Genomic DNA, 72089 nt, shown 5'->3' with positions numbered 1-72089 from the left:
GTAACTAGCAGAACTATGATATAGGTATGACAATGGTTGAAAGGGATAGACTAAGTTCAAGTGTATTAGTAAAAGGAAAGCTGAAAAATTTAACATGGAAATGTATAGTATAGTAAAAGCTCACGTGAAATATGCATATGGGTAATATTGTACATGTAAGACTGTTTTCTTTGAAACTGAACAAATGTTACATATGATAACAAAAAAGTATGCTAAGTGAAAGAATCCAAACACAAAGTACTATACATTGTATGATTCTATTTATATAAAATGTAGGTATAAATCAATGTATAAAGTTGGAATTAGATTACTGATTGTGTAAGGCTGGGGAAGGATAGAGGAATTGAGAGCTGACTGCAAAGGGGTATGGAGTTTTTCTTTTTGGACTCCTAAAATTTTTTGTAGTGGTGAATGCACAACACTGAAATTATATGAAGCCACTGATTGTACACTTTGGATAGAATCTACAGTATATTAATATATCTTAATAAAACTGCTTTTAAAAAAGGTAAACAGTGAAGTCAGAGTCCTCTCTATGGCTTATGAAACTCTTCGGGATCTGCCTCCTTTACTTCACCTCTCCCTCCCTCCACTTACTCTGCTGCAGCCACCTGCCTCCCCTCTGCTCCTCCATCTCCCAGACACACTCCTGCCTCAGGGCCTTTGCACTGCTGTTCCCTCCTTCCTTCGGGTCTTTGTTCACATGTCACCTTCTGGTCGGGTGCTTTCTAAAACTGAACCCCTATACCCTCCTCTGGCACTCCCTCAAATAAATGCATACACACATGCATACATAAGCCCAAGTTCACTTGCTCCCATTGTCTTCAATGCACACCCAGCAAACCAGCCAAACAAGTTACTCCACTGTTTCTGGAACATGCAATTTAACTAGTCTCCCGCCTCATTCACCTGCTACATCCTCTACCAGAGAGTCATCTTTAACCTCATATACATCTTTCCAAATTCTCTGAGGTTCCACATTGGGGGAATTATTCTAACTGGTGGAGAAGAGCTTCATACCCAAGATGTTTATCGCAATGTTTTTATAATAGTGAAAATAACCTATATGCTTAATAACAGAGGACTGATCATTAAAATCCTATAGTACCTTGTAAGGATCGGCTTCTTTCCACCCAACAGGTCAAGCCTAAACCCCAGTCCCACCTCCAGCAGAGAGGAAGCTGGGGGACCTGCACCACCTCTCTGGGAAGCTGTAAGCCCCGCCGCAGAGGCTGGTGCCCATCCTACTGTAGGGGCGCAAGCCGCCTCAGGAGCTATTCCATGGCTGGAGTCAGAAACTCCATTTCCCATAAACGGTGGAGGGAGAGACAGATGTCCACTGACCTCAGCTACTGATTAGTGGACTCTGCTGGCTAAAGTGTAATCTTAGAGATAGCAGGAAATTCTGATAGCCACCATTTTGACTGCCCCTGGCAAAAGAGGAAGTTGGGCTGACTGAAATCCAGTGAAGTTAGGGACGGGCTTCTTTCCCCAAGACTGGACTGCAGCCCTAGCCTAGGTTCCAGCCCCACCTCCAGCAGAGAGGTAGCTGGTGGGGCCTGCACCAGGCTCTCCAGGCAACTGCAAGAGCTCTCCAATGGCAGGGGCTGAATAGTCAGAAACCTGGGGCTGCATCCCCACACCCCAATAGAATAGGAGAGGAGCTGGGTATCCTTGGCCTCTCCAAGCAATGGCAGGAGTTTTCAGCACACACAGATTGGTTGAGTGCCTTTGAGCCCATCTCCACCTCTGTCCCCCACAGATAGGAGGGGGCTGGTGTTGCCTCAGCCTCTCAGGGCAACAATTTTGGGCTGCACAAGTCTGACTGTTGGGCACCTGTAGCTCCACCTCCATCTCAATAGGACAAGAGACAGACTGTGTTTGCCCAGTCTCTTTGGGTAACTGCAGGAGCTTTTGGCCCACACAGCCTTGTCTGGTGGGTACTTGTGGATGTACCCTCATCCCCCCAATAGGAAAGAAGGGGATTGGTCTTTCCACACCCTTTTTGGGCAACAGCAGACCTTCAGTCTGCATGGACTGGACTATTGGATGCCTATGAATCCACCTCCACCACCAATAGCATAGGAGGGATTTGGTATTTCCACAGCCTCTCTGGACAACAGTGGGTACTTTCAGTCAACAGGGACTGAACTGTCGGGTGCCTGTGGATCCAACCCCATGCCTTAAGAGGATAGAAGGGTGCTGGTATTTCCTCAACTTCTCCAGGCAATGGCAGGTATTTGTGGCCTAAAAGGACTGAACTGTTGAGCACCTATAAGACCACCCCTACCACCCAATAGGATAGGAGGGGGCTGGTGCTTCCTCAGCTTCTCTGGGCAATGGTGAGCAATTTCAGCCTACAGGACTGAACTGTTGAGCATTTGTGGTTCTGTTCCCACCCCCTAAAGGGCAGAAGGGACAGTACTCCCTAACCCTCTCAGGGTAACTGCAGGCATATTTGGCCCACAGAGATTAGATTGTTGGGCATTCCAGAGGATCCATTCTCACTCCTGGCAGGGAAAGGGACTGCTGATACATCAGTTTACCTGAGCAACTGTGGTCATTTTGGACTGACACAGCATAGCTTGCTGACCAAAACTATAGCTCATCCCTGCCTAAGGTATGGGAGGTAGGGGTGTGAAGCTTCATCAGTGTCTCCAGGTGACCACAGACAGTCTTGTGCCCAACTGGGATCATTATACATGGCTACAACTGTCCCTACCCCCAACAGAGGAGAAAGTTGGGAGAAGCTTCATCATTTCTTGGGGCAACATGGGCAGCTTCAGCTTCCATAGCTTACAGCACCAACTACAACCTTGGCTCCTACAACACAAGTAGCAATGGAGAAAAGATAAGAAATCCCTAAACTAAAGGGAGAAACTGCACCCAGAATAAATATGTCTAGCAAGACAGATGCAGAAACACCAACAAAAAATTACAATCCATACCAAGAAAGAGGAAGAGATGGCCCAATTAAAGGAACAGATGACATAAAGGAGTTGAGACAAATAATCTTAGAAGTTCAAACAAATCTCCTTAATAAATTCAATGAGATGGCTAAAGAGTTTAAGGATAATAAGAAGACACTGGATGAGCACAAAGAAGAATTTGAAAGCATACATAGAAAATCAGCAGACCTTATGAGAATGAAAGGTGCAATAAATGAGATTGAAAATACACTGGAGGCTTATAACAGTAGATTTAGGGAAGCAGAAGAAAGGATCGGTGATCTCAAAGACATGGCCTCCAAAAGAACAAACAATAGAACAGATGAAGAAAAGAATGGAAAAAATTGAACAGGGTCTCAGGAAACTAAATGACAGCAAGAGATGTGCAAACATACATCTCATGGGTGTCCCAGAAAAAGAGAAGGGTAAAGGGGCAGAGAGAATATTTGAAGAAATACTGGTGGAAAATTCCCGAACCCTGTTGAAAGACATAGATATCCATGTCCAAGAAGCACAATGTACTCCCATTTGAATAAATCTGAACAGACCAACTCTGAGACACATACTCATCAGAATGTAAAATGCCAGAAACAAAGAGAGAATTCTGAGAGCAGCAAGGGAAAAGCAATGCATAATATATAAGGGATACCCAATAAGATTAAGTGCTGATTTCTCATCAGAAACCATGGAGGCAAGAAGGCAGTGGTATGATATATTTAAGATACTGCAGGAGAAAAGCTGCCAGCCTAGGATTTTATACCCAGCAAGATTACCTTTTAAAAATGAGGGTGAGATTAGACTATTTACAGATATACAGACACTGAGAGAGTTTATAGCAAAAAGACCAGCTTTGCAGGAAATATTAAAGGGAGTATTACAGCCTAAAAAGAAAAGACAGGAGAGAGAGACCTGGAAGAAAGTCTAGAAATGAAAACTATGTCAGTAACAGTCACTAAAACTGTCAAATATAAAATGACAGACAAAATGCAAAGATCAAAATGGATGAAATAAGAAATGCCTTTACAGTAATAACATTGAATGTGAATGGATTAAACTCCCCAATCAAAAGACATAGACTGGCAGAATGGATAAGAAAATATAAGCCATCTATATGTTATCTGCAAGAGACTCACCTTAGACCCAAGAATACCAATAAATTTAAAGTGAAAGGTTGGAAAAAGATATTCCACACATGCTGCACCAAAAAAAAAAAAAAGTTGGGGTAGCTATATTTATATCAGATGGTACAGAATTTAAAAGCAAAACTGTTATTAGAGACAAGAAAGGACATTACATATTAATAAAAGGGATGATTCACCAGGAAGAAATAACAATCATAAATAGATATGCACCTAACCAAGATGCCCCAAGATATATGAGGCAAACACTGGCAAAACTGAAGGGAGAAATAGACATCTCTACAATAATAGTTGGAGACTTCAATACACCACTCTCAGCATTGGCCAGAACATCTGGGCAGAAGATTAATAAAGAAACAGAGGGAAACGGACTTTGGCCCAGTGGTTAGGGCGTCCGTCTACCACATGGGAGGTCCGCGGTTCAAACCCCGGGCCTCCTTGACCCATGTGGAGCTGGCCCATGCGCAGTGCTGATGCGCGCAAGGAGTGCTGTGCCACGCAAGGGTGTCCCCCGCGTGGGGGAGCCCCACGCGCAAGGAGTGCACCCATGAGGAAAGCCGCCCAGCGTGAAAAGAAAGAGCAGCCTGCTGAGGAATGGCACCGCCCACACTTCCCGTGCCGCTGACGACAACAGAAGCGGACAAAGAAACAAGACGCAGCAAATAGACACCGAGAACAGACAACCAGGGGAGGGGGGGAAATTAAATAAATAAATAAATCTTTAAAAAAAAAAAAAGAAACAGAGAGCTTGAATAATATGATAAATGGACAAAACCTAATAGACATATACACAACATTACACCCCAAAATAGCAGGATATATATTCTTTTCAAGTGCTCATGGATCTTTCTCCAGGATAGACCATATGTTGGGACACAAAGCAGATCTCAATAAATTCAATAAAATTGAAATTTACAAAGCACTTTCTGTGATCATAATGGAGTAAAGCTGGAAAGCAACAAGTGGCAAATAAAGGGAAAATTCACATATGTATGTATGGAGATTAAACAGCACACTCTTAAATAATCAGTGGGTCAAAGAAGAAATTTCAAGAGAAATCAATTACTATCTCGAGATGAATGCCAATGAGAATACAACATATCAGAACCTATGGGATGCTGTGAAGGCAGTGTTGAGAGGAAAATTTATAGCCCTCAATGCTTACATAAAAAAGAATAAAGAGCTAAAATCAATGATCTAACTATACAACTGGAGGAACTAGAAAAAGAACAGCAAGCTAATCCTAAAGCAAGTAGAAGGAATGAAATGACAAATCAGAGCAGAAATAAATGAAATTGGGAACAAAAAAGCAATAGAGAAAATTAACAACACCAAAAGTTGATTCTTCAAGAAGATTAACAAACCTGTAAACCCTTAGCTAGACTGACTAAGAAAAAGAGAGACGATGCAAATAAATGAAATAAAAAATGAAAAGGGAAACCTTACTACTGACCCCACAGAAATAAGGGAGATCATAAGAGGATACTATGAACAACTTTTTGCTACAAAACTAAACAGTGTAGATGAAATGGAAAAATTCCTAGAAATGTACAAACAACCTACACTGACACTAGAAGAAATAGAAGACCACAACAAGGCAATCACAAGTGAAGAGATTGAAACAGTCATCAAACAGCTCCCCAAAATGAAAAGCCCAGGACCAGACAGTTTCACAGGCAAGTTCTACCAAGCATTCAAAGAATATTTAATACCTATCTTACTCAAGCTATTCCAAAAAATTCAACAAGACAGAATGCTACCAAACACATTCTATGAAGCCAATATCACCCTAATACCAAAGCCAGATGAAGATATTAGAAAAAAAGAAAACTACAGTCCCATTTCTCTAATGAATACAGATGCAAAAATCCTCAATAAAAATACTTGCTAATTGAATCCAACAACACATTAAAAGAATTATCCATCATGATCAAGTGGGTTTTATACCAGGCATGCAAGGTTGGTTCAACACAAGAAAATCAATCAGCATAATACACCACATTAATAAATCAAAGAAGAAAAATTTCATGGTCTTATCAATTGATGTAGAAAAGGCATTTGACAAAATACAATATCCTTTCTTGATAAAAATACTACAAAAATAGGAATTGAAGGAAATTTTCTCAACATGCTAAAGGCCATGTGTGAAAAAACCACAGCTAATATTATACTCAATGGTGAAAAACTAAAATCTTTCCCATTGAGATCAGGGACAAGACAAGGATGCCCCCTGTCACCATTGTTGTTCAATATAGTGCTAGAGGTTCTAACTAGAGCAATCAGGCAAGAAAAAGAAATAAAATGTATCCAAATTGGAAAGGAAGAATTAAAACTTTCACTATTTGCAGATGATATGATTGCATATCTAGAAAATCCCGAAAAATCTACAACAAAGCTGCTAGAGCTAATAAATGATTTCAGTAGAGTGTCAGGATAAAGAACAATATGCAAAAATCAGTGGTGTTTCTATACACTAATAATGCACATTCTGAGGAGGCAGTCAGGGGAAAAATTCCATTTACAATAGCAACTAAAAGAATCAACAATTTAAGAATAAACTTAACCAAGGAAGCAAAGCACTTGTATTCAGAAAACTATAATGCAATGCTAAAAGAAATTTTAAAAAGACCTAAATAATTGGAAGAACGTTCCATGCTCATGGATTAGAAGACTAAATATCATTAAGGTGTCAATTCTACCCAAATTGATATACAGATTCAATGCAATCCCAAAAAAATTTCACCAGTGTTTTTTAAGCAAATGGAAAACACAATCATCAAATTTATCTGGAAGGGTAAGAGGCCCTGAATCACCAGAAAAGGAAAAGTGAAGTTGGAGGATCCTCATTTCTAGACTTTAAATATATTACCTAGCTACAGTGGTAAAACAGCATGGTATTGGCATAAAGATAGTCACATAGACCAGTGGAACCCAATTGATGGTTCAGAAACAGACTCTCATATCTACGGCCAAGTGATTTTGACAAACCTGTCATGCCCTCTCAGTTGGGGCAGCACAGTTTATTCAACACATGGCGTTGGGAGAAATGGATATCCTTAGCCGAAAGAAAGAAAGAAGATCCCTACCTCACACCTTATACAAAATTTAACTCAAAATGGATCAAAGACCTAAATATAAAAGGAAGTACAATAAAGCTCTTAGAAGAAAATGTGGGAAACATCTTCAAGACCTGGTGGTAGGTGGTGGATTCTTAAACCTTATACCAAAAGCACAAGCAACAAAAGAAAACATGGATAAATGGGACCTCCTCAAACTTAAACATTTCTGTGATTCAAAGGACTTCATCAAGGAGGTGAAAAGGCACCCCAGTTGATCAGAGAAAGTATTTGGAAACCACTTATCCAATAAGGGTTTGGTTTCATTCTATATAAAGAGGTCATACAACTCAACAATAAAAGAGCAAGCAATCCAATTTAAAAATGGGCAAAAGATTTAAATAGACATTTCTCCAAAGAAGTAACACAAATGGCCAAAAAGCACATGAAAAAATGTTCTATATCACTAGTTATTAGGGAAATTCAAAGTAAAACAACGAGATATCATCTAACACCACATAGAATGGCCATTATTAAGAAAACAGACAACAATAAGTGCTGGAGAGGATGTGGAGAAATAGGAACACTCCTTCACTGTTGGTGGAAATGTAAAATGGTGTAGCCTCTATAGAAGAAAGTTTGGGGGTTCCTCAGGAAGCTAAATATAGAACTACCATATGATCCAGCAATTCCTCTACTAGAAATATATCCAGAAGAATTAAAAACTATTACATGAACAGACATCTGCACACCAAATTCACAGCAGCATTGTTCACAATTGCCAAAAGATGGAAACAACCTAAGTGTCCATTCACCAATGAATGGATAAACAAAATGTGGTATATACGTACGATGGAATACTATGCTGCAATAAGAAGAAATGAAATTGGGACATATGCGATAACATGGATGAGTCTCAAAGGCATTATATTAAGCAAAGTAAGCCAGACACAAAAGGACAAATATTGCATGGTCTCATTAATATAAACTAAATAAAAAATCATAAACACGTGGAATTAAAACCTAGAGTATAGATTATAAGGAGATAAGAGGATGGTTGAGAAGAACTATGGATGCTTAATGTACATAGAAGTTTTAATTAACTTGACTGTAAAAGTGTGGAGATGGATAGATTTGATAGTAACACATTACAGTGAGTAGCAACTAGTTTATAAATGGGACTGTGACTGAAAAAGGTAGTTGGGGAAGTAAATGTCAATAGAAAGAAAGCTAAAGAATAATCTAGAGACTGAATAACACAGCGAACCCAGAGGCGGTTGAGAATTGTGGTTAAGGGTACAAATGCAAGAGAGTCCTTCTGTAAGCTAGTGCAGATGTACATCACTATTGCAGGGTGATGGGAATATGGAGAAACATGGGAAAACTACAATTGGTTTGACCTATAGACTGTGGTTAAGAGCAATACTATAATAATCTTGCATCAATACCAAGCTGTACTGTGTCGACAATGGAGGTGTAAGGAAAAAGTGTGCCAAATGGATACTATGGACCATGATTGGTGGTAACAGTCTGATGGTATTGTCTCATAATCTGTAACAAATGTTCCACCAGGAGTGGAGTTGTAGGGGAAATCTACACATCTGTATGATTGTTTTGCAAGTTCACAATATCTGTAACAAAAATAAATACAAAAGAAAATAGTATGGATTAGGGGGAAAATACCCCAAATGTAAGATAAGACTATAGTTGGTAGTAATATTTTGACAATGCTCTTGCATAGTTTGTAACAAATGTTTCACACCAATGCAAAGAGTTGGTGAAAGAGTGATATATGAGACCCCTGTGCAATGTTATGTATGTTTATTTGGTAAGTTTGCAATCTTTACTATACACTTATTGTTTATGTGTGTTCATGTATGAATGATATATGTCAATAAAATAAAATAAAATTTTTAAAAACCCTATAGCATCTTTCCCTTGCACTTAGAACATAACACAAACTCCTGACCAGGGCCTGCCTGCCTGGAAGGGCCCTCACCTTTCCCTTGTTCTGACCTCATTCCTTGCTCCCTCCTTCTCTGCACTCCAGCCTCCCTGGTCTTTTCATACCATGCACAGACTATGGTGGGCTGAGCAATGGCCCCCCACAGAAGTTCATGGCCTAATCCCCAGAACCTGTGGTTATATGTCCACAGGAATGTTGCAGATGTGAAGTTAAGGATCTTCAGATGGGGAGATTATTCTGGATTATCCAGATAGATGAGTCTGTTGTAGACCCAGGTCCTTTATAAGTGGGAGACAGGAGATTGAAGTCTGTGGAAGGTGATGTCACCACAGAAGCAGAGGTCAGAGTGATGTGGGACCATAAGCCAAGGAATGCAGGCAGCCACTAGAGGGTGAGAAAGGCAAGGGAGAGTTTCTCCAGAAGGAGCCAGCCTGCCTACACCTTGATTTTAGCCCTCTAGGACTCATTTCACCTTCAGACCTGTGAGATAGTAAATTTGTGTTGTGTTAAGACACTAGGTTTGGGGAAACGGACTTGACCCAGTGGTTAGGGTGTCCGTCTACCACATGGGAGGTCCGCGGTTCAAACCCCGGGCCTCCTCGACCCGTGTGGAGCTGGCCCATGCGCAGGGCTGATGCGCGCAAAAGAGTGCCCTGCCACGCAGGGGAGCCCCACACACAAGGAGTGCGCCTGTAAGGAGAGCCGCCCAGGGGGAAAGAAGTGCAGCCTGCCCAGGAATGGCGCCGCTCACACTTCCCGTGCCGCTGACGACAACAGAAGCAGACAAAAATACAAGACGCAGCAAACAGACACAGTGAACAGACAACCGCGGGAGGGGGGAAATTAAAAAAAATAAATAAATCTTAAAAAAAAAAAAAAAAAAAGACACTACATTTGTAGTAATTTGTCACAGCAGCAACAAGAAACTAATATACACACCAAGTTCATTTCCACCTTAGGCTCAGAGCTGCACGGTCTCTTTGGAGAGGCCCCAGTAGCAAAAAATTCTTGCATGGGAAGCAGTAGAAGACCCTACAGCCACCTGTTTCCTTTCCTCCATTTCACATTGTCTTACTTAGGAAACAGCCAATCAAGGCAGAGAAAGGCTTGTAGCTGCAGTCAGTAGCTGGCCACAGAATTTACTTAACCATAGAGCAGGACTTTCCATTAGGGGCAGTCTCAGTATATTAATAGAGTGAACTAAACTTTAGCTCATTGTAATAGTAAATTCTCCACCTTTGCGTGGGACACAGACGTCATTTTTTGAGCACGTTTTGTCTGACCAAGTGTATTATAGCATGTAGAAGCGTAGAGAGCATGTGTAGTTAAGAAACCCCCTGCAAACCCCCTTACCTGTCAATCTTCCTTTCCTGACCACAAACTTCTACCAGAACCTAAGTAAATATGACGCTGCTACTTTCGTTGTTCTGGGAGGCAGGTTTGAGACTTCCTCTCTTAGCCACTGCAGGCTTAAGAAATCTCTTTCCCTTGCTGGATCAAAACTTAGTGTGGACTTCAATTGTCTGTGCTGAATGAAAAACCCCAGGGAACTCGCAAGGGTCCCCAACATTTTCCCTCAGCTTTTTGCATGGCTGATTTCTTCTCACTCAGGTCTTAACTCAAATGACCCCTCCTTGGAGCAAACCACCCCCCACCTCTCCATCACATCACCCTCTTCTCTTTTTTTCAAATGGTTTATCACTGTCTGAAATTATAATCCTTATTTGTTTCCTTGTTTAATTTCTTCCAGAATATAAACTTCATAAGAGCAGGCGCCTTATTGGGTCTCATTTGCTGGTATATCCTCAGAGCCTTAAAGAACTGACATGAAATATGTGTTGAAAAATTTTCTAACCGAATGCAGAAATAATTGTGTAAACCATCATTTTATATCATTTGATATGATATAAAAGTTAATTCAATAGATGAGCATGCATCAGGACATAAAAATAGATGTCACATTAAGTTAAAAAAAGCAATACACAAAATTGCATATACTACAAGTTGCAAAACAACTTCACAGAGAAAAATGACTGAAAGAAAATACATCAAAATGTTAATAATGTATGCTTTGGGATGTCAGAGCTGTGGACAGAGCTTTGCCTCCTTTCTCTCATTTCTCTGCATTTCCAGACCTTCTGTAATGTGTATGTATGACTTTTATAACGGTTAGGGCCTTAGGTAGAAATAACCTTACAGAGCCCTGCAAGGGCAATGGCAGACTCCTTCCTGAGATCTCCTGATTCTCCTTTCTCCACTCCTCATCCAGGAACAGTCTCTTTGAGCTTCGAGTTCCCGTTGCACATCCTCTACAGCCATCTTGTGGTGCATGTCACATTCTGTCTGACAAGTTATTTGGGAATTTGTCATCTCTCCCCTCCCACTCTGCTCCCTGAGAGCAGTGGTGCATTCCTTATACAGCTCTGTATTCCCATAGCATTTCTTTTGCCATTGGGGTTATAATTCAAACATATTTGCCCATTGTTACAATAACCTTCTATCAGGTGACCCTACTAATTAAGCCTTTGCTCCCCCAAAATCTAGAGAGTCTACTTGAGTAGACTGGTCTAGTTGAGTCTCGTAGAGTCCAGCTGAGAGCACATTCTAGTCTCAACCCAGCAGCCAGAATGATCTTTTTAAAATGTAAATCATGCCAGGTTCAAAATCCACCAAGCACTCCCCATTTCACTCAGACAAAAAGCCAGAAGGTCCCACACAATCAAAAGCCACAAGGTCTCACACAATCAACCACTTGCTTCTTTCATTCCAGCCATGGTGGCCCAGTGCTATGCCTGGAACACTCTTCCTGCAAAGATCCCCATGGCCCGCTCCCTTACTTCCTTCAGGTGTCTGCTCACATGTGACCCTACTAGACTCACTGATATGAAATAATTAGAATAGGCAAATCCATAAAGTCAGAAACTAGAACACAGCTTACCAGGGCCAGGGTGGGGGTGGAGAATGGGGAGTTAAGGCTCAATTGATATGGAGTTTCTGTTTGGGGTGATAAAAGTTTTGGCCATGGATGATGGTGATGGAGGCACAACTTTGTGAATGTAATTAACCTCCCTGAATTGTATATTTGAAAAGGGATTTTTTTAAAAAGGGAAAATGCATATTACCAGAAAAAAAATTTTTTTAAACCATAGAACTGTGCAACACCAAGAGTGAGCCCTAATGTAAACTATGGGTTATAATTAATAGTTTAATAGTATATTTATAGTAGTATTGTTTCATCAGTTGTAACAAGGGTGCCACACTAATGCAAAATGTTAGCCATAGGGAAAACTATACACGGCAGGGGGATGTATATGGGAATTCTATACTTGCTGCATGATTTTTTCCATGATTTTTCTATAAATCTACAACTGAGCTAAAAAAAAAAAAAAAAGAAGAAGATAAAATGATTAACCTACTAGATTTATTTTGTGGTCCTACCCCAGTGAAAGCCTCTGATGATCCCCCAAGAATGAGAGTATAGAACAATGTCAGCTAGGTAGCATACACTCAATAAATATTTTTTAAATGAGTTAATACTGAACATATTGAATTAACAAATGAATGAATGAACAATGCAAAGTCTTGGAGGAGCAGGCAGAGAATGGATGACCTCGGAATTGTCAGTTTCAGCGAGGATACAGGAAAACTCTTTCTCTGTAACTGTGGAGACAGTCCAGAGACAAGACATAGTGTTAGGACTACAGATCAAGTGGGATTGAGTCCAAAGGGCAATGAAGCTGAGCTTGACCTCAAAGGAACTAGTGTGAAGATATGAAGTCAGGGAGAAGAGAGCAGGCAGATTTGGGGTCTGAGCGTCAGAGAAGGCTGATACATCCGCTCTTTTCCCTATCATCCTTCCCAGGGGCAGTCTCTGCGGGTGGTACAGAAGTCCAGGAGGAGCGAATCCAATGAAATATTAAGGTGTCACTGCTAACTGAGAGGCTCTCAGAAGTCATCTGCTGAGAAGAGCTTGGGGGAGGAGGGGATCTGACATTTAGAAAGCTGCTCCTCAAAGCTAACACAGCCAGGCACATTCCTAATTAGTCACCATCAAGGCTAGTGTTCTTTGCTATTGTACTTCCACTGTGAATCAGCACAATGGCAGACAAAAGCATTCCAAGGGATACTATGCTTTCTTTATGAACAGAGAGTTATGTAAAAATTCACTCTCTGGCCTTTCTCAAAGTAATTATATTCATAGCAGTCTTTAGAGGGAAACGTTAAATAGAAAGGGAAACAAACAAAATGTCAATGATGATAATGAAAAACAATTACATAATACTGTATGCTTTTGATGGGAAAAAATGTTTAAAAAAAAAAAAATCCCCTTACATCTGAAGCACCCAAAACATTGTACAGATTCACAGATGTAGCATCATTTTCTAAGCAGAATTACATGGTCCTATTAAAAAAAAAAGATAATGCAAGATCAGTTCTCAATAAGAAAATTTAAATAATTAACTCATCTCAAAATAGGCCTATGAAGTAGGTGGGAAGGTACTAAGATCTCCATTTAAAGATCAGGGAACAAAGGCTAAACAAGGCTCAAAGTCATGCAAATGGTGAGAAGAGCAGCCTGGTTCTCAAAACCCAAGCTCCCTACTCCACGGAGGCACTGAGGACTGGGGAGAGGGGTGGAAGTGGGGCAGCCTAGCACCATCTTGTCTCTGCATGGCCAAGACAAGACAGGGGCAGTCCCTCACGGGGAAATAAGAAACTGGTCTTTGTCAAGTAAGTGGATACAAGAGAAGATTTCCTTAGACATTTTTTTTTTAGGTACTGGGGGCCAGGGATGGAAACAGGAACCTCGTATATGGGAAGCCAGTGCTCAACCACTAAGCCACATTGACTTCCCTGAGTTGGTTTCTTCGTTTGTTTTGCTTGTTTTATTTTCCTTTTAAAGATTTATTTTTTTTATTTATTTATTCCCTGCCCCCGTGCCCCTTGCACTCGCTGTCTGCTCTCTGTGTCCATTGGCAGCATATTCTTCTGTGTCTGCTTGTCTTCTCTTCTCATCTTCTCTCTAGGAGGCACTGGGAACCAAACCTGGGAACTTCCGACCAGGTAGAGAGGCACTTAATCATTTGAGCCACCTCAGCTCCCTGGTTTGTTGTGTCTCTCATTGTCTTTTCCTCTGTGTCTCTTTTCTGTTGTGTGGTCTTGTTGCATCAGCTCAGGGCCAGTTCTCTGTGTGGGCCAGCTCACCTTCACCAGGAGGCCCTGGGAACAGAACCCGGGACCCCTCTCATGTGGTAGACAGGAGCCCAATTGTTTGAGCCGTATCCGCTTCCCTGTTGTTTGTGTTTTGTTTCGTTTTGTTTCAGGAGGCACTGGGAACCGAACCTGCAACCTCCCATGTGGGAAGCAGGCACTCAACCATTTGAGCCACATCTGCTCTCCTTTCTTAGATTTTTTTTTAAAGATTTATTTTCTATGTATTTCTCTCCCCTTTCCCCCCACCCCGCCCCTTTGTCTGCTCTCTGTGTCCATTCACTGTGTGCTCTTCTGGGACCACTTCTATCCTTCACAGTGGCACCAGGAATCTGTTTTTCTTTTTGTTACATCATCTTGTTGTGTCAGTTCTCCGTGTATACAGCGCCATTCCTGGGCAGGCTGCACTTTCTTTCACACTGGACGGCTTTCCTTACGGGGTGCACTCCTTACACATGGGGCTCCCCTACATGGAGGACACCTCTGTGTGGCAGGGCACTCCTTACGCACATCAGCACTGCGCATGGGCCAGCTCCACACGGGTCAAGGAGGCCTGGGGGTTGAACCGTGGACCTCCCATGTGGTAGGCGGACGCCCTAGCCACTGGGCCAAGTCCGCTTTCATTCCTTAGATTTTTGATACCAAGCAAAAGCAAGTTCTTGCCCCAAAGCATTTCAATTCCTGAGACACCAGGGATTCAAAGAGAGAAAGAGTTTTATTGCCAGTGCATGGCTAGGAGCACAGATGATCTAACAGTGTAAAATCTATCTCTCCAACCTGATTGGGGTGGGGCTGGCTCAGCTTCCTCCATTAATAAGCACTAAGGGGCTGTCTAATATGAAACAGAATAGAGAGTGGGGACAAAAGGGGGCTCAGTCACAAGGTCTTTACAATCACAAGATAAAGGTTATATAGTTTCATAGTCATTAACAGAGATCAAGGCATCTGGATTCTAGTTCAGCCAGTCTCAGTAATTTCAGGTAGAAAGTAAAAAGGCACCTATGTAATGATTCAATAATCATAAGTATTTGTTAATTCTTAATCCTCGGTTACACTTTCAAAAAGATCTTAGCAAAGAATACTTAAAAATGTTAATTCAATACAAAATTAACCAAACGTTAAATCAATCTCAGAACTACAGGGAGGCAACCCAGAATAAACACAAGCACAATTAGCCTGCTCTCAGCCAGCTCCCACCTCACCCTCACAGCCCTGATTTCCACTGGACTCTGGGACCCTGGAAACTTAACCAAATTTGGAATCTCTTCTTGTTTTTTAATGTTTTTCCTTTGGGTCCTCTTGATCCTGTCACTGCGCTTCCTAGAAGGAACCAGTTGGATTTCGTGACCTCTAAGATCCCTTCAGCATCAAAATGCTCTTACTGGGGGGAGGAGGAGTGGGGTGCTACTGCTTAATGGGTACCAAGTTCTGTTGGGGGTGATGAAAATGCTTTGGCAATGGATTATGGTGATGGTATCATGATATTGGGAATGTAACGAATATCACTGAGTTGTACATGTGAAAGTGATTAAAATGGGAAATTTTATGTTGTATATATGTTACCACAATAAAAAACCTTTCCAAAATTAAAAAGCTATTATTTCCAGAAAAGGATGGGTTGTGTTTTTTTTTTTTTAATTCCACTACGTTATTTGCACCTCAACAGAGCAACTCATGGTTCCCAGTGCTGGGCCTACTCCCTGGGCTTGAGCCTGGCTGCCCTTTTCTCTTCTCCTGGGACGCTTTTACATTCCCCTCTCCAGCCGTCCTCATTTCACCCTTCCTTCCTGAGCAGCTCGGATCCCTCCTCTTGTCTGCTCTCTTAGCCTGCAAGTTTTCCTCTTCTTTCAAAAAAAATATCCCGTGTATCTTCTCTCTGCCTCAGGATACAGGGACAGTCTGGGGCCTCTCAGCCCCTCCACCTAGCCCCAGAGCCTGGCTTGCCCGACTCCTGCCGCCTGCTCAGGCACTGCTGTGATTCCTGAGGGCAAGACCATGCCTCTCCACGTCCAGCTGAGGACTGGCTCCTGGTAATGCTGGGTAAATACTTGCTGATGGATCTGACAAGCATAAAATGCCGCCTAACTTTAAACTTCCTTCTCCTTCCAGCGCTGCTAAAAAGCACCCTGGGCTGGAAGGCTCATGGGTCTCACTAAACCCCTCTCTCTGCAGGTTTATGGTTCTAAGAAAGAAAGAAAAGAAGAGGAAGGAAAAAAAGCAGCAACGGACACCAGGAACTGACCTGATCACAGCTAGTCCTCGATATCCTGCCACTCACAGCCAGGCCATACTGTTCTCCTACTGGCCATAAACATTCTTACAGAATACCAACCTCAGACAAGGTGATGCGGACACCATGATATACTAGACGTGTGGTCTCTTCATTGTTTTGTCTAGGCACAGACAAAAATAAGGTCGCTCTGTCATCCACAAAATACCCCACCATACAATCATTCCCCCTTTCTGACGGCATTCAATCTAGAGTGAAACCCCACTTCCTTAGACTCACCCCCAAATCACACAATCCAAGCCTAAATCCCTTTGTCTGTTCTTTCTAACATCCTCTTAGTGAGATACTCTGCTGCAATGAGTAATAAACCCTACTCACTTAACTACAGGTGTGTGCTGTGCTCTTTGGCTGAAAGTAGGGTTGACAGTTGTGGGCAGTCATTTCACATTCACCAATGTCCACAAATATCTTAAGGTAAACATTATTATTATTATTATTAATCCCAATTTACACTCATGGAAACGGAAGCTGAAAGATGTCAAGTGATTTAGCCCATATCAGCCAAGATCACAAGGGAACTTTGAGGCTTAACCCAGTCACCAGGGGACTTATGTCCCCAGCTATGCAGTTCCTTTATCTTAGAAAGTTCACTTCCTTTATCTTAGAAATGAAGTTAAGCAAACAGGAACATGATCCTTCCCACTAGGAATATCTCCTCATGCTGAGAGACTTTTAAAAGGGAGAGCCCCCAAATGGTGGGGCTCCTGAGGGCTCTGGAGACACCCAGGCCCTGTGGTCATGGCAGATGGCTCCGGGGTTTGCTGCCTTGCCAGTGGGCTCTAGTTTGGAGCTTGTGCTCCTGAGGGTGACAGAGTTGGACTCAGGTGTGGCTTCTCTGCACACGTCTCTTCTGTCCCTTTTATTTTATTTTTTAAAGATTTATTTATTTATTTCTCTCCCCTCCCCCCGCCCCCAGACACCCTGGTTGTCTGTTCTCTGTGTCTATTTGCTGTGTCTTCTTTGTCCGCTTCTGTTGTTGTCAGCGGCACGGGAATCTTTGTTTCTTTTTGTTGCGTCATCTTGTGTCAGCTCTCCATGTGTGCGGCGCCATTCCTGGGCAGGCTGCACATCCTTTCGTGCTGGGCGGCTCTCCTTACAGGGCACACTCCTGGCGTGTGGGGCTCTCCTACGCGAGGGACACCCCTGCGTGGCAGGGCACTCCTTGCGCGCATCAGCAGTGCGCATGGGCCAGCTGCACACGGGTCAAGGAGGCCCGGGGTTTGAACCGCAGACCTCCCATGTGGTAGGCGGATGCCCTATCCACTGGACCAAGTCTGCCGCCCTGTCCCTTTTATTTAAACTATGGTTGGCACTGGAGTTGATAGGTGTATGTCCAAGAGACTTGAATCTCTGGGCTGTCCATGTGCCAGCTGGGCCCTGAGCCACCACAGAGTTGCAACACCTACTCTCCAGTTCATTGGACTCACCTAGGACAAATAACAAGGAGGTGAGGATGGACAACCACCACACCAAGGAACTGAGAGAGTCTACAACTGCAAGCAAGAGAGTCCCATCCATCAGCCATATGGGATCAGCAGCCCCTTTCAATTGGAGATGGAGTGGACATCACCATCACAGGGTCCTCAGGATTGGGGGATGAAATATGGACAAGAATGGACTTACTGGTACTCTACTTATAGACTTGTTGTGATTCTAGCAATGGAAGAAGTTATATCATTGATGTGGAGACAGCGGCCACTAGAGTTGCTGAAGGTAGGGAGAGGGAAAGAGAGGTGTAATATAGCAGCATTTTCAGGACTTGGAATTGTCTTGAATGACATTGCAAAGACAGATGCAAGATATTATATATCCTGCCTTAACTTACAGAATGGAGTGGGAGAGAATGTAAATTGCAGTGTAGACTCTGGTTTATTGGACTTACCCCACTCATCTGACATGGAGTTGAAGAAGGTCAACCATCACACCATGGAGCCAAGAGTGCCTACAACTGAAAGCAGGAGGATTACATAGAGCATCCATGTGGAATCTAAGCCCCCTCTAGATACAGGTGTGGAGTGAACAAAACCATTCCAAGGTCCACAGGATGGAGGAATAGAGTATGGATTAGAATGGACTTACTGATATGCTATTCATGAACTATTGTGATTAGTAATCGAAGAAAATGTGGCATTGGTGTGGAGAAAGTGGCCATGGTGGCTGCTGGGGATAGGGAGTGGGAGGAAGAGATGTGATGTGGGGCATTTTCAGGGGTTGGAGTTGTCCTGGGTGGTGCTGCAGGGACAGTTACTGGACATTGTATGTCTTCCCATGGCCCACTGGATGGAATGTGGGAGAGTGTGGGCTAGGATGTGGACCATTGGCCATGAGGTGCAGCGGTGCTCAGAGATGTATTCACCAAGGGCAATGAATGTCTCATGATGATGGAGGAGGTTGTTGCTATGGGGGGAGGAGTGGGGTGAGGGGGGTGGGGGGTATATTAGGACCTCATATTTTTTTAATGTAATATTTAAAAAATAAAGACAAAAAAAAAGGAAAAAAAAATTGCAGTGTAGACTATAATCCATGCTGTGTGGCAATACTCCAAAACGTGTTAATCAATTGCAATGAATGTACCACACTAACGAAAGAAGTTGTTAATGTGGGAAAAGTGGGAGGTCTGGGGAGTGGGGCATATGGGAATCCTCTATATTTTTGTATGTAACATTTTATGTAATCTATTATCACTTAAAAATAAATAAAAATACATTAAAAATAAATAAATAAAAATATGTCCTTAAAAATTTTAAATAAATAAAAGGGAGTAGAGGAAATAGTTGTGGCTCAAGCAGTTGCGCACCCACTACCCTCATGGGAGGTGCAGGGTTCAGTCCCGGTGTCTCCTAAAAACAAAAACACAAACAACAAGCAAAAAAGGAGAAAAAACAAAAAAACAAAAAACTCAGGGGAGTTGATGTGGTTCAGTGGTTGAGGGCTGGCTTCCCACAAACAAGGTCGGGGTTCAAATCCCAAGTCCTGTACCTACCCCACCCCCCCACCCCCAATAAAAAGGAAGCAATACTCTATAGTGAAGGTGTATGTTTCAGTCTGTATGGTGGGTAACTGTTACATACCTGTATACCTTTTTGGAAAGTATTTGAAAAAAGTTAAGTACTATGAGCTGAAAACAAAGACCTAGGAAAGAAAAAAACCCAGGTGGTGCCTGGGTGGCCAGATGTCTCACGCTTTTTCCAGTTCCAGGATGGAACTAGCAATACGCAGGGCCAGGACTTTGAGCGAGGCACTCTTGTCAGGAGCAAAATTTAAGAGAAGCCACAAAAGCTAATCAAACTAAATATTTCTGCAACTCTTGTAAAGTGGAAATCTGCCAACTACGGCCCGTGGGCCATTTGTGTAAATAAAGGTTCATTGGAAGTTTTAACAAGCAGATGCCCACTCAATAAAAACCAAACTCCTGCATCCACCCACAATACCAAGGGGCATTAAGTGGGTCCATCGCTGGAACGTACTTCCCTGTCTTCTCAAGCAAACAAACAACAAATCCGGAGAGGCCCCAAAAGAGTTGAGAAGAAAGGGAGGTAATTTCGGCGCAGGCTGCCAGGCCCCTCACAGGCCCGGGAGCCCGGGAGCCGAGGGCCCGGGGGAAGCCGGGGACGGGGTCGCCGCGCCCCACAGCGCCCCCTGCCGCCGCTCCCCTCCGCGCACCAACACTCGAGCCGGTTACAGGCCTCCTGGCGCTTTAAATCAGGGAGGTTCGGCCGCCCGCGCGCGGTTGCCTCGGGAGACGGACGCACCAGAGCGTCCCCTGGAGCCGGAGCGGCGACGGCGACAGCGGCGGCGCGAGCCCCGGTCCCGTCTTTTGCCCGCCATGGACAACTCGCAGTACAGATTCCCAGGGCTGGAGAAGGAGGCGAATCAGAAAGGGGAAATGGAGATGGGAGGCGAGGAAGAGGAAGAGGAGGTGGAGGAGGAAGAGGAAGAGGAGGAGGAGGAGGCAGAGGAGGCGGCGGCGGCTGGCAGGGAGGGACAGGAGACCGAATCCCTGGACGCATCCGACACCGAGTCCATCTGGAAGTTGATGGCCGAAGGTGACAGCGAATTAGACGACGAGCACGTACTCGTCCCCCGCGTTGCCAGCGTCATCAGCCCCAGCCTGAGCCCGACGCCGACGGCCAGCGCGACGTGGAGTCACGCGCCCAGCCCGGAAACCAGCCCGAGCGCCAGCGCCCCCGCCAGCGCCAGCTCCAGCTCCTCCTCCTCCTCCCAAAAAAGTACCGGCCGCGCGCCGCGCGCCCCCCTCCCCGCGGGCCCGGGTCCCCAGGGCCCAGCCCCGGGGCACAGCTGGGCCACAGGCCCGCCCGGGGGTCCGCTTCCCAGATGTTTGCACCGCTCTCCCCTCCCACACCCAGGCTCCGCGGGCCTCGGTCCCGAGTTCCCACTTTTCCTCTCTCTCACTCTCACACTGAAAAACCTCCCCTGGGCTGCTGTGATAGTTCAAAGTTAAGGATCTAGGTGAAAGCCGTAAATGTGAAACAGGCAGTGCTGAGTAGAGTGCCCATTTTTATTTAACTTATTAAGTGTCTTCACGCAGCGATCTCTCTCTCTCTCACACGCACACACACGTGGCGCTCCTGGAGCTGGAGTAATGTCTTAAGGATGTTGTACTATTAAAACATCCTCCTGAAAGAAGCACGACTCACTTTTGTATTTAACATCCTGTACTTACATGGCTCCAGTCCCTGAGAGTTATTCAGAGTAGGTTTCTCAACCTCGGCACTGCTGACTTTAGGGGGAGAAGTAATTCTTTATTCATTCCAGGATGTTTAGCAGCATCTCTGGCCTCTACTCCTGGGTGTCCCAGTAGCACCCCTGATGTTTTGTGCCAATCAGAATGTCCCAGACATTGCCAAATGTCCCCTGGTGGGCAAAATCACCCCATCTGAGAACCACTGATTTACAAGGAGTGGCTAATTTTTTAAATGTTTCCTTCAACAGATTTTCCTAAAATATTTCAAACATTTAGAAAAGACATGACTGAAATGAATATAGATAGGTAAGCAAATGTGGTTTTGGTTGTTTTTTTTTTTTTTGTTTTTTTTTCAGCTGTTTTATTTACCTTTTGGGTAAATATGTTAGGAAGTAGAGGAAAATAAGCCAAGGCATTTATTTTAATCAGACCCCATAGGATGTGTTAGACATTGTGGAGGAGGTAAAGAAAAGGTCCCTGCCTACTTCACAATCTTCCCTCCCCCCCCCCCCCCCTTTTTATTGTTGTTGTTATTGTCATTAGCCTTCTGGCACTTTAAATAGGAAGATACTAGGGAGAAAACTTTTGAAATGTCTTTGTAAATCTTTCCTGAAATCTCATACAAACCTGAGTCCACAATCATGAATTACTTTTCACCTAAGCTTTGCCTTTATGACCAACTTTCAAACTTTTAAGTATAACAATTGTTCTGTCCCATTTATATGTTTGTATTTATCCTTTTAGTTCATCTTTTTAATGAAGGATAATATATGCACTGGCTAAAAAATTAAAGTATATAATGGTATAATATTCAAAATCTTCACTCACTCCCCACCTCCCACTCCACTCACTATATGGTTAACAGTTTTTGTTACCCATTATAATTTTTTTTCCTCTCCCCTTCTCCCCCTCGCCCCAAGTTGTCTGCTCTCTGTGTCCATTTGCTGTGTGTTCTTCTGTGACTGCTTCTATCCTTTTCAGCAGCACCAGGAATCTGTGTTTCTTTTTTGTTGTGTCATCTTGTTGTGTCAGCTCTCCGTATGTGCGGCACCATTCCTGGGCAGGCTGCACTTTCTTTCCCGCTGGGTGGCTCTCCTTACGGGGCACACTCCCTTATGCAGGGGACACCCCTGCATGGCACGGCACTCCTTGCGCGCATCAGCACTGCGCATGGGTCAGCTCCGCATGGGTCAAGGAGGCCCAGGGTTTGAACCGCAGACCTCCCATGTGGTAGGCGGACGCCCTACCATTGGGCCAAGTCTGCTTCCCTCCATTATAATTTTAAAGAACTCATTTTCACTTCCTGGTTTATCAATTTTTGACATTACTATTGATTCTCAACCCTGAAAGGTAAGGACTATAATTCATACTACCTCTCGCCTCTTAACTTTTAGTAGTTAAATTATTTTAGTTTTTCTAATCTTTACAACTTTTAAATATTTAAGCCTCTATTTCTTAATTTATCAATATTATCTATTGACTCTATTATGAAAAATTAACTCATTAATTCATTCCTGCTCCTTTCCATCTCTCCTCTTACCCTTTCCTTTCACTCCCAATTAACAAATTATATTAAATATTTAGCCATGTAAAGTTATATTACCTTGCCAAGTTTTACCATGTTTATGTTTTGTAATTAAATCTTGGTGCTCTGAGTATAGGTTGATTCTAAAAATTGAAAGCCAATAAATAGTACTCATAATTTTCTGATAATTATTTACTAGAGAACCAGTATTGTGATTGGATCCACGGACAAGAAAATGTAATCCTATGTTCATAAATCTTGGCTCCTGGAAGAAGAACTTTTCAACTCTCAGTTCTTTTTTAGTTGTCTTCAGTTTTCCTGGATTAGGTTCAAGGGCCACAGTTCCTTGATTCCCATATTGCCTTCTTTCTTTTGTTCCTTTTCCTTCTTTTGGAGAAACTCCTTGGGTAATTTTTTCATGTAGGTCTTATAGCTAGTAAAATTTCTGACTTTTTGCCTGTCTGAAAATGTTTTTATTTTGCCTTTATATTTGATTAGTAATATAATCTCATATAAAGTAATAAGTTTAAAACCATTTTTCCTCAGAGTTCTGCTTCATTGCCTCCTAGTCCAGTGTTGCTGATTGGTGTGAGTCTTAAACCCTCTGATTTGATTATTTCTCTGTTCTTTCCTTCTTATGTTCCTACTAGATGGCTATTGGGCCTCTTGAATAGATTCTCCATCTTTCATCACTTTTCCTTTATGTTTTCAAGATCTTCAGTGTTTGCATGGTACTCTGCAGCCTTTGTTCAAGAATTTTTATTTTAGGATTCGTGTTTGGAATGTCCAGGAACCAGTTCTTGTTCTCTAATGGTTGCTGTCCAAAGTAGTTTGTTGTTGTTTTTGTTTTTGTTATTGTTTTTAATATCTTTGAGAACACAAATTTTAATATATTAATGTGTCTTTTGTTCTTTGTATTTCTTTTGTCTTTAAGGATCATTTGTCCTGTTGGTCCTTCTTTTCCATATTATTGATTGTCTTTTAAGTAACTGGTAATCTTTGGTTACCCATTTTTATTTATAAGTGAATGACCAGTAGGTAGCTAGAATGGAATCTTTCAGGTTTTGCATGGGAGCACTGACTATGAGTCCTGTGTAGGTGGGCAGGGCACATCAGAAATATGATAGGATATCAGAGCTTCCCTGTGGAGAATCTGGGCAGCAAATATGCAGGCTGGGTAACCCTATTATTACTAGAGTTAGGGTAAGGATGGTTTACTATGTGGATGGAGTCCTTTATATTTCATTCCTGGGTGGAATGTCCTTTCCTCCATTCTCACTCAAGTCTGCTGGGCAGGTCCTGAGTGACATCATACTCTGATCTGTTTCTTTTTCATACCCAAACCCTCCCAAAGCAAGTTACCCACTATTTTCAGAAAGTAGTTCTTTGGGCTTCATGAGGGGAAACAAAAATAACTGCAACCACCTGCCCTATAAAGGGAAAGAAAGAAGCCAGGCTTGCCTAGCTCTTCCAAGTTCAGTCCTTGAACTTCTCTGATGACTCCCCAGCTCGCTTCTCTGTACATTTGGTTGACTCAGAGCTAGAACCTTCTCAGGAGTTTTCTTTGAAAAATCTTATTTCACTCTCTTGTCTTGAGCTATGGTGTTCTCTGCTCTGGCTTAACATCATCCTAACACCATCTATTTTCTTTCTTTTAGCAATGTCTTCAATAATGCTTGTTTATCGATTACAACTATCTTGTTTTCCAAGACTTTTTTGGCTTAGTTTGGTTTAGTTTGCATGTCTGTTGTTTCAGTGAGATTTTGGAAAGGAAGGGAAGGAGAATGATCTGTTCAGGTGCCACTTTGATTCGGAATTCTTATATAAGATTTCAAATTCATAGGAACCTCTCTTTCCTAGATCAACTTCTTAATTTTTCCTCCTAAATCTTCCTAAGGAGATGTTTTTTTAATATTTCAAAGTGTTCACTGGTAAATTCAGTAAAGTAGTTAGTGTTTTTTACGTCTGTCCTAGAAACTTATAAAAATACAACCAATGTTGGCTAAACTTCTACTTATAATTGCCCTGTTTCTATTCTAGTTGAATATAGGGCAAATGTTAGGAGGCAATGGAATGTGTAAAACCACAGGTTTTGAAGCCAGTCAGGTCAAAGTACAACCTGAACCTACCACATGTGCTTTTTTTGAGAGGTTTCCTAATCTCCATGCACTTTAGTTTCCTCATCTGTAACAGAGGAATACTAATACCTATCTTGACTGATTTTCGTAAACCTAACATGAAATCATATGGGTAAAACAACTGCTATGTTTGTTCTACTACATAATTAAGTTCTCAATAAATGTTAACTTTCTTATTTCTCTCAGTCTGCCTTCTACCTTTACACAGAATTTCTCTCTGTGATCTTTGGTATTTGTATAAGAAAAATAAAGAACTTAGATGAATAAATATTGGTTTTAGTTAACCATTTAACTCGGCGGGGGGGCAGTGGGAAACAAGAACATTAAATGCGGTCTGGGGATGTTTTGTTTTGTTTTTTAGTGTTCCTTTACACTTGGTCTCTTTAAATTGTTTCTCTGGGAAGTTAGATAAACAGGGCTCCCTCTGAGACCTGCACAGGTGGCCTCAGCAGAGGAGTTCTTTGCTTATTACAGAACACAGTAATTTCAGAATTAAAAAAATAAAAACCACTGATGCAATGTGCCAAGGAGCAAAGCATCCAAAAGGAAGGTGGAGATGTAATAGAGACAAGATTTCACCTTTCTCAGTTCTCTTAAAGTGACAATTCTAAAACTGGCTAAATTATTTGAAAAATTACTGTTTGATAATTATAGAAAATCTGGCAAATTATCCCAAACCATTGAAGTTGAAAGAGGCAAAGGAAATTGAGAAGCAGTAGCTATTGCTTACTTGTTGCCAGTAACAGTTATTTTAACAAGTAAAATTGAATAAATTGCTCTCTTGTCAATAACTCAAATAACTGATTAAAACCACTTATAGCAAGGATACAGATTATTTCATTAAACTTAATTAACTGCATCTCTTTAAAAAGAGTTTGGAATTTTTAAGCTATTGAAAATGAACATGTGATTTAATTTAAATTCAAGTAAATGTTTAAGCACACACACCACTACCACCACGATCACCAGCAATGATGACAACACACAGGAACAGATACAGCACTGGGAATTTATTCCCTGAAGAAAATAACATGGGATCAGGAGTCTCAGGGGATTAGGAATACCTTGCAAAGAACAGATTTGATGCAAATACATTGTACCTGACCTAGATCTACTAAAGAGACACATATGGAAGAGAATGTTTCAAAGAAAATAAAATTAGGATCTTCTATATACATAAGTTACTTGGTTGCTAAATGTTTTATATTTAGAAGACCTGCCAACAAACTGTACTCAAAATTAGCATTTTGTCTAAATTTCAGGATGATCTATCAAAATTTATACCCAGGAATTCCAACATCAGTACAAACAGAAGAAAGCTGGCTTCAAAAAATGTCTAGTCAAAAGCACCTGCGTGAGTAGTTTGATGTTTTAGTTTTTGCTGGGAGGCAGATTTGCTGGGAGGTGGGACCACATATTGGAAAGAACGCAAGTATAGAGATCCAGAAGAGCTAGGTTTGTATCCCAGCTCCAACACAAACTAATACTGTGATCTTGGGTAAGTTTCTTAAATTGTCTCAGTTTCTTCATCTGTTGGTAATAAATGATACTTCTATTACAGGATTGTTATGAGAATCAAAATGAGCTTAAATATTTAAACTCCCAGGCAGATTACATGTAATACATGTGAGCATTTATCTACACGTCAAGAAATAATCTGCCATTATATTTTTGATGCATATATTTATCTTTTTCATGATAGAAATAACATTCATTTGACTGTTTTTTAAGAAGTCGAACCATTAAGACATATATAACAGAAAGATTAAAATGTTAACCGATCCCAGTATATTCCTCGGAGATAATCATTATAAATAGTTTTTCCTTTCCAACATGTATACTTAAAATTTAGGTGATGTCACTTTCTCATCAAACCCTTATTGAGCACCTACTATAGGCCAAGCACCTCTCATAAGCCAAGGTGATGATAAGGGCCAAGGAGAAGAAGCAGGGAAGGGGAGAGAGTATAGGGGGAGGAGGGCTGCAAGCTTATACAGGGTGCTCTGGGGAGCTTTAATTGAGAAGACGAGATACCTGAGTAAAGACCTGAGCGAGGGAGCCATTAGGACCCCTGAGGGAAGACTGCTGAGGCAAAGGGAGAGCAAGTGCCTCCTTCTAGAACAAGAAGGAGACCAGTGCGGCTGCAGTGAAGGAAGCAAGAAGACTCCTAGGGGATAAGGTCAGGGCGATAACGAGGACTGAATCTTTTTGATGGTGAGTGAAGTACACAATTACTGGAGGTTTCAAACACTGGAGTGACACAATCTGGCATATATTTTAAGGGCAGCTGACTGCTGAGAAAATGTTGTAAGGGGTCAAGGGCCCACAGAGTGGCCCCGGGGCACTCCATTGTTAAGAAGTTGGGAAGATGAGGAGGAGAAAACAAAGGAGACTGAAATAAGAACATCTAATATGGAAAAGGAAAACCCATCCAGTGTTCTACAGGCCAAGGAAGAAAGTGCCTGGAGGAGATAACAATCAGCTGGGATCATACAGTTACTTAGAGGCCGAGGAAGATGAAGACTGAGAATTGACTACTAGATCTATTGTGTGGAGCTCCTGGTAAACCTGATGGAACTTATTTCCCTGTACTGGGGGGTTGAGGACCTGACTGCTTTGGGTTCAAGGGAGACTTGGAGAAGGGGAATTGAAGTCAGAAAGCGAAGAATAAAGAACCATACAGCATACTCCTATCTCATTACCAAGTTTTTAACAGTGTAACTAGTATGTGAACACATTGTTTTTAAAAAATCAAACAATACAAATAACAATCACTTCTTTTGACCATTATCCCCAATTTCAAAGGTCACCACTATTATGAGGTTGATGTTTATCTTCCCAGATCTTTTTCTAAACTTCTGTATCGATGAGAAGAGAGAGAACTATAGACAGTGGTTTGGTCATTTTGGTTTGTTGTTGTTGTTTGCATAAATAGTATCAAACTGAATATATTGTTCTACGTGTTTTTTAACTTAACAATATGCCTTGGACATTTTTCCATTTTCTTCATTCTCTTAAGTGTTGCATACTAGTATGTAATGTGAATGTGCAAAGAATTATGTAAAGATTCCCCAACTGATGTAAAATTGTTTCCAGATTTTTACTTCCACAGTGTTACTGTAATAATCCTCCTCTTTATGTACATATCCAAGTATTTCTCCAAGCAGATGCCACGAAGTGACATTGTTGGGTGAAAAGATAAGCATATAAATCATCCTTTCAAAAGAGCTGACCCAATGTATGCTTCCATCAAAAGAGTTTTAAGACCTCCTGTTTTCTTGTCATTCTTACATTTTTTACAGTCTCCTAGGTGGAAAATATACTGTATCTTATTATTTTATTTTGTATTTCTTGTTTAATATTGAAGTTGAGCCTCTTGTTGCCAGGATATTTTTTGGCCACTTGTATCTCCTCTTCTTTGAATTAAGCATATAAACAAGTATTCATATATTTTGCCTATTTTCCCCTAGGTGTTGTCTTTTTTTTCCTTTTTGGTAACTCTATACATTTTGTAATACTTTGAATATAAACATGTTGCAAATATTTCCTCCAAATTATCTTTTGTCTTTTACCTTTATTTGTGGTACATTTTTGTCATATGTAATTTCAAATTCTTATGTAAATAAATCTTTTCTTTGTGATTTTTTAATATTTTGTGGCTGATTTAAGGAATTCTTTCCGTAACTCAAGATTATAAACATATTTTACTATATCTTCATCTATATACTACGATTTTATTTTTTACATTAAGCTTCTTAATCAAATGGAATTTATTTTTATGAGTGGCTTGAAAAAACATCCATTAACTTTTTTCCAAATATGTCCCAATAATGATTTATTAAATAGTCAAACACTTCCCCTGTTTTGTTTTTTTTTCTCTCCCCTTCCCCGCTGTTGTTTGCTCTGTGTCTATTTGCTCTATATTCCGTGTCTGCTTGCATTGTGAGGAGGCAGTTGGAAACTGTGTCTCTTTTGTTGCGTCATCTTGCTGCATCAGCTCTCCGTGTATGCGGCGGGACCCCTGGGCAGGCTGCACTTTTTTTTCACGTGGGGCAGCTCTCCTTGCGGGGCGCACTCCTTGCATGTGGGACACCCCTACACAGGGGCGCCCCTGCATGGCATGGCACTCCTTGTTCTCGTCAGCACTGCACATGGGCCAGCTCACCACATGGGTCAGGAGGCCCTGGGTATAGAACCCTGGACCCTCCATATGGTAGGCAGACACTCTGTCAGTTGAGCCACGTTCCACTTCCCCTCTCTGTTTTGAAATACTCTCTTTATCCTATACTGAAACTGAACCATTTGTATTTTCTTACCCAATACCACACTATTTTAACTTCTTTGGCTTTATAATATATGTAATGACTGATTAAGCAATTACTGCTCTCCTTATTCTTTTTCAAGATATGTCTACATATTCTTGAGCATTTGCTCTTCCAGAAGCATTTTAGAATCAGCTTGTCAAATTCCATTGAAAAACCCCTTCAGAATAACATTGGCTATATAGATTAATTTTGGAATAATTGGCATTTTTATTATTTAGTCTTGCTATGCAGGAACCTAGTGTACCTCTCCATTTTTTTTCAGATCCTCTTTTATAGTTTTTTTTTTTCCATATAGGATGTAGGCAGCTTTTATTCATTTATTCCTAGGTAATTTACAGTCTTTTCTTAATATAGCAACTGAAATCTTTTTATTCTATTATATTCTCTGATTATTGTTGATGCATAGGAAAGCTATTGATTTCTATGTATTAATCTTGTATCTGACCCTCTCTTGAACTTTATTAATCCCAATAGTTTGGCAGTTAAAAGTCTACTATACAATTACATTTCCTGCAAATAATGGCAGTTTTATCTCTTCCTTGATTTTTTTTCCTTAGTAGAGCATCTTTCCTTCATGTCAGGAAAGACTGATCCAATTCTTACTGTATAGTATTCCCTCATATACAGTTATTGTCACTTATATAATAAATCTGATTGTAGATACTTCAGGTTGTTTTAGTTTGGTTTCGTTTTTTTAGTTTTTCCCAAAACAAATAATGCTTTGATGAAAATTCTTATGCATTCATTTTTAATAGTTGTTTTGGCATTTCTGATGACCAAAATGTCTAGAAACATATTTAATTTTTTTTCAGATACTGTACATTACCTCCCTCCCTCACTGCTCCCCAGAAAAAAAAGGCCAACTTTTGAAGTCCATCTCTTTGCCTGGTACCAACTGTTGTCGTCTCTGGCTCTGATGGGAAAATGGGTCACTTATATCTCAACAACCCCCTTCCTTTGCTTCTGCCTCATTGTAGGTTGCTCTCGTTGTTGTTTTTTAACTCATTCTAGTCCTGTCTGCCTTACACCTTCTAGACATGTACTCAAAGTCATTGATATGTTGATGGCCTTCTTCCCCATATCCAGATGCTCAGGAATCTGGGGAGAGAGGAAAAGTAATCCTGGTAGTTTAGTTCACCGTCTTGAACTAAAACTTCCCAGCACCCTCCAACCTGAAAAAGTGCATACAGAGTAACGACATAAAGAAGACATAATGGTACTTAAAAGAAGCCAAAAATTTAAGGGTATGCCTGCCATGATTCTAGTCAAGTAAAAAAAGCATCCCACGTAGTATTCCAGGACTGGAAAGGAACAGGGAAACATTATAAAACATGATACATTAGAGTGGTGAGTTTCCTTTGGTCCTTACTGTTAATAAAATATTCTTTGGAGAAAGACAAAAAAGTTGAAAGAAAAATTAAAACCAACATACATAAAAGCAGTACTTATCTAAGAAGTATGTTATTTTACATTAAATTTCTTTTCTATTTTATCAAGGTTGGTGACAAGTACACACTTTTTTTTTTTAACAGAGGTGGAAGCATCCCACGTTTTGAAGAAAGATGAGCCTAAAACTGTAGCTTCTGAGATAAGAGGTGAATAGATGTTTAGAGTCATCCTCTTTTGCTGGCTAAGGAACCAACTGTAACTGATGGAGTCCACATGCCTTTAAAAATCATTTCCTGAAGAATGTATGCAAGAAGATGGTGAAAATGTAGGATTTGGGGGTATTTAAACAATGTGTGTGTGATGGGGAGGAGGATAGAGAAATAAAATGCAATGCACAAAGGTTAACTTTTCTTCTAAATCTATCCTCTTCTCTTCAGGAAAATGGATAATTAATCCAGAAGAGTCAAAATTAAATATTTTATATCAGCTGGAGGTAAGAAATAGTTATCTGATCGACTAGGACACTGTTCTCATGACTTCTTTAAAAAGGCTTATTTAATTTTCAGTTTCTCTCTCTTTTTTATTTAGTTTAAGGAAGACTTCATAAAACTCTTTGAACCTGCTCTGAAAACTTTACCCAGCATCGGGCTACCATCCATTCTGGCATACAAACCAGAGATTTTCAATTCAGATATTAAATTCAAGGTGATTTTAATTCATATTCTTTTAAAATGACCATTACCATAGTAAATGACATTAAAAACCACATGAGAATTTGCACAATGAATAGTGAACCTACTTTAAAAAATTAGGCAAAGAGCTCATTTGCCTAGAGTAATCCGTAGACAGGGTGACCATCAAGCCTGGAAAGGCAGATGAACATTTGGCTTATTTGATCATGTCAGTGCCTGTCTTAGCTCTCCAGGGCTGCTGTAACAAACTACCACAGGCTGGTTGACATAAACAACAGGGATTTATTGCCTCACAATTTTGGAGGCTAGGAGTCCAAAATTGAGGTGCCAGCATGATCACACTTTCTCTGAAGTCTGTAGCATTCTGGTGATGACTTACAGGCAAGCCAGTATTCAGTCGCTGCCTCTCTCATGGCCATCTCTCACCCTGTGTCCAAATTTCCTTTGCTCATAAGGACTCCAGTCGTATTGGATTAAGACCAATTTCAATTCGGCCTCCTTAACTAATGATGTCTTTAAGGATCCCATTCACAAACAGGTCCCAGGGGTAGGACATGAACTTGTCTTTGTGGGGAAACATGATTCAATCCATAACGGTGACCAATTAATGCCTGCACTTAATGGGAGCGGGAAGGTCACCTTAGTGATTCCAGCAGGATGGTGCGCCACTCCCACTACACCAGAGTGGTGCGGGACTGTCTGGTGGGATGATAATTTCCAAACCTGGATTGGATGGTGTGGCCACACAGAGGGCGCTGCATGTCCATCAGATCTGAATCCCCTTGATTACTTTTTCTGGGATGCATGAAAGGTTCAGGTCTATTTATTGAAAACCAGAGACACTAATCATTCAAGGCAGTGCATCACAGATGCCTGTGCAGGGACTGATAGCTATGCTGTGTTGATACACTGATGCTGGGTTCACTGATATTTTGTACAGCACGCTGAACTGTGCAATGCTAATGAGGGCCAACATATTGAATATATCATGTAATGGAACATCAATACATGTTCACCGTTTATATTTGCCCAGGTTTCTAGACATTATGGTCATATGGACATATGGACATATGGACATATGGTCATATGGTCATATGGACATTAAGCCTATAGACTCTTCAGGCTTAAATTCTTTATTCAAACATAGCACCCTCCTTTTCTGAGCCACAAAGGCTTGTATCCAGGGGAGTTTCTTCAGCTGGGGTTACAGTCGCTTTCCTTGACTCTCAGAGATGAGCCTAAACACAGAAAAGACCTTGTGGCCATTCTGCCATGGTGGTGTCCCTGCACTGACCCCTCTCCAGGGCTGGCTCCTCTTGCTCCTGGGGCAGGTCTTTCAGGTCCTCTGAGACTGGCTCTAGTTCTGGGGCAGCAGCAGCTGGCTTGCTCATACCTCACCTCCAGGTGCACACCCACTATTGATCTTTTGAAGCATCTCCATCATGTTTCACCCCTGTCCATTAATGAAATACAGGGATCACAGACGGATGGGTTCACTACCAAATTTCTGTGTGCAACAGGTTGTAGATGGCCTAATATTGCTCTGTCTGCCCTAATCCATTATTTGGTAGCCTCCCTAGATCTTTCATCTCCCTACAGCAAGGCTTTACTCCCCAAGCATTCTGCTTTCAGTGGTATGTACTACTTCCTCTTGGGTAGTTTTGATGGTCTAAAGATATTGGATATGACTCTGAGGTGGGAAGCACTGGCTGCATTGGCCACCTCAGTCACCCTCTGGCTCCATGGAGGTGGACAATTTGCCAGTCCCAGAAGATAGTTTTCAGGACAGATAATCTGGTGGTATTCATGAGCTGCAAGGATCTGAGTCCTTTCCTGGAGCCCAGGAGCTTCCTCTCCCACAGGCATGCCATTGACATGCATCAACCCCTCCCTGAGTCCCCCGAGCTCCTAAATGGGTCTCTTCCCTTTGCTTCCCCTCATCTCCCCCTCCTGAATTAGCTTCACAATGCAGACAAGAGAACACAGAGCCTTACCACGGACCTCCCTTGAGTTAGGACTCTAATTTACCTCAGAAAGTTGATAACTATAAATGCTGGTCTACACAGCAATGTCAAGGCTGTCTCTTACCTGACACTTCTCGAAAGAGTTTATGGTATTCAGATATCTGGGACCATTTGCATAAAATCGGATATGTGTTATCCTTTGTCTCTCACTTTTAGGTGCACACTGTACATTCCTGTCAGGGGCTCTGATGTCAACAATAAAATAATTTCTGCAACTTTCTTGTTTTGGGGAGGCATCCCCAGGGCCCACACAGGTCTTGACAGGTTCAGCGCTACTCTAACAGCACCAGACTGAGGCCCTCAAGATGCCATCTCCTCCTCCTCAGTCCTCATCAGCCCACAAGTACAAATGACGTCACCTTAACTGGAATAGACAAATTATATTGGCTTGGTGCCTTCTCATGTAGGATCTCAATACCTTCAGAGTTCCCACCTTAATTTTAGGGAGTCCCCAGGGGGTCTGACAGTAGTTCACAAGCACATCCCCCGCCACCTTGCTCTCCCACTGGACATTCCCTGGCCCTGCTCAGAGCCTTGGCTCCTGCTGCTCCCACTCTCTGGGCCTCCTTGTGGGCACTTCTTCATTTTTTCCTTTCCCTTACTGAAGGATGAAGAGGAAGAGATATCACCTGAGTGTGAATTTTGTGGGAGAGATCTACAAACATTTCTTTCCTGTATGGATATTTATTCTGACTACAGTTCCTACGAACTAACAAAACATGTAAGTTCTAAAGTAGGTTTACTGAGCAAACGGTATTATCTTTAAATACCTGCATGTAGTCTTTTCTTCTGCAGATTTCACATCCACTGCCAATCTTAAGAGAGTTATGTGTTAACCATCAGGGAAATGCAAATCAAAACCACAGTGGGATACCACCTCACATCCATTAGAATGGCTATACTCTAAAAGACAAATAATAACAAGTGTTGGGTAGGATGTAAAGAAATTGGAAACCTCAGATGCTGCTGGAGAGGGACTATAAAACGGTGCAGCTGCTTTGGAAAAAAAGTCTGGCAGTTCCTCAAAAGGTTAAACACGAGTTACTCGGTGACTTAACAATTCCACTCCCAGGTAGACCCAAGAAAATTGAAAACATATGTCTGCATAAAACTTATTCATTAGAGGTGGAGGCGTCTTTGGGACATGGAGCTGCCCTGGATGGTGCTTCAGAGGCAATCACCGGACATTGTAAATCCTCACAGGGCCCATTGGATGGAATGGGGGAGAGTATGGGCCATGATGTGGACCATTGACTATGAGGTGCAGAGGTGCCCAAAGATGTACTTACCAAATCCAATGGATGTGTCATGATGATGGGAGGGAGTGTTGCTGGGGGGGGGGGGGGGGGGAAGAGGTGGGGTGGGGGGGGGGTTGAATGGGACCTCACATATATATTTTTAATGTAATATTATTACAAAGTCAATAAAAAAAATCATGAAAAAAAAAACAACTTATTCATGAATATTTAGAGGAGCATCATTCACAATCGCCAAAAAGAAGAAACAACCCAAATGACCATTAACTGGTGAATGGATAAACAAAACGCAGTAAACTCATAAAGTGGAATATCATTCATTAATAAAAGGAAATGAAGTGCCAATGCATGCTTTAGTACAGACTAACCTCTAAAACATTATGCTAAGTGGAAGAAGCCAGTCACAAAAGACTAGTTTATTGTATGATTCCATTTATATGTCCAGAATAGGCAAATCCATAGAAACAGAAAGTAGATTAATGGTTGCCAAGGGTTAGGGTTTCTTTTTAGGGTAATGAAAATATTCTAAAATTGACTATGATGATGACTGTACAACTCTGTGAATATACTAAAAAAACATTGAATTGTACACATTAAATGGATGAATTATAGGGTATGTGAATTAGATCTAAATAAATTCCCTACCAAAAGAAAAAAAGAGTTATGCTAGATTGCTATCCAAACCCCATTACCATTTTTGCTTTTTATCCCTACTCCTAATCATCTCCATCTAGGACTAATGAAAAAGACCTCTCTGCTTTTCAGACCACCTGTTGCACTTCTTTCCAAAATCTGCTTGAATGTATCTCTGAGGAAGAACGCAGGCTCCAAAGCGCTGATGCTGAGTTGATCAGTATTGCTCCTCACCCAGCCCACGGCAGTGAGGTCGACAGACTCAAAGCCAAGGAGAAAGCCCTGCGCAGGTACCGGGGAGCCTTCCAGAGTGAACTCAGACAGCTCCACTTGGCTGAGGAATGCTTTGTAAAGTGAACTTTCTTTTTCTCAAAGTTTATCATTTTGAAGATGTGTTCTCAGTGAAGAAATAACTGTCACGAGATTCAGAAACGTTCAGAAACTGGAGGCTCACTGATTTAAAGCAGTGTGAAGGTTACACAACTGTACAATTAGAGGAAACACAGGCCACATAAAATCGCCCTCACTTCTGATACCAACTGCAAGTTTGGGGGCTTCCAAGAACCACACTCAGGTTCAACTCCCTGGAAGCTGTCAGACTCACAGTTAACAGTCTCTTACAGAGAAGGGATACAGATCTAAATCAACCAAGGAAAGAAGTACGTTGGGCATAGTCCAGGGAAAGCTACAATCACAGAGCTTCTGCTGTCCTCTCCCTGTAGACCTCACCTATGTGATAATATTCAGTGTTGCCAACCAGGAACGCTTACCCAAGTCTTGGTGTCCAGAGTTTTTATTGAGGTGCCATTAGTTAGGCATAACTGATTGTCCACAAGGCTGATCACTCCACTGATATCCCTGTGACCCAAAGCCCCACCCCTAAAGCCTTGAAGCATATTATTAAACTAACTGTCTGACCTAACAAGCATCCGCCCCCCTCCTCAAACAAAGATACTCCGATCAGGTGGGACATTCAAAGGGCTTAGACATTACCCAGAAGCTGAGGGCAATACCAGATCTCTATTTGGGTAAGGTTACACTCTTTCTATATAAATAGAAATTTACCAATCTCAAGTTTTCAGGGTAACCCATAAATACCATATTGGAGAAATGCATCCACTAAATCTGTACTCTAATTAAATAGGCTGGATTCACAAGCAATAGGTAAAAATGATCAGGGGTGGCATTCAAGCAATTAAAATTTATAGCATACTGTTTTAACCTTCAACATTTCAGATTTATGTATTACGTATTTTGTTTTTGTAGAAAACAGGAGCGACAAATGGCCAGACATTTTACAATTTTATCAGATGAACAACCTAACTTCACTGAAGGTAAGTTTATCAAAGTTGATATTATACATCAGTTTTACAACATCAGAATTCTCATACGTGTGACCAAGAACAAAAATTAGTGTATTTTAATTAATATTACAAATTTTTTTCAATCAAAATGGCTCAGGATATCTGATGTTTCAGTTGTCTTGCCATTGTATTTTCTAGTCTTCTTCATCTCCTTGCTATTATTGATTGAAAAAAATTAGCAACATTCACAGAGAGCTACAAAGAGCTTTCAGCTTATTGTGTCTGTTTGTCTGTTTTAAATTGAGGACATTTCATTTTGTTTTTAAACTTGGGTATGGAAAACCTCTCAAGAATAAATCAGATTCTTTTCTTCCTTTATTAGTTCAATCAGTTGGCTGGCCTTTAGAGCTATAGTACTCATATAGTGAAGGAGCACTGATTTTAGAGCCAAAAGTTCTAGATTTATATCCTTGCTTCTCTCCTTATAGCCTAGCTGATTTTGGTAAATACATAATCTTTCTGAGCATCAGGATCTTTCTCCATCACTCAGATATGAAATTTAAATGAAAGGGCTCAGAACTATTGAAAAGATTTTTAGAGAGGGTACATTTTTATTTATTTGTGTGTGTTTTTTTGGGTAACTAAATCCCTAGTTTAAATTCCATTGATAGTCAAATGGTTCTTATTAAGAGCAAAGGCCAGAAAATTCTGCTTAATGAAAATTCTCATTTTTTCCTCTTTCAAGAAATGAATGTTCTCATTTTTTAACAAAAGAAGGTTTTTAAAGGTAATTTAATTTTAATTTAATGAAGGTCCTAATTTTTCTTCCTTTAAAGAAATGTTCAATTAATCAATAAATTTGTAACTTGTTTGAAATTTCACTTTAAAAGACAGGTTTTGAAAATTTTAAGATGTATGTATGTTTTTATGTGATTCTTTTCCCATTAGATTCAAAGCACTTAAAAACTATTTCTTATCAACTTTCTGTGGATATTCCAAAAGAATCAACTGATAAAACAATATTTGATTTTCTACTAGAAAACAATAATGTAGTCATTGTGTGTTATGATTCTGGGACAGCAGGTGGAAAGGTAATTAGTTTGTAATTTTTTTTACTTGCTTCTTTTTAAACATCTCTTTTACTTAACAATTATGAAAGCTCTCATATTTATGGCTATAAAACACATGAACTATTTGCTAAAATTATAATTGGTACAGACTTAGCCTATAACTTCTACTAAACTTTATAACAATGTTTTATGGGTGGTTATTTTGATTAAGACCTTTTTACTTTAAAATGTGATCATTGCCCTTTAAAGAATATTTGAAACTCATAATAAACTAAGTAGAGGGGAAAAACTCTGTAAAATTCTCAACTACTCTCCCACCCCCGAATTATAAATTTTTAACATTTTCCTAGACCTACAACTACTAGCAACTACTACATATGGCTATTTAAATTTGATTAAAATTAAATTAAAGTTTAAATGCAATTCTTCAGTCACACTAGCCACATTCAAGTGCTAAACAGCTGTGTGACTAGTAGCTACTATATTGCAATGCAGATATAGAATATTTTTATTGTCACAGAAAGTTCTATCAACATTACTATTCTGGTTTTGTTAACATATTTGTAGCTTTATCATATATATGTGTATATAATTTTATGTCTTTTAGTTGTAACAAAGTATTTTCTATGATATTACATGGTTTACATTAAGATCATTTTAATATCTAGGTGATTTTCCATATAGTTTTTGTAACCATTCTTCTATTATTGGATATCAAGGTTATTATCAATTTTTTGTTATACTAAATAACACTGCTTTGAATATTTTTGTGTATAAGTCTATTTCTAAATAGATATAGTTCCTTAGAATAGACACCCAGTAATTAAATTATTAAGATGAGCTTTACTTCTCTTGGGTGATACAGAATTTAAGGAGTAGCAGTGACTCCAGTTACCTGACAGAAGCAAATCTAAATCCTTTTTGGAGGAAGGTCACACATCCAGTCCTCCAATAACTCCTACAAATGATTTTTAAGGTTTGGTTACCAGCACACAGTGAAAAATAACCAGAAATGTAAGAAACTTGACATGACAATTGAGAATCCAGAAGAAGAATATCTAACAGGAAAAGACCTGTAAAGACTTCGGAAAATAAAGAAATCTATGCTTATAAAAAAAAATGATCATCTTGAAGATGTGTAGAGTGTACAGAAAACAATAAGGGTGACATTGCAGATTTGAAAAGAAAAAAAGTGAACTATAGAAATAAAAAAACTCTGAAATTAAAAACTCAAAGGATGAGTGTCAAAAAGCAGATTAGACCCAACTGAAGAGAGAACTAATGATGTGGAAGATAGGTCAAGAAAAGTATCACCATAAACCACAGGGGACACAAAAAGATGAGCAATACAGAACAGTGTATATGATATGAAAATTAAATGAAAGGGCTAAAATGTATTTATTCAAAATCCCAGAAGGAGAGGAGAAAGATAAGCAAGCAGTTGAAGATAAGCAATATTTGGAGAGATTATGGCTGATAATTTTCAAGAACTGATGAAAGACACCAATCCACAATTTTAAGAAGTTCAATGAATACCAAGCAGAGTGATTTTTTTTAAAAAAACTTCCTGTATACATCATAATGAAACTTCAGAAAACCAAAGAGAAAGGAAAAAATCTTGAAAAGCAGCCAAAGTAAAAAAAATGTATCAGTTTACAAGTAAAAAAAATATATCAGTTTACCTTTAAAGGAGCAACATTAACTATCAGGTCACCTCCTAATAGCAGTGAAAGAAGCCAGAAAGTAGCAGAATAACTTCAATGTGTTAAAGAAAATAACTGCCAATCTAGAATTCTATACCCAGTGAAAATATCTTTCAAGAAAGAATGTCCAAAAAAAGATATTTTTTTCTGGTGGCAAAAACTAAGAGTTTTCCTGAATATCCCTCACTAAGGAAAATTCTGAAGCATTTTCTTTGGGTAGTTGGACTGTCTGAGATTCAAAAATGAATGAAGAGCAAAGAAAGAGGCATCTAGGATACATGAATAGAACTAAAAGTTGACTGATACAATAAAAATAAGGGCACATGGGGTTTCAAAAAAAAACAGTATAGAATAAAAATATATGGCAACAATAGCACATGAATTAAGAAGTGGTCTAAATGGAATTATAGTGTTCTAAGATCCTTGGTTTGGGAAAAGGGCAAATAAATAGATTAACTTCAGACTAGATTAACTTTAGATAAATTAATTTTGCTTGCTTACATTTCTAGAGTAGCCAGAAAAACAACAGAAACTGTGTAACATCCAAACTAGTAAAGGTGAAAAATATATATAAGATGATTTCTTTTAAATACCCTCAAAAAGGGAAGTGGGTTTGGCTCAACTGATAGAGCATCCACCTACCACATGGGAGGTCCAGGGTTCAAACGCAAGGCCTCCTGACCCGTGTGATGAGGTGGCACACACACAGCACTGATGCGTGCAAGGAGTGCTATGCCATGCAGGAGTGTCCCCAGCATAGGGGAGCCCCACGTGCAAGGAGTGTGCCCCGCAAGGAGAGCCGCCCAGGACGAAAAAAAGCGCAGCCTGCCCAGGAGTGGCACTGCACACATGGAGAGCTGATGCAGAAAGATGATGCAACAAAAAGAGACAGATTCCTGGTGCTGCTGACAAGAATACAAGCAGACACAGAAGAACACACAGCGAATGGACACAGAGAGCAGATGACTGGGGGGGAGGTAAGGGGAGGGAAATAAACAAAAAAATAAATCTTTAAAAAACAAATACCCTCAAAAAGACAAGACAGAATAGGAAAGAAAAATCTATAAAACAAGAGAATGATCTGAAAGCATCAAAGATTGTCAGTAATTACATTAAAAGTTAACAGACTAAATGTTCCAGTAACTAAAAAAAGATTATGTTGTATTCTTTTTTCTTGAAAGGACAAAACCCAACTTTATAGGTACTAAGATTTATAAGAGACATCTAAAATATAAGGATACAAAAATATTAAAAAATAACTAAAATTAAATACCAAGAAAATACTAACCAAAAGATTATATTTATAACCCTTCCTTATGTCAAGTAAAAATCATTACTAGAGATAAAATGGATTACTTCATCATTATAAAAGTTTCAATTCACCAGGTAGCTATAACATTACAAAACCCACACACACATATATAACACAGCTTGGAAGTATTAATATATTAAGTTAAATTCACAGAAGTAAAAGGGGAAATTAGGAAATCTATGCTCATAATATAATATTTTAGCCTACCTCTCTCAGTTGAGAAGACTATTAAACAAATAAATAAACAAGCAATACTATAGAAGATTTGAACAACCCATTTAACAAATTCGACCTAATGTTCAAGACAAATATTTTAAAAATTCATTCTTCCCAAATTGATATATAGATGCAATCACTCACAGTCTAATCCTAACAAAGATGTGTATGTGTTTGGTTGGGAAAGAAAAGTCTTGACAAGCTGGTTCCAAAAAGTATGTGGAAATAAAAAAAGTCATCTAGAATCTTCTTCTTGAAGAAGAAATAAGATTCGGGTTGGTGGGAAATGTGCTCTATCAGATATTAAAACCTATTTGCAAATGCAGTGGCCTTAGCATTCCTGGGCCGGGAGAGCTGGGCCCGGTTATCAGGAACAGCTTTTCCTTCATCCTGCCTCACTGAGGGAGCCAAAGAGGAGTGTAACGTGGTGGGAAGTTGTGGCCCAGAACCACGACCATCAGGACATGGCCGCGCGCGGCCACCCTCACGCTGCCCTGCCGGCCCCCGCTCAGGCTCCATGAACGCCCGCGCCCACCACCCGTAACCTTCCGCCTGCAGTCGGGCTCTGGTCCTGTGTCACTGGGCGACACCATACCGTTACTATAAACGATGACATTTTTGAGGCGCAGGAGGGTGAGGAGGAAGAGAAGGAGACTGAGTTGTACCTCATCCTGCCTGCAAAGAGCAGGGGGCAGGCGCCAGGCGCCCTCTGTGGTCAGCTGCCTGCTATGTGCGCCATGCACCATGACTCCGGACAAGTCTCACGAATTTTAATGTCTCCTCTCCACTGAAGAGGAGGATTTGGGGCTGGATGGTGGCAAGGACCTTGGGCTGGTGCTTGGAGTGGAAGGGCCCGTTCTTCCTAGTCCCATTTTATGCCTGGGGCTTTCCTTTTTCTCTAGGGAAGGGAGGAACTCTAATTTCTATCTTGATCCCCTCTCTGCTTCTTCCTATGAGGACTGCAGCTCAATAGCTGAAGCTATTTACATTTTTGGATAAAGCTAGAAACAAAGTGCTGTGGGACTTTTTGCAAAAAAAAAAAAAAAATATATATATATATATATATATATATATATATGTAGTGAGAGAGAAAATAATTAAGACATTATAGTGTTGGAGCAGGATAAACAAAGAAATCCAAAATACAGAATAGTCCAGAAGCAGCCCATGCATACATTTCTGATTTATGACAGAGGTGGCACTGCATAATAATGGTGAAAGGATGACTTTTTCAATAAATATTGCTGGGACAATTGGGTGTCCATATTCTTTTTCTTTTTAAGCTTTTTTTAATTCCCCCCCTGCCTTGCGGCTTGCTGTCCGCTCTGTGTCCATTCGCTGTGCGTTCTTCTGTGTGTCTGTATTTATTTATTTATTTATTTTTATTTATCCTCCCCCCTTGCAGCTTGCTTGTTGTCTGCTCTTTGTGTCCATTTGCTGCACTCTTCTGTGGTTTTTTTTCCTACTTGTCTCCCTTTTTTGTTGTGTCACCTTGCTGAGTCGGCTCTCTGTGGCGCTTGCAGGCCAGGCGAGCTTACCTTCACAAGGAGGCCCTGGGACACGAACCCAGGGCCTCCCATATGGTAGACAGGTGCCCAACTGATGGAGCCACAGCTGCTTCCCATGGGTGTCCATATTCTTTTAAACGAAATTGGAACTACTCTCTCACACCATATATAAAAACAAAGCAGATTAAAGACCTAAATGTGAAATGCAAAGCTACAAAATGTTTTGTGCATAGGAGAACAGCTTTATTACCTCAGGTTAAGGAGATATTTACTAACAGATGGGGGAATAAAAACAGCATCCATAAGGAAAAATTGATAAATTAGCATTAAAATTGTGAAAGATAAGACAAGAATGGAGAAATATTTGCAGCATATATAACATACAAAGGGCTTCTACCCTGAATGTATAAAGAATTGCTGTAAATCAACATGAAAATTTAAAAAATCAATCTAATTTTTAAATGGGCAAAAAACCCCACCTTGAACAGATATTTTTCAAAGGAGAAAATTCAATAGTCAACAAACACATGAAAAGATGCTCAACTGCATTAGCAGCCAGGGAAATGAGAGTTAAAACCACAATTAGAGGTAAGTACATGTTGGCCAAAAACTGAGTATTGGAAAGGAGATAGAAAACAGTAACTATAATTTGCCTCTAGTGGGAGTGTAAATTGGTACAGCAATTTGGATATCATTTTGGCTTTATCTAGTAAGGCTGAAATTGGCACATCTTGGAGTCCAGCAATTCCACCTCTGGGTTATGATACCCTAAAGGAACTGGGTACCAGCATACATGGATAAAAATGTTCTAAGGATCATTGTTACTAGAACCAAAAACTAGGAACAACCCAGTTATCCAATTAACCATAAGATGCATAAATAAACAGTAGTAAATTTATACAACGGAATCACTATGTATAAATGAAAGTTATTGAACTACAGCTATGCACAAGAAGTATAGAATCTTACAAACCTAATGTTAACAGAAAAAAAGCATAAAAATACATAATGTATGACTATTTACATCAGACTCAAAAATCAGGAAAAATTAAGCTATATTAATTAGAACTAATAAAAGTACAAAGAAAATGCAAGAAATTACCATGAAATCAGACTACTGGCTTTGTCTAAGTGAAGGAAGGATATTTAGATTGGAATAAAAACACAGAGGGCTTCTAGATTATTCATATTTGATTTCTTGAACTGGGTTTGCTTTATAATTACTTGTAATATGCATGTTTGAGCACTTTTCTGAATGTTTTCCATATTTCATGATTTTTAAAATTTTTTTAAATTACTTTCCAAAATAAGTGGCAATGTTTACATGAAAATTTACATTGTTTTACTGTTAAGCCCTGGGAATTCCTGTATCTATTTTATCACAACTCAAGATTAGAAATAGTAGAATTAAATTGAGTCTTCAGTTTATTATAAAGTATTGTTGGTTATAAGTTAATTTCCCTAAAGAGTATTACATATAAAATCATTAGACTTGGAGATATAATAAGGAATATTGCTTTGTATGCCTTTCTTCACCTTCCAGTGTTCTGCTCAAATGAATTTCAAGAGCAACCTTGAAGTGATATCAGTGACTCCATCTTATACTTGAGTTGCTTTTCATTTAAGTCAAGAGTTATTGAAGTATAATTTACATACTATAAAATTCACCCATTTTATTGGGTGTACAATTCTATGAGTTTTGATATATGTATATAGTTGCATAACTCCACCACTACAGCCAGGATAGAGAATATTTCTATCATGTTGGTTTGGTTTTTATCTTCCTTTTTGTTTTGTTTTGTTTCCATAGTAATATGTATATGTGGTAAAAAAAAAAAAAATCTTCAAAGAGATATTCAATGTTAGATTTCTACCAGAAAACTTTATCAAGTTATACCGTACAGGTTGGAGACAATCTTTGATGATTCCTAAGGATTTTTCCCTGTCTCTGAATCAGGGCCAAAACTTTAATTTATGAAATGGTTTGTATCACAGTCTTGCAACCCAACATTGTACATTGTTGCCATAGTTAATGCTTTGTACCTAAAACCACTGACAGTTAAGTGCCCTTTTATTTCCTATGGTGTCCAGATCATGACCAATGAGTTATTAGAGAAGCACTACAAACACGGGAGCAAGTTTCTGACATCATTTCCAGATGGGACAATACAAATATTGTATCCTTTCTTTCAGCAGGTTATTTTTATTGGCAAATATCTTTCCTTACTGTTTTCTATGTCTATGAACCTATATAGAGATAGTTCTTTAAAAATCAATTGCTCAACTATTTATTCATATTTTATGACGTGTCCCTTAACAATAATATTATACCATGAGTAATGTTATGAAAATAGAATAAGCAATAAATATAGATGCAACATCATTTTCATAACCACATAGTATTTCATTATAAGCATTACTATACAATCCACTTAATCCATTCCCAGTTGCAGACTAATGAAGTTTCAAATTTTTTTGCTATTATATGTAACAGCTAAATGAACAGCTTTGTACATACTTTATACATAGTTGTCATTCATTTCCTTGGATTAAATACTTAGCGGTAGAAATTCTGGTAAGAAATTATAGACATTTTAAAGATTTGATTGCCTTTGTCCCCTAGAAAATCTGTACCATAAACAGCATATTATTTTGATTGTTACTTAAAAGAGAAATTCAATATATATTTTATGTAACGCTTGGTTACTGATCACTTGAACTTCTGTCTGATGGCCAGGCCATTTTATGTCTCAGAATAAAGGTCATTCCTTATCTCAAGTGTGTAGGGGAAGCATAATGAAATGAGGAGGGCTATTTGAAACTCCCTGCTCAAAAGAAGTCCAGATAGCTCCAACACAAAGTCTTCCCTATTGGTTCCCTGAAAGCTGACATGCGAAAGCAGAAAAGCAACCAATAGAGACAGCAGATAGCTGAGCTCCCTCCTTAATGTGGGGAAAGGTGAGCAGGAAAGACCTTAAAAAGATCTACCTCGGGGCCCCATGGGTGCTTCTTACCCTGTAGCACAGCCAGCACTCATGTCTCGGGTGTGTACTTCTCCTTTCTTATTTTCATTTCCAGTATGGTCATTGCTAGTGTATAGAAGTACAATTTATTTGTGGACACTGATCTTATATACTGCAACCTTGTTGAACTCTTTTATTAGTTCTAATATATATTTTGGGAGTTCTTTAGGATTTTCTGTATACAAGAGTTTGTCATCTCTAAATAGAGATAATTTTACTTCTCTTTCCAATCTGGATGACTTTTCTTTCTTTTTGTTTTTTGTTTTTTGTTTTTTTGTCTGACACTGCCCCGGCTAGAACCTGCAATCCCATGCTGAATAGAAATGGTGAGAGTGGACATCTTTGTCTAGGTCCTGATCTGATGGGGAAAGCCTTCGTCTTCCACTATTAAATACGATATTAACTGTGGGCTTTTCCTAAATGCCCTTTATCAGACTGAGGTAGTTCCCTTCTACTCCTAGTTTGTTGAGTGTTATTATCATGACAGGGTGTTGGATTCTGTTGAATGTTGTTGCTTTTTTTTTTTTTTTTTTTGCATCTATTGAGATGATAATATGCCTTTTGTCCTTTATTAAAATGGTATCTTACAATTGATTAATTTTTAGGTATTAATCCAACCTTGCATTCCTGGGATAAACCTTACTTTGTATAATCCTTTTTATACATTGCTAGATTTGGTTTGCTAGTATTTTGCTGAGAGTTTTTGCATCTCATAAATATATTTTCATCTACACAAAAAGTATTTAAAATCCTTTTGTAATCACTCTACCTTCCATTTTCAGAATGCTTTATAGTTTCAAAGGGCTTTTTGACAAATTGAATTTGTTCTCAGAATAGTCAAGGATCATTAGAACAACTCAAATGACCTTATCTGATCATCTCAGCTACCCATCTGGAAACCTAGCTATCATCCGAGTGCCCAATAAGATAAATGGTTTCACTTGTATAGTCCAAGAAGACATGCCCACTAACCCTGCAATCCTGGCAGTGCTGAATTCTTCTGGCAGAAGTTCCTGTTATCATCCCAATGGAAATGTTGCGTAGGTTTCTGGGTTCCTCTTGCTGCCATTTTGTTTTTCAGTTTTATGAAATTTTATTTTTCCTTTAAAATGATTTAAAATGTTTTTAAGAAAACTCATTTAAGTTAATGGTCTTTAGATAGTAATGTTCAATTCAGAGAAATTTTTTATTTATGACATACCACAGGCTCCTAAGTGGAAAAATCCCAGGTAACTATACAAAACAAAGCTCATCATATTTTCTACAAACAGCAAGCAAATATGAACTTTACCACTGCAATATAGGGGGAAAATCTCTAAATTAATTATATGGTCACCCTACAGATTTGGGGTCTGAACCCATTCCGTCTCTGTAGATAATGCTAGACACCTCATCTATAGAAATAGTTTGCCAAGGAACAGCTGCTACATTGTGTTGTTTTTAATTGTCTGAGATGTATTCCTATATAGTAAGCTTCCCATAGCCAAAACCAACAACAATAACATATAAACAAACAAAAACTCTAAAGAAATTAAGAACCTGATTCCAGTTTGTTCTGCTAACTTACATACTCTATGACTTCATATTATTCCACTTAGCCTGGCAAAGCAAAATTGGGGTCATAGCTTCAAAACTGATTTAAACATTTCAAACTTTTCAGAAAAAAGATAATTCTCCCTTTAAATTATTTATGGGTATAACAATCTCATCTTAAGCTATTCTGCCAATACACAATAAAGGTTGAACAAGGTAAGCTATTTGTGGCTTCTTAGTTGACCCATTACGATTATGTTTATTGAAACATTTCAACTTATTCTTCAGGGTTTTATTGTAATTCTATATTATATTTGATAGAGCACTATATTAATTGTCACCAGACCACTCTCATATGAAGTAACTCCCCACCCCCAAATAAACTCCTAGGTGCTCTGACACAGCCTTGATACAGTCACACACGTCCTATGTACTTCTCACATTGCAATCCATCTCTCCTGATGGACCAAAGTTCCTTGAGGGCACATCCTGGATCTTTACCACTACAAAGCAGTGTTATCTGTATACAGTATAGACTCAAAGATTGTTTGGTTAAAAAAAAAGTGAAGTGATTTGTCTTTATAATTTTAGCCAAATATTAATTTCAACCATATATTAAAATAAAACTAAATCTTTCCCTTCCCAGATACAATAAGATAATACCTCGATTTCTCGTTTGTGCTTTTGCTGTTCAATTATTGCCATTAATCAAGACCAGAGAAATGAGGTGTTAGTTACTTTACCCTTAGGAAAAAATAATCCATTATCAAATTAAGCCAACTTTCTAAGTACCCAGAACAGTAACTATTCTCCCCACCCAAGGAGGTGATGGTGATTCAAGTTGTAAGAAGTTAAGAGAGTATGAGGAGGAGATAATTGAGCAGATTGGCAGAGTCATTCGTTCCAGCAGATCACAGATAATGCTGGGCTAAGCTTGTATTTAATGTAGAAAATAGGGCATTAGTAATGTGAAGAAAAGGAGAGGCCAGGCTGGTCTATGTTCCACCTTCTGCTCAGGTACTGAGCTCTTCTCCACAATGATCTTAGAGATGATCCCTGAGCCTCCCTGCACCCACGCAGCCCTGATGAGAGGCCTCCTGCAAGGATGCTGGCTCCTTGTAGGAGGGTGCTGTGAGAAAACAGCGCCCTGGTACTGAGGCCAATTCTGCCCTCTCCGGAATTTACATCTACTGGTCTTCATTTTGGTGCAGGAAAAATACTAAAAACCGGTCTCTTCCCCTTTTTCAGGGTTTGCAGGTGGCAGACTTAGTTTACTCTCCTGCGTCTCTTATTTCCAGACTAAACCTTTCCTGGTCTCTCTCCATCCTTTCCAGCACATAATTTTTCTGACCCCTGTACCATCCTGGTTGCAGGATGGACCCATGCTGGACCCATGTTGGTTTATCAGTGCAGTTACGTATCAAACTGGACTCAAAACTTCAAATTAGGATAGAATTCAGACAGAATAGCACACTCCTAAGATTACCTGAGGTTTTCTACCACTCATGCACTATTTGCTAGCATAAATTGTTACTCCACTTGGTTAGCAAGACAGGGCTGATTTCATGGCTCAGTTGTGGTGTTACTGTTTATGATTTTTAATTTCCTTCCTGCCCAGGGTATACATCAATATCTTGGGAGGTCAGTATTCGGATCAAGCAGGCAACAGAGTAAGGGCTTGGAATTGGTCAAGTTCCTTCGCGTCCTCATCCTTTGTTTCATTTAAACCCATCTTTCTGGCTCTGAACCATTATGTTGGAGTTCGCATCTTAGAACAAGACAAAATTTCAATCACATTTCTAGCAATGGGCCAACAGGCAAGAATCAATGTCGGAACCAAAGTGAAGGTAGGTTCATTTGTTTAAAATAGTTTAAAGCTTTAAGAATAATATGAGCACTTTTGGTTGGTGTCATTACTGATAGATTATACTTGTGCGTGGCTCTACTGTCCACTAAGGATTTTGAAATTCAATGAAAAAACACACAGTGAAAGTTTCATATGGAATTGAAGCATCCTAATTATTGTTTGAATCTCCTTCCTCAGATATTCTTTTTAGTTCAGATTTGGATGCAAATAAAATGTATTGTGTGTTTACTCTGTGACTGGGTAGTGCTGCTTCGGGACTCTGATTGGGGATATTGTTTTTTGTTGGTTTTGCTCTGTACTGTAGCAGAAACCCTGGGCTGAGAAAGGAGACCTGGGTTCCAATCTGTTCAAAATCAGGGATCAGTCCCCATCTCCTTCGAGAGGCTTCCCGGACATTCCTTCACCCAATAAGAGCTGGTCACATCCTTCCCTGGGCTTTCCATGGACTCACCTCTGTCCTTGTGCTTGCTGAACCGTGCTTCCTTCCTTGTCCCCATGGCTGCCTTTCCTACTGGCTGGTGAACTCCTAGATGGCACAATCTTCCCTTGGTAATTCCTCTATTACCTGTGCCCTGCCCAGGGCGTGGCCCAGGGTACACACTCAGCGACTGGCAGTATTGCACAATTGCTAAGAACTTGGACTTCAGTTTCAAACCTCAACTCTGCCATTTAGATAAGTGGATGAATTTGAGTTTCAGTTCCCTCATCTATAAAATGAGGATAATGATTCCTCCCTTAGAGATTGCTGTGAAGATTCAATGAGAATGCAATGTACTCAGCATAATGCTTGGCACTGAGTAAGTACTCAGGGTATGGTAGTTTGAAATAGATGTAGAAATAGATATAATAGAGAACTATCTATATCCAGCTATCTATGTACATATATGGCAGATATAATGTGGGACTTTGAACAAGTCCCTTAATCTCTGAGAACTTTGTTGCATCAGTTCTTAAAGCAAGAGGTTGCTCTAAGCTTCAAAGGAATATTCCACCTCTAAAAAGTCTAAACTTTTAAATACTTGGAAAAATAATCTCAGTATTCTGCACAGGCAGGAATATTTCATAAATACCAAACAAAAGGGAGATTTCAGATTTATATTTATCCAGCATATACTGAGATACTACAGTATCTAAACACTATTTCATCTATTTTCAGTCAAACCTGACTGCTACTGCAGTCAGATTTTTAAGCTCCAGACAAGCTTCTTTCTTGGTTAGGCATTTACAAAACAGCTTCCTCTTGGCTCATTACATTCATGATAAACACAATCTTAGCTAAAATGTAAAAATGTAAATCTTTCTCTCTCTTCTTAGAAATGAATTTTAATTAGAAAAAGAGTCATTTTGATGCAAAAGGAAGAATTAGATGTTGAAAGATTTTACTTTTCTCACTGATTTCATGATCATCCTTTCTTTGGCTTTCTTTTTTTAATTACAAAAGTGACATGTGGGGAGCAGATGTGGCTCAAGTGGTTGAGCACCTGCTTCCCACAAGGAAGGTCCTGGGTTTGGTTCCCAGTGCCTCCTGAAAACAGCAACAACAACAACAAACAAACAACAAGCAAACAAACAAAAAAGCCAACTCAGTGTGGCTCAGTGGTTGAATGCCACCTTCTCACATGCAAGGTCCTGGTTCAATCCCCTGACCCCCGTACCTCAGGAAAAAGAAAAAATTGACATCTGAATGCATTCTCATATTTGAAGATTCAAAGCAATATAGAAGCACAGAGAGTAAAAAAATGAGCTTTCCACTCTTAATCCCTTCTTCTATCTGATCCCTTTCCCCAAAGGTAATTACCTTCCAAAATTAGGTGTGCATTTTTCTCCTTTCTATGTGTATTATGTATATACATCATTCTTGTTTTAAATAAAAATTGGATCATATTATACTAATTGTATTCCGGTGGGGAGGGGGGTTGCTTTGTTCTACTTAATAAGTCTTTAAAAATTTCCATAGCTACGTTTCCAAGTATAGTTGCCTATTATCTTTTTAAACTGCTATATAATAGTTCCTATGTGTTATAGTTAATTTATGCTAAATCTAATGGGCTCTCAGCTGCACTGGACACCATTGAAGCATTTCTTCCCTCTATTCCAGGACACCACTCTTTAGTTTTCCTTTTCCTTATGGACTGTTCCTTCTCACTTTACTTTGCTGATTCCTCTTTATCTCCTCTTTTTCTAAATATTTATTGGAGGGCCCCAGGGCTCAGTCTTGTGCTCATCTTGTCTCTTTCTATACTTACTCCTCAGATAATGTTATTGAATCCCATGTCCTTAAACACCATCTACATGCCGATAACTCTTAAATTTATATCTCCAGGCAGATGTCCCATGAACTCCAGCCTTGCAAATCTCTGATTCCATCGCAACATCTCCATTGACCACTTAACATAGCAAAACTGAATTTAAAAGCTTACTCAGTCTTCTCCATCTTAGATAATGGCAACTAGGGTCTTTTAGTTGTCTAGGCCAAAACTTTGGAGTACTTATCTTTCCCTATGTTTCACAATCCCACACCAACCCATCTTGCAAGTCCTATAAACTCTATCTCCAGAATATATCCAGACCCTAACACTCCTCACATCCTCCAATACAATCACTCTCGTTTTCTTCTTGGACCTAATGCATCTCTTGTGTAAATTATTACAATGGCCTCCTAGTGAGTTTCCCTCCTTCTACTCTACCCAATCTAAGCAGTCTATTCTAACACAATAGCCAGAGAGTGATACTTTGAAAACAGAAGTCTGGTCGAAACTATCCAGTGGCTTCTCATCTTACTTAGTAAAAGCCAAGGTCCTATAAAGTCTTCTTTTCCTTGACATCAAATTTCTCAAATCCCTCAGAGAATATTAATTTCATGTATTCTAAAATCTTCCTATATTAATTGTTTTCTTGAGTATTAGTTCCTCTGATAGGTAAATCTGTTGCCTTTCTTTGATGGTGTCAAATTTCCTCGATATTTGTTGATTCTTGCTATTTTTCGTTTTTGTGTTTGAGAATCATTTTCCTGCATGTTCAGCTAACTGAAGTTTGCTTCTGATAATTGTGAAGAAGTGGTATTGCTATCGGATTTTATTTAGGTTCTTGTCTATGCTGCAGAAATGAATTTCAAGAGCACGTCAGGTGAGTTAGGCCAGTAATTTATTCCGGCAGGGAGGTAAGAGAAATGGGAGAAAATAACAGAGTGGATCCCAGGCAGAGAGAAAGGGGATGAGAAGTGATAAAGTGGGCTGATTTACAGGCTACAATTTCCCATTATAGAGTATAAATTCCTAGGTTTACTTTTGTGACCACATGGCAGAGGAAAAATGACGAGAGCAGTATGCAGAGAGCAGAACAGGTCCACAGGCGAGAGAGTGCACTAGAGAGTGAGCTCAGGGCTGGTGTGTGCCTTTTTATTTTTTTTTAATTTTTTTATATATACTTTTTTGTCTTTATTTTTTAATGTTACATTAAAAAAATATGAGGTTCCCATATATCCCCCACCCCCTCACCCCACTCCTCCCCCCATAATAACAACCTCCTCCATCATCATGAGACATTCATTGCATTTGGTGAATACATCTCTGAGCACCGCTGCACCTCATGGCCAATGGTCCACACCATAGCCCACACTCTCCCACAGTCCACCCAGTGGGCCATGGGAGGACATACAGTGTCTGGTAACTGTCCCTGCAGCACCACCCAGGACAACTCCAAACCCCGAAAATGCCCCACATCACATCTCTTCCTCCCACTCCCTACCCCCAGCAGCCACCATGGCCACTTTCTCCACACCAATGCCACATTTTCTTTGATTACTAATCACAATAGTTCATGAATAGAATATCAGTAAGCCCACTCTAATCCATACTCTATTCCTCCATCCTGTGGACCTTAGAATGGTTGTGTCCACTCCACATCTATATCAAGAGGGGGCTTAGATTCCACATGCATGCTGGATGCAATTCTCCTGCTTTCAGTTGTAGGCACTCTTGGCTCCCTGGTGTGGTGTTTGACCTTCTTCACCTCCATGTTAGCTGAGTGGGGTAAGTCCAATAAACCAGAGTGTAGGAGTTGCAAGTCTGTTGAGGCTCAGGGCCTGGCTATCACATGGTCAGTCCAGAGATTCAGGTCCCCTGAGTATACACTAAACCCCAGCACCAACTACAGATCCGGTAAAAGTAACAGGAGAGGCTTGTGGACAAAGATCACATCTGGGTCCAGCTCCATCACACAGAAACACAAACTCCAAAGTAGGGCCAACTGACATAGCACTGAACTCCATCTGCCATGACCATAGAACCTGTGGGTCTCTGCAGCCCTCAGAAGAACCAATACCTGGGGTTGTATCTACTTTATCTGTCTCTGGGACTCTACTGAGGTGTGCATAAGGGCAACCCCTCTGATAACCTCCCGGTTCTTTTTGGATACTCATAGTCATATAAACTCATTTGTCCTTTCCATTTCCCCCTTTTATTCAGGTCAAAAAGCATTTTTAACTTCTGGTATTATATGTAGACTGAGATAGTCTGCTGATCCGAGTTGACCCTTTTATTCAAGGTCATTTTCTAGTTACATCACCAGCTGGTACTTGGTAGTAATCCCTCGGCGCCAGGGAGGCTCATCTGCAGGAGTCATGTCCCACGCTGGGGGGAAGGCAACACATTTATATGCTGAGTTTGGCTTCGAGACTGTGCCTGCCTTTTTAAACTGTTGATTATCCCACCCCTTTGCTTTTGGCAGGGGAGGAGTTCCAGCTGTGTACTGTTTTGATTGCTTATGTCTCCCATCAATCTCCCAGGAGGGTTCAATGATAAAGTCCTTGGGGAATATCCAGGGCTTCTTCTGACTTCCAGAGGAAGTCTTCTTCTGAGTGGCAGAATCTAGGGGGTGGAGTCTTCCAGCAGCCATCTTGGGGTTATTGATGTCCACATGGACTTCTTGCCAGATTCCATATTCACTGATTCCCTATTTTACTAGCCCTCTTCAGTATATGCTCTTCAGGGTTAGAAGACTAAACCCAATGCCTTACTTCCTACCTCAGCCTGTGGCACCACTGCTCAACACCAAGGAGAAGGCCAGGGAGCTGTTTCCCAGTTGATTATCCTAATGTTCACCCCAGGGCCCACTTCTACTCATTTCTGTTTTTTGAGAGCTCAGAATGTATGTGCTTTGGGTTAATGGTTTTCATTTGTATCTCTGTATGGAAATGGTCCTATTTACTTTATGATTTTAAAGAATTCCTTAAAATTACTCCTGCTGATGACAATCTTTCTTATTTTCCAGGACTGTTATTAATTTAATCTCTGAAAAGTTTTATTATTTTATGGGATTTAGGGTTGAAGGGAAGACTGAAAATCCTGATCCATTTTTTACTATTCATCCATCCCATTCATTCTGTTTCCTTCCTTCCTTTTCTTCTCCCTCCCTCCCTTCTTTCCTTATTTCCTTCTTTTCTTCCTTCCCTTCCCTTTCTTTTCCTTACCTTTGATTTATGGGTAGCATGGAAATGCAGAAAGAGATGCTGTAAATTCTCGCATCTTTTGCAGGTTAGTGGTCATTCTGCTGGCAGAAGGCAATAATTCTGCTTGCATTTAGACTGCCCCACTGATGGCCCTGAAGCCACAGACTAAAGAAACACTTCAGATAAGACTCTTCTGACAGATCCTGTCACCTTTCTGTAGCTGTAAGGAGACATCAGCCTTGAACCACAAAAGGCTGAGATGAAGTGGGGAAAACAGAGGCCAACTAAAGATAATGGAGAGGTTAATTTGTTAGAAAGTCCTCCTGGAGACAGGGGCATACTATAAGAAGGAAAGAGAGTTTTAATCATCCCCAGTCATTCTTGAAAACCCAGCTCAGGTGCTCTTCCTCTGAGGAAGAGTGCCCTCCTAAGTAGTTTCCCAGGTGGCCAGCCAGCCTACAGTCCACCCCTCATCACACGCCATTTGTTCAACTTTCTCCCCCACTGGGCATTTTCTGGAAAGGACCAGGTTTGTATACCCAGTACTCACCCTCAGTATATGCTGGTTAAATTACTTGACTAAAATTGTAAGCTTTTGAAAGTATCCAAATTCCATTTCCGTAATTCAGTCTGGGCTGCTCCTAGTCTCTCCAATCTCCACAGCAACTTCAGCTCATTCCTCAGAAAGGATAGAATACCACTGTCCCTGCTGACAGATGACTAGCCTGGACCCTTGACAGAGGATCCAACCCCAAATTAATGCCACGGCTCACCTCCTTCCACCTCCCTAGCTGCACTGTCACTACAGGACCCTGAGCTTTCCTTTTCTTTCTCTTTGCTAAAAAGCTACCAAACCCTGAGGAGATTCCAGTCCTCTGGCACCTGGGAGCGGATGACCTTCTCCTGCTGGCCTGTTTAATAAAGATCCGCCGCCTGTTTCATAAACTCGAAGGATGTGTGAATTTTCCTTCAAGCCAGGTTTGGGGAAAACTGAAGCAACCTTCCTACCTTTCTTCACTTTCTCTAAAACTAATTGCCCTCTGTCACAATGCTGGTGTAAAACAAGATATAATAAAAACAGTAACAGCTATAATAAATGCAACCATTTAATTAAGAATGATGATCCTTTTCCTTTTTTTTTTTTTATTTTTTGCATTTTGGGGGAGGGGAAAGTGGAAAGATTCAAGAAAAGTGAACCAAATGACTAGGACAACTCAAGAAATATGCCTTGTTATATATTTAGGACACATCCTCAGTTGTCACTGAGTTTACATTCTTAGCCGGAAAAGTTAGCAACTCGGTGGACACCAGAGAATGAGGAAGTTTGCGGAAGTATCCTGTCAATCTGCAGGTTTTTCAGGAAGACTTTAGATGCTCACAAAATCATGGGAAGGGCTGGGAAAATGAAGGCCAAGGAAGCGTCCTATAGGCCTTCGGGAAATCGGGAAGTGAAGAAATCTAAGGAAGCCACGAAGTCGCCACCAATGAGCTTAGCTGTCCACAGCACCGTGGGACAGATTGGCGGGAGCTCTTCAGAAAGTTGCTGCAGACTCACATCACAAGAGACCGTCATCTGCTCGAACATCCACCCCGGCCAGAGATGAATGATGGTTTCTTCTCTTCCACCTTCCAAACATTAGGTAAGCGCCATGCCACTCCTAGGTGAATCTAAACAGGAAGCAGGCTGGCGAAGGGGTACGTCCAGGGCCAGGGAGAGCCAGGGCGGGTGCGGCAGCTGCTTCCACACTGAGGCCTCTGCTCGGTGAAAACACTGCCCTAGCGCAAGAGGATGAGGTACGCGCGTTCACTTCCCTAGAAAGCAGCGTTGAGAGATGGAGGTGGAGAAAGCTAATGACATCCTAGGAGCACTGGAATCCTCCCTTTCCTGATTTCCCTCAATTCCCTATTCTTTGGGAGACGGAGAAACGTAGTTTCAGGGGTCATTCCTTATCCTGGATTCCAAACGTGGTGCAAATGTGCAAAAAAGAGGGGTTAACCTAGCTACCGCTCGTCCTTCGTGTAGTGTGAATTACTTAAATCATACTATTTTCCTACTAAGAGCTAACAGAGGAAGTGCCAGGAGGGGATGAAAGTGATAGGACATGGCTTTTTAAAAATTATTTCAAGAAAAATCATTGTTTTTTAATCAAATTTACTTAAATATAATTTACATGCATTTAAATATACCCGTTTTATGCGCAGTTTGAGTGTTTTAGGTACAGCGTGGAGACTGAATTCCGGACTTTGTGTGTAGGAAGACGGCACTCTTATGGCACGTTTTTGTTTGTTTGTTTGTTGATTGTGTTTTTTTGTTTTTAGGCACCGAGAACCAGGGACCTTCCTTGCGGGAAGCAGCCGCTCAGCAGCTTCATCCACGTTTGCTCCTTGTTTAATTTTTAAATAGACTATTTTTAGAGCAGCTGTAGGTTCTTGGAATCAATTCATTAACCGCCATTCTCCTGCTGCCTTTAGCTAGCTTGCTCTTTCCAATTTTAACACTGAAGATTCAATTTTATTATTTTTTTGATTTCCACTCTTGCTAATCCCCACTGCTATTTTTGTGAAAAAGAAAGAGGTATCTAGGTTCAATGCTAAATATTAATACAACAATCTTATGAGCATCTATACTTCCCAAAACTGATTTGGGCTATGCCATAAATTTTAGATATTAATATCTGCTTTTCCATATTATATCTTAGGAAATTGCACCTTTGAATAATCTGTACTGTTAATTCATGATATTTTTTTTCTTTTTTACAATAAAAACCTCTTTTTAAAAATTCTGATAGCTATGACACCATATAGTAATATTGGATAAATTGAATGAGAAGATAGCTCTATTAGTCAGCCAAAGGGGTGCTGATGCAAAATACCAGAAATCGGTTGGCTTATATAAAGGGTGTTTATTTGGGGTAGGAGCTTACAGATACCAGGAAATAAACCGTAAGTTACTTCCCTCACCAAAGTCTATTTTTATGTGTTGGAGCAAGATGGCTGCCGATGTCTGGGAGGGTTCAGGCTTCCTGGGTTCCTCTGGGCTCAGCTCCTGTTTTCTCCACAAGGTCAGCTATGAGGGTCTCCAGGCTTTGCCTCTCTCCACAAGGTCAGCTACAGACTATCAGGCGAACAGTTCTGTCTCTATCCCCAGGGGCTCCAGCTTAAGACCAGCATCAAACTCCAACCTCAAAACTCCAACATTAAGAACTCTCAACTCTGTCCTTTGCCATGCCTCTTATCTGTGAGTCCCCACCCACCAAGGGGCAGGTACTCAACACCCCACTAACACATGAGGTTTACTTAATTACCTCTGAACCCAATATCTCATATGCCCAGAGGAAAGGACTAGTTTACAAACATAATCCAATATTTCTTTTTTGAATTCATCAATAGTATCAAACTGCTACAACAGCTTACTTAGTATTATGAACCACTGTCCCTTTTTATTCCTGATCTCAGAATTATGAGCTTTTATTTTATTTACACACATTTTTAGATTTTATTTAAAATAGATAAAACAATCATCCTTTGAAAACATACATAAATGCACTTTAATGTAACTGATGGGTAAAGAAATTAAAAGAAATTAAAACTTTTGGCAGTAAAGTGTGTTTGGCAAATTCCTATAGGGATTGAGACAAAGGCATTTTCAGTTTATAAACCTACATACATCTCTTAGAATATATGAGCAAAATATTTTAGTACATTTTGTCAGTAGCTTTTATTTATTTCTATTCCCCCCTCTTGTGGCTTGCTGTCTGCTCTCTGTGTCCATTTGCAGCACATTCTTCTGTGTCCACTTGTCTCCCTTTGTTGGGTCATCTTGCTGCACCAGTTCTCTGTGGGCATGGGCGGTCAGCTTTCCATGGCACACGGGCCAGCCTGCCTTCACAAGGAGGTCCTGGGACGCGAACCCAGGGTCTCCCATGTGGTAGACAGGAGCCCAACTGATAGGGCCACAGCCACTTCCCTTGTTGGAAGCTTTTTCTAGTAATAAGAGTAATACATGGCATTTGAGCAAATTTGAAGATTAAAGTATAAAGATTTAAAAATCACTTGTAATCCCACCACACAGAGGTAGTCATCAGTATATTGGCTGAAAATAAGCCAAATAAATTTAAATGCAGATTACTTGTGAGTAAACTGTAAAATCTTGTGAAATTGTTAGGATTTCCACTCTCATTAGTAAATTCACTGCAAATTTGTAAAAAGAAAGAATGAATGAATATAAAGCAAAAGATTTTATAGTCTAAATTGCTTTTAATACAGATCCTTAAAACAATATTTGCAAGATTCGGGATGTCGATATTCAAAAGCAGCTGTTATACTTTAATAATACTTTTTAAAAAACCCAACCAAAGAAAAACACAATTTTTCCTCCAACGATGTTAGAAAATACACACAAGACAATTTAAAAATAGATTTTATTTCTCTCTTTATTGAAAAAATAACCAACAAGCTATTAGAACCTCTTCAAATTATGTGTTTCTTACATGGAGAGTCTGTATCAATTTTTCCACTATAAAACAGAGTGAAATCAAAGAATTAGGAATACCTTAGTATGAGCCCTACTGGCAAATCAAAAACTGGTGATAAAGAGACCGTCTGTCCACAGCCAAGAAAGAAATCCACTAAAGGTTCTATATTATACCTTGTGATATGCCTTATCATTAGACAATACACAGAGAGTCTAGGGGGAAAACAACCCTGCTTTTGAATTAACTTCCTCTGTAGGACTGCCACAGGGAGACAAAACAGTATAACATCCATCCAAATTCTTCAGAGATGATACCTAATCATGTGATTTTCAAACAACCTCACAGAAAGCATCAAGCTTCAAGCTATGTTATCCTATTACGCAAAGGGACAACACAGTGGAGAAATAATCAACATCGTGCTGTCTTCTTCATGTGAAAACATAGTAGCACCTGACAAACACGTGTTTAACATATGAATGAATGACCAAATGAAGTGAAATCTCTACCAGGAACATACATAGCTGCCCATGCAGCGAAACTCTGGGTGTTCTTTGCTGTTCTATTTAGTACTTGATAGTGCTGGTTAAAATTAGACTAAAATTGACTCATTTTAAAGTCTAGCTCTCATCTCAGTCCGTTTGTGGAAAACCAAGTTTTCCTTGGAGTTGAGCTACCACTGACTACAAATTTCTACCAGCAACGTGCAGGCATTGTCTATATGTAAACTGTTTTAGTTTTCTAGAATGCTTAAGCAAATACAATCCAATGGGTTAGGTTAAACAATGGGAATTTATTCACTTACAGTTTTGAGGCCTGGAAAATGCCCAAGTCAAGGCAATGCCTGCTTCCCATAGACTGTGGTATTCTGGGGCTGGCTGCCAGATCCTTGGTGCCTCTGTCACAAGGCGAGTCACATGGTGGCATTTCCTGGTCTCTCAGTTCTCTTCTGGGTTCCATTTCAGCTTCTCCCTTCTTGTGGCTTTTTCTCTCTCTGTCTGAATTTCATTCTCTTATACAGGACTCCAGTAATAGGATTAAGACCCATTCTGATTGAGATGGACCATGCCTTAACTGAGGTAACCTCATCAAAAGGTCCTACTTACAATGAGTTCACACCCACAGGAATGGATTAAATTTAAGAATATGTTTTTCAGGGAAACGGACTTGGCCCAGTGGTTAGGGCATCCGTTACCACATGGGAGGTCCGCAGTTCAAACCCCGGGCCTCCTTGACCCATGTGCAGCTGGCCATGCGCAGTGCTGATGCGCGCAAGGAGTGCTGTGCCACACAGGGGTGTCCCTGCGTAGGGGAGCCCCACGTGCAAGGAGTGCACCCCGTAAGGAGAGCCGTCCAGTGCGAAAGAAAGTGCAGCCTGCCCAGGAATGGTTCCACCCACACGGAGAGCTGACACAGCAGGATGACGCAACATAAAGAAACACAGATTCCCATGCTGCTGACAACAACAGAAGCGGGCAAAGAAGATGCAGCAAATAGTCACAGAGAACAGACAACCGGGGTGGGGAGGGAGGGGAGAGGAGAGAAATAAATAAATCTTTTTTTAAAAATATGTTTTTCTGGGGTACATGCAGCTTCAATCCACCATACTGAGCATGTTAAAAACCATGTTTTCATTCCAGGTCCTCTCTATCCATTCATTTGTTCATCTGTTTAATAAACATTTATTCATTGTCTACTTTGGTCAAACACTAATGGCACATACATAAAAATCACAGTTCCCTGTCCTGAGGGAAAAAGAGGCCATGACAAATCAATGAGGTAAGTGCAGTGATATAAAGAGGTACAGAGAGAACCAAAAAAGAAAGCACCTGTCCTAGCCCAGGTATGAGTGTAATGTGGGGATGGAGGGAGAAGGACACAAAGAAGGCAAGTGAATTCTCACAAATGCCCAGGATGATGTCTAAATAAATACATTCTCAGCTCCTTGAGGAGAAGTAGGTGGGGTGGCCCACACCACCAGCTTAGCAAGAGATGACCCAGGCAAATCCATCCCTAACCACGCTTAAGGAGGCCACAATGAACTCTGGAAAGATGGAAAGAGAAGAGGTAGGGTCACAGACGTCGATGGCCTGGGCTCAGTCCAAAGAGAAAATAGAATTGTGGATGGAGCTAATGCATTACATCTTAGGACAGCTCAGATGGAAAAGGACAGAGCTGGACATGTGTCTTTGTCGAGTACGATCAGTGGCCTTTGCATTCTCCCTAATCAATAGCCTAGTGGTCATCAAAACACTGGAATGGTGAATGTCAGAGGAATGTTAGGAAAGGGCAACAAGTTTGTCTACCAGAGAAGACATCAATGTATGCATTCATTCATTCACTATTTAGCACATGCCAGGCTTCATACAAAGCCCACATGGAGTTTATATTCCAGTGAGAGAAACAACAAAAAACTGTTGGAGAAAAACAGCATTCACTGGGATGTGGAGACTGATTGACCACAGGCAGAAAATGTGTTTATTGAGAAGCTCTCCCAATGGAGGGGGTCTAAAGAACAGACCTCAGCTCCCCCCGCCCCCCCCCCTCCCTGCATGGTGAGAGTCTGAAGAGAGACTTCAGCCCACTCCTGGAAGGGGGGATGTGAATTCATACAGAACTTTCCTAGGCGGGGAAATGATAGTTGGTGGGAGGGGGTTGGGGGTCCAAATGAGGTGCAGGGACCAATAGGAAGCCCTAGAGGTGAAAACTTTCCCTGATAATGGGTTAGGGAATTTATGGCTTCTTGGAATGCTGCAGGAGCAGATGTTTCTTTTCATTTGTAGGGATTAAAAGATATGTAAATAGTAAAGGTTTCCATCTCTGTTTCCCTCTGATATGCAGGTAGAGGTAGTAAAGATCTCCATCTCCCTCTATTCCTGTTTCTCTGAGTTTTTTTTGTTGTTGTTGTTTAACCTGTGGGAAAGTGCCTGCCATGCCCTCAGACACAGGGGAGGGGTTTGCCTTTTCCCAGTGCATATCAGGGGAAACTGAGCTACAGCTTCTTAATTATTGCAAACCTCTAACATAAACAATTTCAGATTGTGATAAATGTGATGAAAAAAACAAATAGGGTAATGTGAACGAGAGTCATGGGGTAAGTAGGAGTGAATGCAGGGGCTACTTTATACTAAATGATCAAAGCAGCCATTGGTCTAAGGGACCAATGGATAAAGATTGAGAAGAAATCAGTTGTGCAATGAATGTTCCAGGCAGACAGAACATCAGGTTCTGAGGTTGGGACAAGTTTGCCTGCAGGTTCCACTGAGAGGGAGTGTGGTATGAGATGAAGTTGACAAAGTTGGAGGAAGTCAGATAATGCAGGACTGTGTGTGCCATGGTATGGATTTTGGGTTTTATTCTGCAGACACTTGTCCTTTTCTTTCAGGAACACTAATTTCAAAAGCCTACAGAGTTGATCTAACCACTGATCACCATGAACTTTCTCTCTGTCCTACCCAATAATGATTAGCATGAAGCAAGGATGTAAAGCAATGGGAATGCTCACATACATTTGGAGCAAACGTAAATTGGCACCATCACTTTGGAGAGCGATTCACATTACCTAGTAAAACTAAAGATATGTATACCCAAAACAGAAGGTGCATTCCTAACCAGATATATCCTAGAGAAACCACCTTTACACGAGGACACAAAAACAAGTTTGTTCATTGAGCATTATTTGTAATAAAACAACAATAAAATGTCCACCAACAGAAGAATAAACAATGGAATTCCATACAGCATGAAAATGAACTAGAACTACCTAAATAAATATGAACAACTCCCGAAAATATTTTCACTTTGAATGAAAAAAAAAAATGACCTAGAGACAGAAGAATACATTCAGTGCTATTCTATTCACATAAAGTTTTAAAACACGCAAAACAATCCTATACATCATTTAGGAATACATGTCTATGTAAGAAAAGTACAAAGAAATGCATGGGAATGAGAGATGTGAGATTTCAGAGTGGTGCTTACCTCTGGCAGTATATGTAAGGGAAGAGGTATCCAAGGGACTGGTTCTTTTTTTTTTTTTTCAATTTTTTGTTAGAGAAGTTGTGAGTTTATGGATCCATCATATATAAAATAACAGGATTCCCATACACCACTTCACCACCAACACCTGGCATTTCTGTGAAACATTTGTTACAATTGATGATAGCATTTTTTGGTAATTGTACTAATTTTTTAACAGCAGCTATCTTTGTTATAATTGATGAAAAATTATTAAAACGGTACTATTAACTATCATCCAAAGTTTACATTAGGTGCATATAACTTTATTATAGATTTTATTCTAGGAGTTTGCTAATTATAATTAGTTTAGGTATCAGTGAGATCATACTATAATTGTTCTTCTGTGCCTGGCTTATTTCTCTCAGCATAATGTTCTAAGGTTCTTCTTTTTTAAACTTTTTATTTTATTTTATTTTATTTTTTAATTATCTTTTTTTAAAGTTAATAGATACACAAAATGTTACATTAAAAAGCATAAGAGCTTCCCATATAACCCACTCTCCACCCCCCCACCCCGTAATTTTTTAATTGTATTTTTTCGAAGAGACATAGATCACAAAATATGTTACATTAAAAATATAAGAAATGGAGCATGTTTGATAGCTATGTTTCAAAATTTGAACATCAGCTGCAGCAAATATAACATGAACATGTAAAGAGATCATTGCTGGGGAAAGGGGAAAAGGATTTGATGTTGGATATCTGGGAGTCCTCTGTATTGTGTATGTGAATTACTGTGATCCAAACGTTTTTGAAGACAAAATTGAAAATTAGAAGAAAAAAAAAAAGAAAGGACGTAGACACTGAGGAAGAAATGGAAGGACCTTGCCAGTGTACATATAGGGCAACACCAATTACATAATGAAAGGCAAAATGCTAGAAACAAAGCTTTAAAATATTTTTCATTTTATTAATACACCAATTTATTTTTACTTTATTTTAGTATTTCTAAATTACTATGTATTCTATTTCTAAACTTTAAACCCATCCCTGTATTTTAGTTTCCTATTAATTGAATTTGGCAATATATTAGGATTCATTGTTGAAGAAGTTTTGGACCACAGAGAGGTTCAACTATGGCAGGGGAGGAACTCTGGTGTGGGGTGTTATTGATGGGCACACGGGTGGGGGGGGGAGTTCTCCAGGGAATGTATATAGGGAACATAAATACGTTAAGATATATGTGGGCTATTTTTATAGTAGTTACAGTTACAAACGTCAACTGAGGGAGTGCTGACTTCCCACCTAGGGGAGCTCTATCACATTCCTCAATAGAAAAACAATAATCCCCCAAGTACAATGGCAAAGATCAACAAGGAAGAATGGTCCAATAATGAGCCCTTAATACTGATGACTATGCTTATGAGCCCGTGTGCCTGAAATATGAACTAGGCCTAGAGCTGCGGGGTGCCTAAGAGTTACCTTCTGAGAGCCTCCATGTTGCTCAAATGTGGCCACTATCAAAGCCAAACTCAGTAAGTAAATGCATTAATTTCTCCCCAACATGGGGCATGACTCCTGGGGATGAGTCTCCCTGGCGCTGAGGGATTACTTCCAATCACTAACTGGAGAAGCAACTAGAAAAAGACCTCGAATAAAAGGGTCAACTCAGACCAGCAGAATATCTCAGCCTACAAGTTCGATCAAGTGTTAAAAACTGCTCTTTGACCTTGAATAAAAGGGGGAAATGGCAAAGACAAATGAGTTGATATGGCTTTCAGGAAGAGTCAGGAGGTCATCAGAGGGGTCACGCTTACGCACACCTCAGCAGGACCCCAGAAAAAGCCAAAGTAGATACAACCCTAGGTACTAGTTCTCCTGAAGGCTACAGAGATCCACAGGGTATCTAGTCGTGGCAGATGTATTTGGAGCTCTGTGCCATGTCAGAGGGCCCTACTTTGGAATTTGTGCTCCTGAGTGTGACAGAGCTTAACTCAGATGTGACTCTTCTACACATGCCTCTTCTGTCACTTTTAGTGAAACTGTAGTTGGTGCTAGGAATGGTCCACACTCAGGAGACTTGGGTCTCTGGACTGCCCATGCGCCAGCTGGGCCCTGAGGCTCAGCAGAGTGGCGACTCCTCCTCTCGGTTCGTTGGTCTTATGCAGGTCAGCTAACAGGGAGGTGGAGATGGTCAGCACCACACCAGGGAATCAGGAGTGCCTACAACTGTAAGTAGAGGAGTTAAATCAATCATCCATGTGGAATCTAAGCCCCCTCTTGATCTAGAGGTGGAGGGGACACCGCCATCCCAGGGTCCACAGAATGGAGGAATAAAATATGGACTAGAGTGGACTTACTGATATTCTACTATAAAACTATTGTGATGAGAAATAGAAGAAATTTTAGCATCAAGGTGGAGAAAGTGGCCACAGTAGTTGCTGAGGGCAGGGAGAGGGTAGAAGGGAAATGATGTGGGGGAATTTTTGAAATTTTGAGTTGTCCTTAATGATATTGCAGGATCAGATGCTGGACCATATATATTCTACCATAACCTGCTGAATGTACTTGGGGAGAGTGCGAACTACAGGGTAAACTATTATCTGTGTAGTGCAGCAGTGCCCCAAAATGTGTTCACTGAGTGTGATGAGTGTGCCGCAATGGTGAGGGAGGTTGTTGGTATGGGAAAGTGGGGTGGGGAGGTGGGGGTATACAGGAACCTCTTATATTTTTTAGTGTAACATTTTTTTCTGGGATGTATATATCTTCAAAAAAATACACTTTACAAAAATGGTGGGGTGGAGGTGGTGAGTGGGTTATATGGGAACCTCTTATGTTTCTTGTTTTTTTTATGTTTTTTAATTTAACATTCCTTGTAATCTATTAACTTTAATAAAAATTTTTTAAAAAATATATAACTGGTTCCCATATACCCTTCACACACCTCCACCCCTCCCTCATCAACAACCTCTTTCATCATCGTGGCATATTCATTACATTTGGTGAATACATTTTGGAGCACTGCTGCACCACATGGATAATAGTTTACATTGTAGTTTGCACTCTCCCCCAGTACATTCAGTGGGTTATGGTAGGATATATAATGTCCAACATCTGTCCCTGCAATATCGTTTAGGACAACTCCAAGTCCCGAAAATGCCCCCACATCACATCTCTTCTTTCCTCTCCCTGCCCTCAGCAACTACCATGGCCACTTTCTCCAGATCAATGCTACAGTTTCTTCCATTACTAGTCACAATAGTTCTATAGTAGAATTCAGTAAGTCCACTCTGATCCATATTTTATTCTTCCTCCATCCTGTGGACCCTGGGATGGTCATGTCTACTCCACCTCTATATCGAGTGGGGGCTTAGATTCCACATAGATGATGGATGCAATTCTCCTGCTTGCAGTTGTAGGCAATCTCAGTTCCCTGGTGGTGTTCCAAGGTTCTTAAGCAAGGTGTTAAGTTTACGGGTCTTCATTAAATATTCTTCATATTTTTATACCTAAAATTGTATTTTTCACCTTTTTATATATAAAAAAAACAACTAGCCAGTAGCCAGCAAGTAAATATAGAAAAGATAACTTGAAGCTGTTACTGGGGAGAAGCAAAGAATTCTGAGTCAGCAGAGGTTTTGAGTGAATTCTTGAAAGTAGAATAGAGAATCAGGCCATGAAAGTAGAAACTTAGAAATTTCTTTTCCCCTTATCCAAAGAAGGAGTGAATTTTCTTTAATACAAACTGTATCCTTGTTCTTTAACTCGTCCCTTATATAATTCTCCAGAGATAAACGAGACCAAATGCAGTCATTAAGGTAAACAACCTGAAAGTTCTCTACCTGAAATTCATGGATTATCTCTGGTACATAGGCACTATTTCTGTTTCTTAAATGATGTGTCACATTTTCCTGTGTCCACAGTACATGACTTCTTTTCCTAGTGCCAAAATCATGAAGGGATACTTCACATACTTCCAAGTTTTGGCAATCCATTTATTGCTGCATTCAACAGAGATGAAAAAACATAGCCCAATAGTGATTCCCAATTCTGCAAAATCACATGATGTTGCATGAACTCCTCTGTAACCAGAAGGGGATATGATGGGTTTTATTAATTCAACAACCAAAAATAAGAGATAGAAAATAGGATCTAGGAATCCTCCCTCATACTCAAATATTGCTTAGAGTTTATACTTTTTTTTTTCAAGTTTTTATTTTTATTGTATTTTTTGGAAGATACATAGATCACAAAAACTGTTACATTAAAAAATATAAGAGGTTCCCAAGTACCCCATATCCCCCCCCACCCCGATTCCTCCCACATCAACCACCTCTTTCATCATTGTGGCACATTCATTTCATTTGGTGAATACATTTTGCAGCACTGCTGCACCGCAAGGATTATAGTTTACATTGTAGTTTACATTCTTCCCCAGTACAATCAGTTGGTTATGGCAGGACATATAATGCCCAGCATCCGTCCCTGCAATATCATTCAGGACAACTCAAAGTCCCAAAAATGCCCCCACATCACATCTCTTCTTCCCTCTCCCTGTCCTCAGCAACTACCGTGGCCACTTTCTCCAGATCAATGCTACAGTTTCTTCCATTACTAGTCACAGTAGTTCTATAGTTGGGAAGCGGATGTGGGTCAACTGATAGAGCGTCCGCCTACTATATGGAGGATCCAGGGTTCGATACCCAGGGCTTCCTGACCTGTGTGGTAGGCTGTCTCATGCACAGTGCTGCCAAGCACAAGGAGTGCTGTGCAGCCAGGGGTGCCCCTGTGTAGGGAAGCCCCACACACAAGGAGTGCACCCCACAAGGAGAGCCGCCCCACGTGAAAAAAGCACAGCCTGCCCAGAAGTGGTGCTGCATACACGGAGAGCTGACACAGCAAGATGATGCAACAAACAACAAAAAAAGAGATGCAGTTTCCCGGTGCTGCCTGACAATGCAAGCAGATGCAGAACACACAGTGAATGGACACAGAGAGAAGACAATAGAGGGGAAGGGGAGAGAAATTTTAAAAAAAATTTTTTTTAAGTTCTATAGTAGAATAAAAGTAAGTCCACTCTAATTCATATTTTTTCCTCCATCCTGTGGACCCTGGGATGGTGGTGTCCATCCCATTTTTATATTGAGAGGGGGCTTAGACCCACATGGTTGATGGATACAATTCTCCTGCCTGGAGTTGTAGGCACTCTTGGTTCCCTAGTGTAGTGGTTGACCACCTTCACCTCTCTGTTAGCTGATCTGGGTAAGTCCAACAAACCAGCGAGTAGGAGTTGCAACTCTGCTGAGGCTCAGGGCCCAGCTGGCACATGGCCAGTCCAGAGATTCAAGACTAATGGGTATACACCAATCCCAGCACCAACCACAGGTTCAGTAAAGGTGACAGAAGAAGCATGTGTAGAAAGGTCATATCTGAGTCCATCTCCATCTCACTCAGGAATGCAAATTCCAAAGTTGGGCCCACTGACAAGGCACTGAACTCCACAGCCAACTGCCATGGCCATAGAACCTGTGTGTCTTCGTAGCCCTCAGGAGTACCAGTACCTTGTGTTGTATCTGCTTTGGCTGTCTCTGGGATCCTGCTGAGGCAAGACCCAGAAAAACCCCTCTGATGACCTCCCAACTCTTTTTTGAAGACTCTTAGCCATATATACTCATTTGTTTTTTACCATTTTCCCGTTTTATTCAAGGTCTTTTTCTAGTTGCTTCACCAGTTAGTGATTGGTAGTATCCCTCAGTGCCAGGGAGGCTCATCCCCGGGAGTCATGTCCCATGCTGGGGGTAAGGTAATGCATATTTTAAGTCTCACAATAATCCTGTAAACGGAGAAAACAATATTTTTCTTTTTTGCCAACAAAGACACTGGCAGTTGGAAATTGTTTTATGAATTCCAAAAAGAAAAAGATTGTGTTTTTGAACTAATCCACTCTTCTGGGTACGAGACTCTTTTGATTGGACTATGTCAGTGAAGCATTACTCAGGTTGAGTCTCTGCCCTCTTGCTGGGTCTGATATAAACAGATACACACAGGAAAGGAAAGGTCAGCCATATTTGATCCTGCCATGTGAGAGAAAGGAAAGGCTCAAAGAGCTGAGGCACAGGGAGAGATGAGTCATACGACCAATAGCTTGCAGAAGAACATGTGAAGAAAGTAGAACAGCCAAACCTAAGAGAGGAGGCCCAGTAAGAGAAAAGCCCTATGCCTGGTTGCTCACAGTTGAGCTCTGGGAGATGGTACAGCCTGGAGGTGAAGGGAGAAATTACCCACCATCTTGTTTCACCATGTGGCAGCTGACTTTGTTGAGAAAGCACTTTTTATGGTGCCTTGAGTAGGACTTTTCATGGCCTTGGAACTGTAAGCTTTATAAAAGCCAAACCATTTCTGGTACTTTACATTGGCAACCCCCTGACAAACCAATACAGACACAAAGATTCAAAGATAGTGACTTTTTAGGCCTCACATCTAATTGAGGAGTGGAACCTGAAAGTGAGTAAAGGTCTTCTGGTCTCCATCAAAAAGTTTTCTCTTGGCTTCTCACCAGGGTACTCTTTGTTCAGAGTCAGAATGCAGAGGGACAGCATGCAGAAGTGGACATCATGAAGTTATAAAATTTGGAGCAATCCCCAGCTCTCTAGAACTAGCTGTGTGCACTTGGGCAAGTTACTTAATTTTCGATGAGACTCAGTTCTCATGGCTGTAAACTGATAGAAAGATGACATGGACTTTTCACGGCTGTGGTGACCACTAGAGAGAATATATATACAGTGTCTGGCCCTCTAGAAGCAGGGCTCAGTGATAGGAGCTGCTGTAGTTATTGCAGAGACCTGTTGGAGCCTGTGGAGAGTCCCCAGTCACTCACTCACATAGTCCTGCTAATGAAAAGTGTATTAGAAACAGAGCTCAATCTCACCTTTTGTCTACAGATTAACAGCATTAGAAAGAGATAAAAGACCTATGTTAGATAATTAGAGGATTAAGAGGAACTGAAAGCTGATATGAGAAAGGAATGATTTAATTATTGCTATTTTAAAAAGCCATATTAATAATAATTAACAATAGTAAAAGTAACTACGGGAAAGCAGATGTAGCTCAGTGGTTTAGCACCTGCTTCCCATGCGCAAGTTTTAATCCCCATAACCTCCTAAAAAAAAAGTAACTATTACAATTACAAACGCATTTGATTCCACTTTACAGTCACAGAATAGGTAGGCAGTGCTACACAAAATACAACCACACAATTTAAGTTTCAGCAGCATTTATTGTTTATCAATCCTAAAATACATGAAGTTATAAAGTATTGATCATTTTCTGTTTCACTGAACTCTCTTTATAAAAGCCTGGGTAAAGTAAAGATACAATTTAAAATAAATTGGGTTTCAGTGAATGGCCCCTGGCCCTGTGGAGGGAAACAAAGTGGTCTATTTAGACCAGTGATCTTCAATCTTTTCCTCTCTCATGCCCCTAAAAGGATTTTTAATATGTATGTTTCCTCTTGTACATTTTTCAGTTTTCACCTATAATGATTAATCATAAACTTAAGCAGTGGCAAAGAATTTCATTTCTAATATATTGTAAACCTTGACATTTTGAAATAAAATATTAATTTCTACAATGATTCCAATTGTAATATGATAATCAAAAGCAGCCATTTAAAAAATAAATGAACAAGCTCTTCTTCAACAGTCAGAAATGTTACAACACTCCTTTTTTTCTTTTTGCACTTATACTTTTATCCTACCTCCTTCACAGAAGTTTACTGGACTGTGACATACTTTTATGCTTTTACTGATCACCTTATACTTAACTACAAAAATACATATTTAAATGAAAAAAAAATTTAAATCACTACCTATGACCTTAAGTTCTATGTGCTCAAAAAGATTATTTTGATTAACATTACAAGTACTCATAGTACGTAATTGATCAAAACAGAGAAATATGATCAATTTAAAGCTAAATTTTAGTGGCGATTAATTGCTTAATTATCCACTCTCCTTCAATTTGATAAGAACTGTAAACCCCCTGACACTGAAAATTGTTCAATTACTAGAGTCGTTTACTTTCTCAAAATGGACCCCAGCATTTCAAACTCTCCCTTAGGTTAAGCCTAGGAGGGTTTTACATGTAGGGGCACTGTCTTTCAATAAGAATCAGATGGATAAGGGGGTCTACCTTTCTTTGGTAAAGTGAGAGATGAACAACTGGGAAAGAGGAGTGAGCCTACCCTTCATTACATGCTTGTGCAGTAAAGGCTTAAATTCACCTAAAGAGTGGTCTGGCCTTGAGGTTGGTTCCTGAAGGTAATATCTAAGCCTTTGGAATGTTCTGCCTCATAAGTCTTTGTTTACCTGGGGAACTTGAGCCATATCAGATAGCCTATGCTAATGATGTGAGTTATGGGGAGGGGGGGCCTTTTGACCACATAGTATCGGCTCAACTTCTAGAAAGACCTGACACTAATCAGCAACATGGACTGTTAACCATGTCTATGTGACCAAGCTCCAATTCTGTATACCAAGGCTTAAATGAGTTTCCTGGTTGGCAACACTTGGTGTATTTGACACATGGTTGTTGGGAGAAGTAAGTGCTCTCCACTTCACTGGGGAAAAATAACTCCAAGTTCATGCTTAGAACTCCTGGACTCCACCCCCGGTGACTCCCTTGGCTGATTTTAATCTGTATCCTTTCTAATAAACTGTAACTGTGAGCATAACAGCTTTCAGTGAGTTTTGGGAGAACTTCTAGCAAATTATTGAAACTGCAGGTGGTCTTGGAGACATCCAAACTTTGCAATTCACTTTTAGAGAAGACACATGGGAACTGAGTACTTGGGAAGTGATCCTGCTGAGAAGCCTCCACCCAGAGGGACACCCCCCCCAGTTTGAAGACCACCCCCAGGGGGTGGAAACTTCAGCCAAGTAACAAGGATGGAGTTGACACCTTAATATGCTTTTTCCAATTTCCCCACCCATGTGAGGTGCAAAATGAAGGTTCTTACTGCATGAAGCAGATACTGTTACACACACACACACACTCATACACACACACCCCAAGAGACAGCCTCAAGACTCAAAGGGTGGTCCTTGTACCAGCAGCATGGGCATCACCCAGGAGCCTGTTAGAAATGCAGACTCTCAGACCCCTGAATCAGAATCCTCATTTTCAACAAGCTCCCCAGCTGTGTGCTCAATAGTTTGAGGAGCACTGATCTATAATCACTGGTTTTCCATTCTGGCAGCATATCAGAATCACCAGGGGAACCTTTCAAATATCTGTGCCTGAGAAATTGGAACTCTGTTGGTATATTTGTTGAAATTCAGAAATTAATGTGAAATTTTAAAATGTGATAATAGTATT

General features: G+C 40.3%; 1 protein-coding gene and 1 long non-coding RNA gene across 2 annotated transcripts; one reads left to right on the top strand and one right to left on the bottom strand.

Annotated features, from left to right (window-relative positions):
• Positions 1-14655: 14655 nt before the first annotated feature.
• LOC131278182 (uncharacterized) lies at positions 14656-20732 on the bottom strand. Its single transcript, XR_009185438.2, has 3 exons — positions 20363-20732; positions 18493-18558; positions 14656-18037 (listed from the first exon to the last, which is right to left on the bottom strand). It is a non-coding gene; the product is annotated as an uncharacterized lncRNA (long non-coding RNA).
• Positions 17853-57065, top strand: ERICH6 (glutamate rich 6). Its single transcript, XM_058295145.2, has 15 exons — positions 17853-20839; positions 21564-21621; positions 26241-26332; positions 30836-30898; positions 31130-31185; positions 31281-31397; positions 34016-34129; positions 35430-35587; positions 36564-36631; positions 37550-37692; positions 44502-44587; positions 46318-46473; positions 48585-48813; positions 55129-55922; positions 56602-57065. The coding sequence occupies exons 1-14, from the start codon at positions 20437-20439 to the stop codon at positions 55390-55392; spliced, it is 2007 nt and encodes a 668-aa protein (XP_058151128.1). The 5' UTR covers positions 17853-20436; the 3' UTR covers positions 55393-55922; positions 56602-57065.
• The last annotated feature ends 15024 nt before the right edge of the window (positions 57066-72089 follow it).

This window comes from Dasypus novemcinctus, chromosome 4, assembly GCF_030445035.2.
Source record: "Dasypus novemcinctus isolate mDasNov1 chromosome 4, mDasNov1.1.hap2, whole genome shotgun sequence".
In the NCBI taxonomy this organism is placed as follows: Eukaryota; Metazoa; Chordata; class Mammalia; order Cingulata; family Dasypodidae; genus Dasypus; species Dasypus novemcinctus.
Note: the sequence above shows the minus strand (reverse complement) of the source record. Positions and strands in the feature narration are given on the sequence as shown.

Coding starts and splice junctions, on each gene's coding strand:
- ERICH6 (XM_058295145.2), top strand. CDS start 20,437: ATGGACAACTCGCAGTACAGATTCCCAGGGCTGGAGAAGGAGGCGAAT. Junction 36,632..37,549: donor ACAACCTAACTTCACTGAAG/GTAAGTTTATCA, acceptor TTTTCCCATTAG/ATTCAAAGCACTTAAAAACT. Junction 46,474..48,584: donor CATCCCAATGGAAATGTTGC/GTAGGTTTCTGG, acceptor CTTCCTGCCCAG/GGTATACATCAATATCTTGG.